Genomic DNA, 72089 nt, shown 5'->3' with positions numbered 1-72089 from the left:
AATGTGAGGAACATTTAGGGTAAGTGAGAGATTTGCGAGATTTCGGACCTGTCCAAGCTCGCCTTGTAGTTCCAAGATTTTAGGTTCCAACCGTAGGACCAACTTATTTTGTCCTGGCGTACTTCTTTTGTCCGAGGTTTTAGCATTCTCTACCATGGTAGCATTGTCTTTTCTACCACTTAGATCATCCATCCTTCCTTTGCCTTTGCCTTTTCTTTTGGGGTCGCTAGGTGGAGGAGGAGGTGGAGGATCTCTAGAACTGGTGTGGTGTGCGGATAATGCCAGAATACACGAACTAACCTTTGGTGAGGGGAGTAATCTTAAGAAAGAAAAACAAAAGGTAACCAAGTCAGTAAGATGAAGTAAAAGAATATTTGTAATATTTAAGCAGATATCACCTAAGGTCATGCAATAATTCACGTCCTAACTTGGGGGACTCATTGTGCCTGAGGTAGGCCTAAGCGACATATAAACTTGGAGAAAATTCATGACAACATTACCTCATTCCATTAATTCAAAATATGCTAAATCAATCTTTCACTAAATCAAAATAATAATTATAAAGTCACTAATGGCATTACGCCTTATTACATCGAAATCATACGAAATCTAATCTACAAAGCAGTAAAGAACATTATCTCCTAGTCTACTTGGTCCCTGAAGGACCTTCTCCGTGCTTGACTCTTTAGACACTATCAATCACATTTCCCAGATAGCGCATGTCAAGTAGTGAGTAAGCCATTGCCAGCTTCCCTCCTTCATCATCGTCCATGCCAATCCCAAAGCCTCTTTCTCATCTTACCCTCTCGCTCCATCAATCCTTGATCTAGATACTCTAACCTCTCTGTCGACTTATTTGCAATCTTCTTCCATTCTTTGATCGCCTCGATATCTACTTAATGTTGTTCCAGATGCTTAGCTTCAGTGTCGAACACTTTTTTACATAGCCTCTTTTTCTTCACATATGCCTTAGCCACCTTATCTATGATCCTATCTTTTAAATTGACCCCTGATTTGATGTACTCGTCTATGTTGTCTTCCAACCATGAGAGATAGTAGTACATATGATCACCGTGATACCTTTATGGATCAATAGTCTCTCCCTCCATGATGATCTTTTGATTCCACATGTGTTAGGCTTCAAACTTGAATGGGATGACATCTTCTTTTAAAACTACTTTATACTAAACCATGTTGGAAACCCGAGGTATGACTTGTTTCCTCCCAGCTTGCCTCATTACCCTTATAGGAGCGTAAGGGTAGATGCCTCGCAGCCCGATCAGTACTAAGTGAGTGGCTCCTTTGGACCTGATGATGAACTCGCTACTAGGAAACCACTCAAACATCCAATGCACTTGCTCGTCTGTCAGATTGCTGAAGAAACACACCCAACCTATAGCATTTCCAGGCTTTGCAAACCTGTCTGGAATGATCGTCATCTACTTTGGATGATGACTAGCTATGTAGTCGTTCAATGGCCTGGGTAGAAGCTCATAGCGATAACCGCCCCTCTGAAAGTGTTCTAGCAACCAAACTTGTAGTAAGAGATTACAACCCTCAAAACGTCCGAACCTATGCTTGCACCGATCCAGAGCACGGTACATCTCAGCTAAGATCATCGGGATGATAGTGTATTTTCCCCCTCGATGCCCTCCATTAAGGTCCTGGCAGTGTGAATCCTTCCCCCTTGCATTAGAAAGATCAATTAACATAAGAAACAGACTATAAAAACATAGATCTGGCGGTGCACCCATCCCAAAAAGGTAATGGCTAGCTCCTCATGATGCAGGTGATATGATTTGCTATGCCCATACCGCTCGTATAGAAATCCAAAGGGGAAGTATGATTTCTTCAGGAAGACCAGCTCCTCGTTCTTCTTAAAATCCAGTATCTTCAGAAAACCACGTGGGGTGCAATTTTTTGGCACCAATAGACCCAGACTATCCCATGGTAACTTGGCGAAGCCCCTTATTTATTGTAGGATAGGATTCATTTCTATATTGTCAAGTCGAAAAATAGCTCTCTTTTCATCCCAGAACATGGTGGCTGCCTCAATTAGTCCCATGTTCGGTTGAATATTCAGCAAAGATGGCATGTTACCCAATACTCTCCTCACATGATTTCTGTTACGTGGTGCAAGGTTGTTCCACCAGTCAATTAGAAAAGGTGGGATATTCTGGACCATACCAAACATGGGAATTTCGTACTTCATTTTCTGCAAACAAATAAAAGTTAGCCATTTTCCCTCTCCACATTCAACTATTTGCACAATAATGATCAATATATTGGCACGTTTTCTCCAAGTAAGGCACATAATATAATGGTGTCCTTTGGGATTATAGAGATCTCGTTGGACTTTGGATAAGGTTTATCTAAGCGGGTTGATATGTCAATCACTTCTCAATCCATACTGGGTTTAGTATGACACATGTACATTTCAAATAAGAGTATCTATCTAGGAGGGTCAAGACTGGTACTCTCAAGTGGACAACTTGAGAGGGAAAGGCATGGAACCGTTGACTGCATCATTGATCAACTAGTCTACCGCTAATAAGACTTTCTGGTTTAAAAGGGTGTTTCCGAGAAAGCACGGACACTCATCAAGTGTCGCTATGTTGATAATAAGCACGAGTGGGGTATGATGTTGGAAGCATGTTTTTTTGCAAAAATAGTAACACGTTGACAAATATTTGCATGATGAAAGTGCATAAAATAGTAAAGAATACGAACGAGAGAAAGAAAAAAAAGGAAAGACAAAAGAGATAAGTCAGTTTAACTCATGAAAACATGCGAGAACGTAAGTAAATGAAGCAAATAGGGAGATAGGGATGGGAGAGACATGATATAGCAATCTTAGACAAGATAAAAGAAAAGGAGAGGGGATGTACGTGTCATAGCAATTTAAGAAAATAAAGGGAAATAAGGGAGGGGATGTACATGTCAAAACAAATAGAGGGAAATAAGGGACGGGATGTACATGTCATCAAATAATCCATTAATCCACATAAGTCAACTTCATTATGGTAAGTGCCTAAGTATATCCCCAGTAGAGTTGCCATACTGTTGTGCCCCTTTTTCTCTCGAAAGTGGGTTTTGACGTGTGACAACTCTTTTAAATGGGTACTAAAAGAAAAGAGTCACTACCTAACGATTTTAAGGTGTGTAAGGGCACCTATTTGCGAACAACTCCATTTAACCAGTCTATGTCACCAAAGATCGTGTAAGGGCTCAAATTACCTCAAAGAGAAGGTGTTAGGCACTCTTCGAGGTCCACAACTTTAGGTCCCGGCTGAAATTTACACTATGTTGGATTATTGGATTATAGTTGTTTTATGTGATCATGTAAGTTAAATGAAGATAAGGAATTTAACTACGATGTAAAACAAGTGTAAAGAAGATTGGACATATAAAGTAATTAGACTATACATTAATAGATGATTAGTACAAGACCTTGGAAATTACAATATACAACCTAATTGTCACGGCCCCGGCTTGCCCTCCGTGAGCCATCGTGATAGCACCTAGTTCCCTACAACTAGGTAAGCCTAATAATGCAGAAAAACAAACCAATTTGCGAAAGACAATAATTTAAACCAGAAATAGAGTAATAAAACAGCGTTTAAAGGTGTCGCTCGGCATACACAATATTTAACTCTCAAAAACCAATACATATTCCCAAAACCTGGAAACCTATGAAACCACATGCCTTTGAATATCTAACAGTGTCTAACTCCAGAGTATCTACCAAGGAAAAGAAATACAGAAGGGCTAATACTTAAAAGTGAGAATAGAAAGGGACTTCTCGGTCTACGGACGCGGCAGATATACCTCGAAGTCTCTGGGGCAGTCGCCTTGCCTCAAGGGTGATAGGACTGGGTCGAAGTACCTGGATTTGCACATGAAAAACATGCGCAGAAAGGGCATGAGTACACCATAGCGGTACTCAGTAAGTGCCAAGCCTAACCTCGGTCGGGTAGTGACAAGAAAGGTCAGGGCCCTACTGAGGTTAAATAAAATATAAAGTTCAACAGTGTAGAACAGAACAGTATAAATAAGTACAGCAATAAAAGTAACACAGGATATAAAGGACAACAACAACAACTATTACAGAGGCAAAGTACACAGAAGGAAATACGACTCAGTACTAAAAATAACAATCGGAGACCTCCCAGGATACCGTCCTGTAGTCCCAAATATACATATCCAATAGGTCTCTCGGGATACTGTCACGTAGTCCAAATCATAGTGCGTGGGATCTACTTCCATAGTCCCAAATGTAAATACCCAGTACTGGGGAATCTACTGGGTGCAGTCTCATAGTTCCATATAACTGTGGAAGGGGATCTACTGGAATCCCACATCCGTAGTCTCAAATGTAAACAGACAAGGGGGAGCTACCGGAATCCCACATCCGTAGTCCCAATGTAAATACACAGCAGCAACAGGAAAATACTCAAAAATGTCAAATTCCATATTAGGGCAAACAGGTAAGTCTAGCCTAGCATGCTGCACAAAATTCAGGTATGCAGTTTGAGCAAATAAAGCAAATAAATCACTTAGACATACTTTCCTAAGCTAACAACGGGCTTAATAGTGCAAGTAATAAAAACATGAAAGAAAACATACTAGTAATTACTTAATAAAAAACCGGATTTTCAACAGTTAGCACAAGTACGCACTCGTCACCTCACGTACAAGGCATTTCAATTAACAACAATACCAAATCCTAAGGGGAAGGTCCCCCACACAAGGTTAGGCAAGCCACTAACCTCGAACCAGCTCAAATCAATCTAAAACCACGCTCTTGCCACGAGTACTCTACTCTAAAAGGCCCAAATCTATTCAATTCAATTTCATAATGTAAATAACACTTCAAGTAACTGATTCTATAACTAAATTCTAAGCTAATACGCGAAATTAGGTAAAATGACCAAAACGCCCCTTGGGCCCACATCTCAGAATCAGGTAAAATCTACATTTCCAAAATCCACACACTCTCATGAGTTCAGTTGTACCAAAAGTACCAAAATCGGACCTCAATTGGTCCCTCAAATTATCACTCAAAGGACTCTAACTAGTCAAGCCCTAACCCACAAATCACCACTGATTTTCCTTAATTTTTCATGCTTAAATAGATAAAAATCGTTCCAATAACGAGTTTAGGGACCAAAGACCTTACCCCAATGAACTCCTCTGAAAATCCCTCTTGAAAAGTGCTTCCCAAGCTTCTTCCCGTTTGAAATATGGTGAAAAATAGCTAAATTTCGTGAAGGCAAGTATTTATATGTTTCTGTCCAGCAATTTCCACATCTGCGACCTTGGGACCGCTTCTGCGGTTCCGCTTTTTCCAACCAACGGTCACATCTGCGACTTCTCATTAAATCCCCTTTTACGCTTCTGTGATAGATCCTCCGCACCTGCGGTCTCGCATGTGCGATACCCTTCTCGCACATGCGGCTCCTGTTGGACCTCCCTAAATTCCGCTTCTGCGATTGATTCACCGCTTTTGCAGCTCCGCACCTGCTGTCCCACACTCACAGGTGTGGTTATGACAAAAAACTAGCTAAATGCAACTCCAAACTACAAAAATCCTTCCATCAACCATCTGAAATCATCCCGAGTCCCCCCCGGGACCTCAACCAAAGGCACCAATGTGTCTAATACCACTGTCCAAACTTATACCAATCCTAAAAGCACCTAAAGCAACATCGAAACGACGAATCAACCATGGATTAAAGCCTAAAAATTCCAAAACTGTAAAAATACGCTTTCGATCAAAAAGTCTATCGAACCTCGTTCGAATGACCTGGAATTTTGCACACACATCACATTCAACACTACGGAGCTACTCCATCTTCCGGAATTCCATTCCGACACTCGGATCAAAATCTCACTATCGAATCGAAAACTTCAAAATTTTGACTTTCGGCATTTCAAGTCTAAATTAGCTACGGACCTCCAAAACACAATCCAAACACAATCCTAAGCCCGAAATCACCCAATGGAGCTAACGAAGCCACCGGAATTCTATTCCGAGGCTGTCTTTATACTGTTCTGACTACGGTCAACTTTTCAACACTTAAGCTCTCATTTAGGGACTAAGTGTCCCAAAACTCTCCAAAACTGAAAATCGAGCATCCCAACGATTCAAAATATTAGAAATAAACACGAGGAAAGCAGTTAATAGGGGATCGGTACATAAATTCTTAAGATGACCGGCTGGGTCTTCACATCCTCCTATACTTAAACATTCGTTCGTCCTCGAACAAGCATAGAGACATACCTGAAGTAGTGAAAAGATGAGGGTAACAGCTACACATATCCTGCTCGGTCTCCAAGGTCGCCTCCTCGACCGGCTGACCCCGCCACTGAACCTTTTACTGATGCAATGTTCTTTGACCTCAGCTTTCTAACCTGCCTGTCCAATATTGCCATTGGCTCCTATACATGGGATAGATCCTTGTCCAACTGGACTGAACTGAAATCCAACACGTGCGACAGATCACTGTGATACCTCCGGAGCATCAAAACATGAAATACTGGATGAACTCCTGCCAAGTTGGGAGGTAAGGCAAGCTCATAAGCAACCTCCCCAACATGCCTCAATATCTCAAAAGGGCCAATAAACCTTGGACTCAACTTCCCTTTCTTCCCAAATCTCATAACGCCATTCATAGGAGAAACCCGAAGCAGAATCCTCTCTCCAACCATGTAGGAAACATCACGAACCTTCCGGTCCGTGTAACTCTTCTGTCTAGACTGGGCTGTACGGAGTCTATCCTGAATCACCTTAACCTTCTCCAATGCATCCTGAACCAAGTATGTGCCCAATAATCTGGCCTCACCTGGCTCAAACCAACCCACCGGGGATCTACACCGCCTACCATATAAAGCCTCATACGGTGTCATCTGAATGTTGGACTGATAGTTGTTGTCGTAGGCAAACTCCACCAATGGTAAGAACTGATCCCAAGACCCTTCAAACTCAATCACACACGCACGAAGCATATTCTCAAAAATCTAAATAGTGCGCTCGGACTATCCGTCAGTCTGAGGGTGAAATATTGTACTCAACTCCACCAGAGTACCCAACTCATGCTGAACGGCCCTCCAAAATTGTGATGTGAACTTAGTACCTCTATCTGAAATGATGGAAACTGGAATACCATGCAGGCGAACAACCTCCCGAATATAAATCTCCGCCAACCGCTCCGAAGAATAAGTAGTACACACAAGAATAAAGTGAGCGAACTGGGTCAGTCGATCCACAATCACCCAAATAGCATCGAACTTTCTCAAAGTCCGTGGGAGCCTAACTATAAAGTCCATGGTGATCCGCTCCCACTTCCACTCCGGAATCTCTATCTGCTGAAGCAACCCACCTGGTCTTTGGTGCTCATACTTCACCTATTGACAGTTAAGGCACCAAGCTACAAATCCAACTATATCTTTCTTCATCCGCCTCTACCAGTAGTGCTGCCTCAAATTCTGATATATCTTCGTGGCACCTGGATTAATGGAATACCGCGAACTATGGGCCTCCTCCAAAATCATCTCCCAAAGCCCATCAACATTGGGTACACAAATCCGACCATGCATCCTCAATACACTGTCATCACCAATAATCACATCTCTGGCATCACCGTGATGAACCTTGTCCTTGAGGACAAGCAAATGGGGGTCATCATATTGATGCTCCCTGATGCGATCAAATAAGGAATACCGAGAAACCATGCAAGCTAGAACCCGACTGGGTTCCGAATGATCCAATCTCACAACTGGCTGGCTAAGGCCTGAACATTCATCGCTATAGGCCTCTCCGATAATGGTAAATAAGTTAAACTCCCCAAACTCTCTGCCCGGAGACACAAAGCATCGGCGACCACATTGGCCTTTCTCGGGTGATACAAAATAGTGATATCATAGTCCTTCAGCAACTCTAACCACCTCCTCTGGTGCAAATTTAGATCCTTTTGCTTGAACAGGTGCTGCAAGCTTCGATGATCAGTATAAATCTCACAAGGCACACCGTATAAATAATGGCGACAGATCTTCAGGGCATGGAAAATGACAACTAACTCAAGGTCGTGGACAGGGTAATTCTTCTCATGTACCTTCAACTGTCTAGACACGTAGGCAATCACCCTACTGTCCTGTATCAACACCGCTCCGAGGCCGATCCTCGAGGCATCACAATAGACCGTATAAGACCCCGAACGTGTAGGCAGTATCAAAATTAGGGCTGTAGTTAAAGCTGTCTTGAGCTTCTAAAATCTCGCCTCACACTCTTCCATCCACTGGAACGGAGCACCCTTCCGGGTCAGTCTGATCATAGGGGTTGCAATCGATGAAAACCCCTCAACAAAATGACGGTAGTAACCCGCCAAGCCAAGGAAACTATGGATCTCTGTAGTTGAGGATGGTCTGGGCCAACTCTGCATGGCCTCTATTTTTTTTGGATCCACCTAAATACCCTCACTCGATACCATGTGGCCTAGGAATGCTACGGAATCCAACCAAAACTCACATTTCGAGAACTTAGCATATAACTTCTTCTCTCTCAGAGTGTGAAGCACAGTACTCAGGTGTTGCTCATGATCTTCCCGACTCCGGGAGTACACCAGAATATCATCAATAAAGACAATGACGAACGAGTCAAGATACGGCCGAAACACACCGTGCATCAAATGCATAAAGGCTGTTGGGGCATTGGTCAGCCCAAATGACATAACAAGGAACTCGTAATGACCATACCGAGTCCTGAAAGTAGTCTTCGGGATATCTGGTTCCCGAATCTTCAACTAATGGTAACCTGAGCACAAGTCAATCTTAGAAAACACCCGTGCGCCCTGAAGCTGGTCAAATAAGTCACTAACATGAGGCAAAGGATAACGGTTCTTCACTGTAACCTTGTTCAACTAGCGATAATCGATACACATACGCATAAAAAAATCATTTTTCTTCACAAACAAGACAGGAGCACCCCAAGGTGATACACTGGGCTGAATAAAACCCTTATCAAGCAATTCCTGTAACTGATCCGTCAACTCTTTCAACTCAGCAGGAGCCATATGATACGGAGGAATCGAAATGGGCTGAGTTCTCGGCAATAGATCAATGCCAAAATCAATATCTCTATCTGTCGGCATGCCCGGAAGATAGCTGGAAACACATTGGGAAAATCCTATACACATAACTGGGACTGAATCAACTGAAGGGGTATCAATATTGACATCTCTCACATAGGCTAAATACGCGTCACACCCCTTCTCAACCATACGCTAAGATTTAAGAAAAGAAATAACTCTACTGGGAGTGTGATCTAAAGTACCCCTCCACTCAACACGCAGTACACCTAGCATAGCCAGCGTCACAGTTTTTGCGTGACAATCAAGAATAGCATAATGGGGCAATAACCAGTCTATGCCCAAGATAATATCAAAATCTACTATGTTGAGCAACAATAAATTGGCTCTGGTCTCAAAACCACTAAGAGCAACCAAACACGACCGATAAATGTGGTCCACAGCAAGAGAATCTCCCACAGGAGTAGAAATATAAACATGGGAACTCAAAGAATCCCGAGGTACACCCAAATGCGGAGCAAAATAAGAAGACACATAAAAGTAAGTGGAGCCTGGATCGAATAGAACTGATGCCTCTCTGTGATAAACCAGTATAATACCTATGATGACAGAATCAGAGGCAACAGCCTCGATACGGGTAGGAAGGGCATAATATCTAGCCTGGCCTCCCCCTCTAGGGTGACCTCTACCTCCCCGACCTCCACCTCTGGCTGGATAAGCAGGTGGGGTAGCAACTGGAGCTGTAACCATAGCTTGAGAACTCTCCGGGGCCCGCGGTGGCTGAGAAGCCTGTGGAGGTGCACTCCTCCCAAGTCTGGGACAATCTCTCACCATATGGCGTGTGTAACCACACTCAAAACAAACTCTAGAAGGAAGTGGTGGTTGTGACTGGCTCGGGCCAGGTCTGCTGGACTGACCTCTAAAAGCACCATGCGTAGGAGGCGCGCTAGATACCCGGAGGTGCATAATAAGGCTCTTGAGGTCTAGGAGGAGTTGGGATACCACTGGCGGCTGGAAGAGCTGAATGAATAGGGCGACTCATATAATCCCTACCATGACGACCTGCAGCTGAGGCACGGGCACCAGAATAATGGCCCGACTCACGAGACCTCTTGGCCTTCATCTCCTCTCTTTTCTTAGCATGCATACCCTCAATCCTCTAAGCAATGCTCACCACCTGCTGATAATAAATATCCATGTCCAACTCACGAGCCATGCTAGACCCGATGTTGGGAATAAGGCCCTCAATAAACTGGCGAACCCTCTCACGAATAGTAGAAACCAAGGCTGGTGCATGCCTAGCCAAACTAGTGTAACGGACTGCATACTCTAAGACAATCATAGCACCATGGCGCAAATTCTCAAACTCTGCGTGCCACGCATCCCTGAGGCTCTAAGGAACACACTCTCTCAGGAACAGATTTGAAAACTAAGCCCAAGTCAGTGAAGCAGCCTCATCCGGACTGTCTAACTCATAGGTGTGCCACCACTCATAGGCGGCTCCTCGAAGCTGGAAAGTAGTGAAGGAAACCCCGCTTAATCCTGATATACCTATGGTACGGAGAATACGGTAACACTCATCTAGAAATCCCAGAGCATCATCCGATGCTAGACCACTGAATATAGGAGGGTTGAACTTCTTGAACCTCTCAAGCCTCAGCTGCTCATCCTCAAAAGCCGCTGCCATGTCCTCGGGCTGATCTCAGACTATAGGATGTACAGGAATAATCATAGGGACCTGCTCAACATGCACTCGCTGCTCAGGAGTGCGGGCGGCGGTAGTCTGTGCTCTTCCCCCGGCCTGAGACGTAGCTGCAGCAAGGGGAAGCAACCTTGCCTGAGCCAAAGTGGTGTACATGATCATCAACTGTGTCAGAGTCTCTTGAAGAGTTGGATTCATAGCAGCAGTAGGCGTATCAGGTGCCTGGACTCCGGCTGGAATTGCTGGTGGTACCTCAGTGGAAGCTCGCACAAGTGCTCTGGTTGCACCACGTGTGCGTCCTCGGCCTCTACCCCGGCCCCAGCCCCGGCCTCGGCCTCTGACAGCTACAGTAGGGGGCGTAGGTGCCTGATCATCTCGGGTAGTGCGTGTCCTCACCATCTATGAGAGAATAGAAGACAGAAGTTTAGAATTGTGATATCAAAATCTCGCACGACAAGGAAATCAAATGAAGTGGAATTTTCCTAACAGTTACATAGCCACTCGTAGATAAGTACAGATGTTTCCATACCGATCAGTGAGACTCTAATAAACTGGCTTGTGATCCATGACTCCTATGAACCTAGAGCTCTGATACCAACTTGTCACGACCCCGGTTCGCCCTCTGTGAACCATCGTGACGGCACCTAGTTACCTACAACTAGGTAAGCCTAATAATGCGGAAAAACAAACCAATTTGCGGAAGAAAATAATTTAAACCAGAAATAGAGTAATAAAACAGCGTTTAAAGGTGCCGCTCGGCATACACAATATTAACTCTCAAAAACCAATACATATTCCTAAAACCCGACAGTCTTTCTAAAACCAATACATATTAACTCGCATGTCTAACAATGTCTAACTCCAGAATATCTACCAAGGAAAAGAAATACGGAAGGGCTAATACTTAAAAGTGAGAATAGAAAGAAACTCCTCGATCTGCAAACACGGCAGATATACCTCAAAGTCTCTGGGACAGTCGACTAGCCTCGAGGGTGATAGGACTGGGTCGAAGTACCTGAATCTGCACATGAAAAACATGCATAGAAAGGGCATGAGTACACCACAGCGGTACTCCGTAAGTGCCAAGCCTAACCTCGGTCGGGTAGTGACGAGGAAGGTTAGGGCCCTACTAAGGTTAAATAAAATATAAAGTTCGACAGTGTAGAACAAAACAGTATACATAAGTACAGCAATAAAAGTAACACAGGATATAAAGGACAGCAACAACTATTAGAAAGGCAAAATACACAGAAAGAAATACGGCTCAGTACCAAAAATAACAATCGGGGACCTCCCAGGATACCGTCCTCTAGTCCCAAATATACATATCTAATAGGTCTCCCGGGATACCGTCCCGTAGTCCAAATCATAGTGTGTGGGGATCTACCGGAATCCTATTCTGTACTCCCAAATGTAAATACCCAGTTATGGGTGAATCTACCGGGTGTAGTCCCATAGTTCCATATAACTGTGCAGGGGGATCTACCGGAATCCCACATCTGTAGTCCCAAATATAAACAGAAAAAGGGGAGCTACCGGAATCCCACATCCGTATTCTCAATGTAAATACACAGCAGCAACAGGAAAATACTCAGAACTGTCAAATTCCATATTAAGGCAAACAACTAAGTCTAGCCTAGCATGATGCATAAAATTCAGGTAAGCAGTTTGAACAATAAAACAAATAAATCACTTAGACATGCTTTCCTAATCTAACAACAGGCTTAATAGTGCAAGTAACAAAAACCGAAAAGAAAACATACTAGTAATTACTTAATGAAAAATCAGATTTTCAACAATTAGCACAAGTACGCACTCGTCACCTCACGTACAAGGCATTTCAATTAACAATAATACAAAATCTTAAGGGGAAGGTCCCCCATGCAAGGTTAGGCAAGCCACTTACCTCGAACCAGCTCAAATCAATCTGAAACCACACTCTTTCCACAAGTACTCGACTCCAAATGGCCCAAATCTATTCAATTTAATTTCATAATGTAAATAACACTTCAAGTAACTGATTCTACAATTAAATTCTAAGCTAATACGTGAAATTAATTGAAATAACCGAAACGCCCCTCGGGCCTAAGTCTCGGAATCAGGTAGAATTTACATTGCCAAAATCCTTACACTCTCACGAGTTCAGTCATACTAAAAGTACTAAAATCGGACCTCAATTGGTCCCTCAAATCATCACTCAAAGGCCTCTAACTAGTCAAACCCTAACCCACAAATCACCACTGATTTTCCTTAATTTTTCATGCTTAAATTGAAAAAATCGTTCCAATAACGAGATTAGTGACCAAAGACCTTACCCCAGTGATCTCCTCTGAAAATCCCCCTTGAAAAGTTCTTCACAAGCTTCTTCCCATTTGAAATATGGTGAAAAATAGCTAAATTTCGTGAAGGCAAGTATTTATATGTTTCTGCCCAGCGATTTCCGCATCTGCAACCCTGGAACCGCTTCTGCGGACCAACGGTCACATCTACGACTTCTCTATAAATCCCATTTTCCGCTTTTGCGATAGATCCTCCGCACCTGCGGTCTCGCAGGTGCGATACCCTTCTCGCACCTGTGGCTCCTGCTAGACCTCCCTAAATTCCACTTCTACGATTGATCCACCGCTTCTGTGGCTCCGTACCTGCGGTCCCACACTCCCAGGTGCAGTTATGATAGAAAACCAGCTGAAGCTGCAACTCCAAAAATCCTTCTGTCAACAATCCGAAAACATCTCGAGGCCCATGGGACCTCAACCAAAGGCACCAACGAGTCTAATACCACTGCCCAAACTTATACCAATTCTTAAAACACCTAAAACAACATCGAAACGATGAATCAACCACGGATTCAAGCCTAAAATTCCAAAAACTCTAAAAATACGCTTTCGATCAAAAAGTCTATCGAACCTCGTTCGAATGACCTGGAATTTTGCACACACATCACATTCAACACTACGGAGCTACTCCGTCTTCCGGAATTCCATTCCGACTCTCGGATCAAAATCTCACTATCTAACCGGAAACTTCAAAATTTCGACTTTCGGCATTCCAAGTCTAAATTAGCTACGGACCTTCAAAACACAATCTGAACACGCTCCTAAGCCTGAAATCACCCAACGGAGCTTCACACTATTCCGACTAAGGTCAACTTTTCAACACTTAAGCTCTCATTTAGGGACTAAGTGTCCCAAAACTCTCTGAAACTCAAAACCGAACATCCCGACAATTCAAAATATTAGAAATAAACATGGGGAAAGTAGTTAATAGGGGATCAGGGCATAAATTCTTAAGACAACCGGCCGGGTTGTCACACTAATTTGTTCTAAATCCGAAGAAACAGAGGTGCGAATAGTAAACATATGGTGGGTTCTAAGTTTTTTAGCCTAAAGAATCACCATGTGAAACATAATAATACTTCGAAACTCCCTTAAGGTAGGGGTTGCTCATATTTTTCAGCAGGTACAAACTATCATGTCCTGCTACCCAATTACTATGCTAAAGTGATTTACGTAAATCACTTTATTTTGTTTCTAAATTGCGTCCTATGCGTGCATTACATGTCCCATGCCTATGGTCCAGGAGGCTTTGGACCTACTATTTGGGTGGTTCTATACTTTACTTAGGGTGCTCAAAATGATGAAATTAGGCACACATTTAAAACAAGTAAGACTACACATAATAGCATGAAAGGCTCAAATTAGCCTCCACACATAGAAACAAAAGCACATGAACAGATTTTCAGATTATGCAGTAAGGAGTCGTAGGCAGTTTTAGAATTGAGATGTATTAAAGTCGTTTAAAACCTATAGGCATAGCTTCTATATGACTGCATAGTTTAATAAAATCTCATGGGCGGTGTTATTATTTAGATTATCGAAGCTGCAGATTATAACTGTTATTAAAAGCATGTAGACTAGATCTCTAGGTGATTCTCGTTTGTGCAGTGAAGCCTCTAGAAAACTTAGAATTATTTGTTTTTGATCCTATTGACATGCTTTCTAAGTGAGTGGTGATATCCTATAGGCATGCTTTCTAAACATGTAGTATTTGAAAATGAATTCGTCATACTTATTCCTATAGGCATGTTTTCTAGGCGGGCAGTGTGATAAGAACAATAAAACAACTATTTAATTGATCAATTAAGGCCTTATAGACATTGTATCTAGATGAGCAGATCTTAATTACTAAATGTGATCTTATTGGCATGATATCTAACAACCACACAACAATAGCACAAGTTGAGCAAGTAATCAACAATGTTTGAATCCTATAGACATGCTTTCTAACAGTGTACAGAACAGGACATGTAAAGCGAGTGAAATGCTTAGGTTCCTATAGGCATGCTTTCATCACTGTATAGAAAGAGAGAGCATGTCAAACAAAGTAGCAAACAAAGCATGTAGACCCTATAGGCATGTTTCTACCCATTCATGCGAGAATTAAAGTACCTTGATCCCCTTTTCACTAATTCTCCACTGTTCGTTATTATAAGTTACTACAGGCACAAAAAATGAAATAATAAAAACTCAAATATGAATAGTTACAGAATGATACAACTATGGGCCCAATAAAATAAGTGACATGACCAATACAAAATAACCCATTGAGGTTTCTAGGGCCTTCAACAACCTTACTCTTCACACAACCAGTAGACCCAAATCCTAGGCTTAGCAGAACAATAGAGTATGCCTAAATCTAACGCCCAGGTCCATATATGGCCCAATAGCAGGCCTAGGATGCATGACTTACTTAACCCAACTGATGCCAGACTTAACCATGCAAGTGAAAACTACTTAGGGAATTAATTAAACAGCATTTCGCACTTAATTCTTAAAGTTGTATCTAACAGTAGTTCCAACCAAAACACATAGACAAGATCACATGAAATATTGACAAGTTTGCAGGGCTAGTTCATGCTTGTATTCTCACAAACAAAGATAGAATGATATGATTAACCATCATATGCTAGTGAATTATTCCAAAAAGAGTTTCAAAAGTAAAACGATCTAGAGTTAGCCTAAAATAACTTTAGATAAGAGACTTAAACATGAGAATCTGGTAGAGTCGTAGACAAGAACAAGTGGGATACAATAGAATGTCTAACATGAAAGCCTAGTGAAAGTAGCATAGCAGAACAGGTTCATGAGCTAATACTTAAATGAACATGAGACAACTGTAACATGTTGAGTATTAGTCAATACCAGAAGAACTTATGGTAAACAAGTAACATGTCAACTCTTAGATCAATGGGACATGCATGCATCAAACCTTGTACTAGTTGGCCACACATAGGAGAAAAGTCTAGATATGAGATTTATCCTAAGGTCTCAAGTAATACTGAAGAGTATAGAATTACACAAGTCAAAAAGCATACACTAGAACTATAAATTGCATAGAAACAGTTCCTAGATAACAATATAACCCCAGAAACATAGCAGGTTGGGCATGAATGACTCAACAAGGTCTAGAACACATGAGTTGGTTATCGTAATAATCCAGAACAAAGTAGAGAGACAAACTCAAGGCAAACATCAGGTATCAGCATAGCCACAGCATGCTAAACGGGTTTAATATAACCAGAAGTCGTTTATGTTAAAGACATGTGATAGGCATACATCCTAATTAGAACCTAGGCAAGTTCAGAAGTTAGAAGTATAGAGTCACAAGAATACTTTAGAGCAAACAAGGCTACAAACAAGATGGAATAGTAGGACACTGATTCATAGAAGTTTCAGTGGCACAAAGCATAAATACGAACAAAAGAGAATGAAAATTCTATGGACAGTTGAAAATTAACAAACAAGAAAAATAAGAAGAACAATCTCAGTAGTACTCATATTGTCAATAGCAAAAAGAGTAACAGAACCCTAAAATCACAGTGCGTCAGAGTTCCCAAAAGTTTTAAGTGAACCTCGTGCAGTGCTCGCACTGAGAAAAGAACAATAATCGAATTTTGGTAGCCTTGACTTTCCTTCGGACAAGGTCTGAAGTTTAGAATTCTCACGACCCTAAATTCGGACCCGTTCGTGATGGCACCTATCGTGAAATAAGCCAGCCGACACAAATCCAAATTCATTTTTAATAGTTATAATAATTCAATTTAATTCATTAATAAGTGATAAATCACAAATAAAGTGAAATAGAACAATTGCGGAAATAAACACAGCCCGACATCGAGGTGTCACCAGTCATGAGCATCTAAACATCTGTTTAAGAGTATGAGAGAGACTACGCAGTCTACTACAGAAACTACTACAAGGGAAAGTAAGATAAGAGGGAGAAGCACTGGACTGCGAACGCCGAGCAGCTACCTAGTGAACTCTGAACCGCCTGCTGGAAGCAATCAGCACTCCCTAGCGGGACCCGAAGCTCCTAAATCTACACATAGGGTGCAAGGATTAATGTGAGTACACCAACTCAGTGAGTAATAAAAGTAAAGGCAGTTGAGCGATAAGAAAACACGTAAAACACACCAATATGCTACATAGAGGCAGTGTAAAACCAAATACAATGCAATAAAATAATGAAAACTTATAAAAACACCTTAGTTCAGTATAAGAATCTTTAAAACATCTTTTAACAGCTAAATAAGTGAATGAAAAGCAGTGAGAAAAGATAAACACATAAAACTAACCCATCGGGCAAAGTACCAACAGAATCAGCCCCTCGGTCTATCTCACAATCACTCGTATCAGCCCCTCGGGCAATAGCTTGGAACAACATCAGCCTCTCGGGCTATAACACATCTCACACTAGGTACCCGCACTCACTAGGGGCGTACAGACTCCGAGAGGGGCCCCTTACGGCCCAACGCAATATCAAGACATCTCGTGGCATACTCAAATAGGCTCTCAGCCTCATATCAAGCCACTTTTTGGTGTACAACTCAGCCCTCGGCCTCATTATCATGAATCAACACAATATCACTACGGTGCGCAGCCCGATCCCATACTAACCTCACAACACAAACCGTCGGCCCTACTCAATCAGAAATCTCTAAAAGCCACTCGGGCACAGTAAAATATGATGCTCAACTCAAACCATCATTTAAGATGTAAAAATAGTGTAAACATGGCTGAGTTATGAAAATAGTAGAATATGGCATGACTTAGTACAAGTATAAAGTCAAAACAGTGAAGAATAGTAGTAAAAAAATCTCCTAAGGTCCAAAACTGTTGGCACGAGGCCCAAATATGGCATTCAGCCCAAAACATGATGATAGCAAACAGTTTTCAATCTAATATGCAGTAAAATAGTTATTCGGGACGGACTAAGTCACGATCCCCAATAGTGCACGACCCCACACTCGTCATCTAGCATGTGCGTCACCTTGAAATAGCACAACAATGTGAAATCTGGGGTTTCACACCCTCAAGACAACATTTACAATCATTACTCACCTCAATCCGGTCCAAACTCTAGCCCGCGATGCCTTTGCCCCTTGAATCGGCCTCAACTCGCGTCGAATAAATCCAAAATCAGAATGATGACATTAAAATATGCTAAGGGAACGAAGCCCATGCGAAAATAATCGAATTACAACATAAATCCTGAAATCAACAAAAATCCGACCCCCGGGCCCACATCTCGGAATTCGATAAAATTTACATCAATCAACTCCTTATCACCCCACGAGTTCATACATATCAAAAGTACTAAAATCTGACCAAAAATGGCCCCTCAAACCCTTGCTCAAAGGTCTCCAACCTCAAGCCCTATTTCTTCAATATTTACCCATAATTTCCATAAATTTCAAGCCTAAATCTACTCCGGACCTCCAAAATACAATCCGATCACACTCCTAAGTCCCAAATCATCTCCCAAAACTATACGGGCTATCAGAATTCACATTCGAGCCCTTTTTCAAATAAGTCAACATCCAGTTGACTTTTCCAATGTAAGCTTACTCAAAAGAGACTAAGTGCCTCAAACCTTACCAAAACCATTTCCGAACCCGAGACGACCAACCCGATAACACAAAATACCGCTGAACAAGACAATAAGAAGTATAAATGGGAAAAATGAAGCGATAACACATGAAACGACCGGCCGGGTCGTTTCAAGAATAGTAGAATGAGTGAGAGTGAGAGAGTAATAGCAACAATTAAGTAATAATCGTTAAGACTTAGAAAGGCAACGGTGAAGGGGTTTATATGGTGTTCAAATTAAGCAGACAAACATGGAAAATTATCAGTAAAATAGAAAGAAGTAAAGAATATATCACATGCATATTCAAAATAACAGAGGAAAGAAAGTTGAACCCTAGTTGGGGTCAAACTTAGGGAAAATCGCTTACAAGCCCTAATCACGACAGAATCATCGGAGACATACCATATACAAGAGAAATTTTCTCTTATTAAGTGTATAGAACCACAATCGCACCTAGAACCATAGAATCAAAGCCAGATCTATGAGAATCAGACTTGCCATAAGTATAATGGTAACGAAAGTTACCATAACTGAGTGATAATGGCAGAAAAGGTAAGTAAAATCCGCGTATGAATGCGTATAAGAAAGGAATAGGGGAGAATGGTCAGCTAGGGTGTGGTGTAAGAGTGGAGAGATGAAAGAATAAAGAGGCGGCTAGCCGGGGAAATGAGTCTCTAGGGTGTGGGTAAGAAGTTATAAAGAGAGGGAAAGGGCTGTTGTTGGTCGTTGATCATTTAAGATCAACGACCAGGATCAAAGGGGGAGCGAGGCAGGTCATGATATGGGTCGCGACCAGGTTAAATGGAGGGATTGTTTGGTTTGGGCTGCTGAAGGATTTAATGGGATGGGCTAAGCGCCTTGGGCCTATTTTTGGTCCGAAATTAGCCCTATATTGGGCTATAAATTAAATACACAACATTCATTAAAAAGAATTCATAAAAAGTAATTAATAAATAATAAAAATATTATGTATGCAGTAAGATGCTGAAAATAATAGATTAATATTATGAAAATACAAAAATACTATTTTAGCATAAATAATGTGATAAATATAATTATGTATAGAATATAGGTTGTTATTGCAAAAATTGTGTAAATAGCTCAAAAATACAAATGTAGTTATATGAAATGAAGTAAAATGCTATAAAATACACGTGTGGGTATAAATAGTACATTTGGATGATTAAATCATCCCAAAATAATTTGAAGGGATAACTAATAATTATTTGAATAAATAAAAGGCAGGCAAATCAATTTTAAAGCTTTAAAATTATAGAACATTATAGAAAATACGTATATGCCTATTTTAAATTGGGTGATAATGCAAAAATGATATTTTGAAAGTATATGGAATACTTTATAAAATATGATGGCAAAATTGGGTATCAACACATCTGCTTAATTGTTAGTCAGAGGAACAGTTCTTATGGCATGCCTTAAGGTTTCCCCCGAAGGCGTGATTAGCACCACGCCAGGCCCACATCCTTTCATGTGGAAGCTACATCCATAAATAAGGTCCAAACTCCTAATGTCGATTCTGACACTATCACTGCTTCTTCGGTAGCCAAAGGTAACAATCCCGGACTGAAATCGGCGATAAAGTCGGCCAGAACTTGTGAATTAATTGCAGTCCTATGTTTATATTCTATGTCAAATTCACTCATTTCGACTTCCCATTTGGCTAACCAACCCAAATGATCAGGAATATGAAGGAGATTCCGCAGGGGAAAGGCTGTCACCACAGATATCAGATTACATTTGGAAATAAGGCCTACACTTTCGAGCGGCAACCACGAGAGCTTGTACCAATATTTCTAGATGCAGGTAGCGGAATTATACTCCTATTAAAATATTACTAACATAATAGATAGGAGATTGCATACCTTTGTCCTCAAGGAATAAAATGACACTTACCGGTACCTTCGAGACCACTAAGTAAATCAACAGTTGTTCGCATTCCTCCAATTTTGACAGTAATGGAGGACTCGATAAATAACCTTTTAAATCTTTCAGAGCCTTCCAGTATTTCGGAGTCCATTCGAAGTTGTTCTTCTTTTTGAGAAGTGAAAAGAAGTGATGATATTTCTTTGAAGATCGGAAAAGGAACCTACTTAAAGTGGCTAGTCTTCCTGTCAATCTTTGAACCTCTTTTACGTTTGATAGCTTGTCCGAGATGTCTTCAATGACTTTAATTTTATCGGGATTGACTTCAATCCCCCTTTTCAACACTAGGAATCCCAAGACCTTAACGGAGCTGACTCCGAATGCACACTTCTCGAGGTTAAGCTTCATGTTGTACTTCTTTAGGATGTCAAAGGTTTCTTGCAGGTGTTTAAGATGATCACCTACACTCAAAGACTTAACCATGCAAATGCTACGTATACGCACATGCAAAATTAAATATTCTTCTTTGGAACTACTACTACGTTAGCTAGCCAGTCAGGATACTTTACCTCTCGTATTGAACCGATATCAAGCCAACGAGTTATCTCTTCTTTGAAGAATTTTTTCTGACCTTAGTAATATGGCATTTTTTCTGTCTCACCGGAGGCATGTTAGGATCCAGGCTTAGTTTATGCACGGCCACTTTCGGCGGGATACTTATCATATCCGCATGTGATCACGCAAAACAGTCAACGTTAAGTTTAAGAAATTTATAAATCCTAACCTCAGCCCGGGGTTTAGTCCTGTCCCTAAGTGAAACTTTCTCTCCAAGAACTTTTCAAACAATGCGACTTGCTGAATTTCTTCCGTTGTGGACTTTGTTGTGTCCGTTTTTTCTGGTACTTGGAGATATCTTGGTACCTGATAGGATTTCGACGACTCCTCCCCTGGTTGACTTTTCTCGATTTGGGAGTTGACGTCGGTTCCTGTAATTGCTAGGTTTCATGTACCTTCCCTTTGCTACTGGAAAATGAGGTTGCATTCATCTCCCTTGCCTCATGTTAGTCTCCTCTTATATGTTTAATTCCCTCTGGAGTTTTTAATTTAAGTAATTGATGGTATGTTAACAGAACGGCCTTCATCTCGTACAACCGTGTTCTCCCCAGGATAATATTGTAGCCCATATCGCCGGTTACTACCTCGAAAAGGGTCGTCTTCATTACCCCCTCGTCATTCATGGGCAGCAGGATCTCTTCTTGGGTTGTCACGCTTGCCAAATTGAAGTCGATGAGGAGTTTTGTGACCAGAATGATACTTCTAGTCAACTTGGCTTGCTCTAGCATTCTCTACTAGATAATATTGGCTGAAATTCTTGGATCCACTAAAACACGTTAAATTTTAAAATCTAAATCATAAAGAAATATCACCAAGAAATTGTTGTAAGATATCACTAATCTATCTGCATCTTCCTCCATGAAAGTAATATCATCCTCAACGACTTCCCGGAGCCTCTTTGTATGGGTGACCGACACCTTTATCTTTTTTGTCGTTGAAAATGTTACACCATTAATCTCATTACCCCCAGAAAATCATGTTGATCACCAAACAAGAAGGATTTTCTCCTACTTTTGAAGGTTCCATGTTATCACAATTACGGCCGTAGTTTTTATGGCTCGGTTGCTTAGGAATTCTCAGAGATGGCCATTTTTCTGCAATGTTGCCACCTCCTCGCGCAAATGTCGGCAGTCCCCAGTCCGGTTACTATTGGTCCCATGTTATTCAGACCACAACTTAGGATCCTTCTAACTGGGATCAGATCTCATTGGCTTCGGGAACCGTGCTTCCATAATGTTCCTCAAAGCCAATACTATTTCCATTACATTGATGTTTAGGTTGTATTCCAGCAGTTTGGGGTAGGAGGAACCTCGGGAACCAGATATCTCCTTATCCAGCAATGATCTATTATTCCGATTGCGATCCGTTCTCCTATTGGTAATGAATCTATTCGATGATCGGAAACCTCAACCGCATTATTCGACCCATTCATATGGCAAAAACCAACCTCTTGAAGATCTTTGATCAATGTCGAAATCATATTTTGATTTATCCTTATTCTTCTCCCAGTCCCGACCCTTGGTTGATGTCGGAAAACCGAGCTGATCATCCTCAAGTCTTATCTTTAAATTTATGGGAAGCATCGAAGCTTCTTGGATTCATCCCTTTAGTAAATGCTTCAGTTGCCCATTCATCAAGTACAATCGGTAGCAACATCCTTTCTTTCTAGAATAAGGTCACGAAATCGCGCAGCAATTCGGACTCTCCTTGTGCAATCCTGAATATGTCAGCTTTCGGGCTTGTACCTTTCTGGCCCCGGCATGGGCCTAGATAAAAGAATCTGCGAGCATCTCGAAGGAATCTATTGATTGCTTGGGCAAGAGCAAATACCATGTTAGGGCCCACTTCGTGAGGGTCTCCCCGAATTTTTTTAGTAAAGCTGACTTAATCTCGTGCGGAGCTAAATCATTCCCCTTCATTGCCGTTGTATAGCTGGCGATGTGCTCCTGAGGATTCGAGTCCCATCATACTTCTTCACGTCTAGCATCTTGAATCGCTTCGAGATCAATTCTGGTGTTGCGCTTGGTTTGAACGGCAACTGGTGTATTTCTTTTAGTCTGGTCCTTTCAGTACCGGTGGTGCACCTAGAATATGATCCATTTGGGTGTTTATTTCCCTCAAAAACCGCATAAGTTCGGTTTTAAAGGGATTATTCTTATTGTTGTTACCGAATCCGCTACCGCCCCCTCCCCCCAGCCCTGTCAAAACCGACTTCGACCCTTGGGGTATTGTTATCAACCTTTTGCATTGTTTGGCTTGCGGGAGCACCGGGAGGAACTGGACCTCGTCCATTCGCATTGCTGGAAGCACTTGATAATTCCTGCCTTAACTCTATCATGACCTGATCTTTCCGTGAGAGGTGTAGCGACATGCTCGTCTTCAACATCATCAGGGGTTGCCTCTCAAACATGTCGTGGATATTGCCCCCCATGGACCGGCATGGTTTCATCCCCCTTATTGAGAGTATCACTAATCAAATTTTTGTGTTGAGGCTGATTTACTTGAGCCTCAACGTTGTGTGTGATATTGACGTTGTTATCTGTCATATACTATGATTTTTTCTAAGATCAAAGAATTAAACGAGTTAGTAATAGATTCAAGGGTCAACTTGATTACATAATTATCTAAGCTCTACAGTGGGCGCCAAACTATTTACCCATAAAATGATACAGTTGAATTTATACATAGTTTATAGACAAGTGAATTGATTTAATCCTAAAATGATAAAAAAAAATTAAACGATAATATAAGACTTAGCATTGAAATTGAGATAAGACAATAGAAATCCTGGTTCTAGGAGAGAGCTTCCGGAGGCAACAATAATGATATTAATAAGCAAAAAGATAAAATATTATTAAGCTTTGAACAGTATATAGTATAGGCTTGACAGAAATTTTTTGTTCTTTACAATGGCTGGTATACTCACTACTTATAGTTGTTCCTAAGGAACAAGGTCTTAGGATCAAAGCCCCTTTTAAATGATAATTATGGGGGCATTGAAAAACATGTAATGGTAGGCATGTATGCTATATTCTCTGTAACGAACTACCTAATTAATGCTATAGAATATTCTCCGTTAAATGCTACCAGGTGGCAGCCATTTATTTTGTCTTTATGAACATCATTCCCTTCGAGGACAAACGAGATTGCTGCCTTCGGACCTAATGGCCATTTGCCTCGATTTCCATCTGCCTTCGGCTCCACGTGTCACTTAATTATGCAAGTATTAAATATGAACATATTTACCCTATACATAGGCGCCGAACTGTATAATCCTAAATCTAGATCTAGGTTTATACAATTAGATTTATAGTGAGAGGGGGTTAATCTAAGTAATATCCAAATAATAGATCAAGTGTATTTATGGGAAGTATCCCACGTGTATTGTTGAATAACAATAAATAATACTAGTAATGGAGTAATGAGTAACTCAATAATATGGAAGAGAGCAATAAATAACAATAAACGGAATTTAAGTAAATAAATGAATAAAGGTCACCCGACAAAGATGAGAATCCCAATAATTCCTTTGAAAATAATGGGTAATGATAAGCCTTTGAATATTCGGATACTTCTTGAATCAGGGAAGAAAATATAGATAAAGTTGTAAAATGTGAACTTTGTATGTATATGATAAAGAGAGAATGTTCAGAAAATGTCAATATGTTGTTCTTTACCATGGATATCCAATCCCCTCACATAACTACATATCTTTCTATTTATAAGGGTACATGGGACACAAAACCCTAGATAGTACAATTGGAAAGAATATTTCAATATTCTCTAGGGAATAGTAATCGGAAAACTAACCGTAATTGCTTTTCGAAAAGGAGTGCTCGTCCTCGTCTTCTTCTTCTACCGATTCACTTCAACCTCGTCGATGACGCGTTGTCTTCTCGTGATGTTGATCCTTTGAGGTCAAGTTATTGCACAGAAATGGGCCTGACCACCACCTGATTGGCCTCCCCTCTAGGGTGACCCCTAGCTGATTGACCTCCACCCTTAGCTGGTTGGGTGGGTGGTGGTGAAGTAACTGGCGCTTAAGCCGATGGCTGACTCCTCTGCTGAGATGAACCCCCAAGGAGACGAGGACACTGCCTCCGCATATGGCCCAACTCTCCACACTCATAAAAACTCCTTGGTGCTAGAGACGGGGACTGAAGGGAACCCCTAGCACCGGAATGACTAGTAGAAGCACCTGGCATAACAGAACTGACGGAGCACGGGACGAATTCTGAGCTGGAAAAGCACTGAGTGATGACTGGCCCTGATGAGAACTGTGAGAACCATGACCCGATAACGCTCCACAATAACCTGGGCGAGCTGGCTGAGCAATGCCTGAATGGACGGCCTCTGCTGTGCTGAAACTGACCCCTCGACGGAGCACCACCATAACTACCAGATCCCTGAGGCCTCTTGGGCTCCCTCTCATCTCGCTCCTAGCGACGAACTGTCTCAATGTCATGGGCAATGGCAACAACCTCCTCAAACGTAGCACCAGACACCCTCTCCCTGGTCATGAGAATACGAAGCTAATATGTGAGGCCATCAACGAACCTCCTAATCTTCTCCCTCTCCGTAGGAACCAACCAAACAACATGACGAGCTAACTCCGAGAACCTCATCTCATACTGCATCACAGTCTTCTCTCCCTGGCGCAACCACTCGATTTTCCTACGCAGCTCCTCTCTACGAGACTGTGGCACATACTTCTCCAAAAAGAGAATGGAGAATTGCTGTCAGGTAAGGGGTGTTGCACCAATAGGCCTACGCCTCTCATAAGCCTCCCACCAAGTGAAGGAAGCTCTAGAAAACTGAAAAGTAGTGAAAGCGACCCCACTGGTCTCTAGAATACCCGTTGTACGAAGAATCCTCTAACACTTGTACAAGAAACCCTGGTCATCCTCACCCTCTGCACCACTGAAAGTCGGAGGCTGAAGTCTACCAAACCTCTCCAACCTGCGTTGCTTGTCCTCTGGCATAGCAGGGGCTACATAGTCCCGAACAGCGGTAACTGGCTGGGCTAGAAGTGCCCCCGGTGTCTGAAGTCCCTACACGATTAACTCAGGTGTGCGAGCGGCGGGAGTCTGAGTGCCTCCCCCGACCTGAGAAGTAGTTGCGGCTGTAGTAACTGAGACTGCATGATCTAGGCTAGTACATACTGATAGAATCTGAGCCAGGGCCTCTTGAAGACCCGGAATCACAATGGGCACAGCTGGTGTTGTTGGAGCGTCCATAACTGGAACCTGATTGTGAACTGGGGTGACTGGTGGATCTGCAGGTGCTACCCTAGCTACGGTGCGGGCTACACCTTTTCCCCTACCATAGCCTCGACCGCATCCTCAGCCCCTAGTGGCCACAGCTGGGGGTACTGGTGATTGTCCATCGTGACCGGTAACGCGTATCCTCACCATCTATGAGAGAATAGAATAACAAAAGTTTAGTACTCGGACCAACAGATTCGCACGACAAGAAATTCCATACTATGAAGTTTTTCCTAAAGGTTTTGCAGCCTCTCGAGAATAAATACAGACGTCTCCGTACTGATCTGCAAGACTCTACTAAACCTGCTCATGACTCGTGAGACCTATGTAACCTAAGCTCTGATACCAACGTATTACGACCCTAAATCCGGACCCGGTCATGATGGAACCTATCGTGAAATAAGGCCAGCTGACACAACTCCCAAATTCATTTTTAACAGTTATAATAATTCAATTTAAGTCATTAATAAGTGATAAATCTCAAATAAAGTGAAATAGAACAATTGCGAAAATAAATATAGTCCGACATCGGGGTGTCACCAGTCATGAGCATCTAAACATATGTCTAAGAGTATGAGAGAGACTATGCAGTCTACTACATGTCACACCTCCTTTTTGCGCGCCTACCCCAAAGGGTAAAATGCGTGAGGGAGTTTTTCCAATTTAAGTGACAATATTCGAAATGGGATTATTTATTTAATTCAGAGTCGCCACTTGGGAAAGGTTTGGCTTTTGGTGTCCCAAGTCACCGGTTTATCTTGAATCCCAATTCGAGGAAAATATTCGACTTTCCAAATGAAGTCTGCGAACCAGAAATTCTAAGTAAGGAATTTTGTTGACCCGAGGGAAGGTGTTAGGCACCCCCGAATCCTGTGGTTCTAGCACAGTCGCTTAAATTGTTGTAATGGCTAAATATCTGATTTTAATACATATTATAATTTATGTGCTTTCATCAATTTTAAACCGCTTTTATTATTAATATTTTTTAATAGAATTGCAACATCGTGAAAATACATCTCGAACCACGTCGCAATCAATGCACCCATGATTATCGACACATTCCGACTTCGTTGAGATTTGGATTTGGGTCGCATCAATGCACACCCGAGTTTAAGAATGTAATTTTATTAAAATCGTGCCTACAGAGTCTAACGCATTATTATCTTTGGGGAAGGCCGTGAAATTCGCTAAACGGCTCATCCCGAATTCTAAGGACAAAACAAGATTAACCAGATGAGGGTCGTGCGTTTAAGCCTTTTGTTTGGCACGGCACGCCTCAAATTATTCCAAAAGGGCTTTACTCAACTAAAACAAACCACGGATATTCATAACTATTATTTTTAAAAAAAACTAATTTAACATTATTGTAAGACCATTGATTATGGAAATTATTGTGGTGAAACTAATTACTACTACGCATCATTTGTTTTTGAGGTAATGAATTACTTATACTTATTCTAATGAAATCAACTAGAGCAGAAGGAATTCCTATTACTATAACAATTAAAGATACTAAATACAGCCAAATAAAATAATTTGCGACATAATTAGCAATGAAGGAACCAATTTAAAAGTGAATACGAGATTAACATAATCAAATAAAACTCAATTTACAAACAAACCTGTGGATAAACACCAGCTAGCATGACAAAGAATTTAACTTTAAGGGAACATAATCTCTATCTTCTAAAAATAAAGACCTAAGCTTAAGATAAGTGAAAAAAGCTTTTCACACAGCACAAGCAAATCAAGAATAAGAATAGCTGTCAAAAGACAAAAATCCAAACTGAAACAAGAATGTAAAAGATATTGAAACAATAGATGAAATAAAGGAATGAACCTTCTTTCTTTAATAAAAATGATCCGTTGGCAGACTTTTACAACGTCAATTATTTGATGCGCACAATGACCATAACCGACGCTGGATACATCAACAAACCTCGTCGTCAACTCGACTTCAAACTGGAATCAACCTCGGCAAACTCGAATTGGAAGTTTCTCACGCTTCTGCTGTATTTCTCGACCAGTCACGATAGCACCAGATGTGAGAGGGTGGTCGTTTGGACGAGAGGAAGGTGATGACGTAAAGGGGGTAGTCGTTTGAACGTGAGGAAGGTGATGACGTAAAGGGGGTAGTCGTTTGGACGTGAGGAAGGTGATGGCGGAGCAACGATGGCTGTTTTGGTGGAGCTGGAGCTCGATGGCTGGAGGATAGGGTGGTCGACGGACTGTTTGGTTGACGACGTTGTTGCTGGTTCGTGAGGGATGGTGGGTTGTTGATGGTGGTCGTGAAACGGAGAGGAAGCTGGGGCGACAGTGGTTGCTGGAGGTGGAAGGGTGGTCGTTGGACGATTTTTCCGGTGACGGGCAGTGGTGATTTTGAGACGTGAAGGAGGTGGAGTTATGGTCGTGGTGGTTTTTTTCTTCTTCTCCAAAAATGGAGAAGAAGACCAACAGTAGTGGTCTTCCCTTTCTTTTTTCAAAAAAATGTCTCAGTATTTTTCGGAATTTCCTCTCTCTTAAAATTTTCTTCTGTATTCTGTCTTTTTAGCTTGTGTATCTCTGTATCCCTCCTCCCCTTATGTCTGTCTCCCCCCTTTATTTAAGCCTAGCATCAGCCCATTCAAAACAGCCTGTTAAACAAATTGCAACCCCTCTCATGTTCTCCTTCTGTTCTTCCACTCACAGATTAAAATAAAAGTCCTCCCATGAGATTCCCCTGATAGCCCTATCTTTAAATATTAAAAGTGGTTTCTCTTTTATTAAACTAAACAAGAGTATGGGCAGCCTGAATATGCCCTGACAGCACATGTTGTCCAATTAACCCTAACTCATTCACAATTGATAATGCACATGCTGTCCACGTAGGGACAAAATTCTATGTCAATTGAACTTTGAAATCTATGTTAAACTACAGCTATAAGCAATCCTTAAACGATTTCTGATTCAAATACACAAACTATAAGCAGCTATAATCAATTCATAATTGGATTCGAATGATGCTTCAGCAGAAATCAAACAACGTGCGTCAAATTATTGTCATTCAAAGATGAAACTAATCGACGACATATATCGAATCGACTATGTGAATTACAATACACACAATCAATAGCAAATGAATTGGAATCGAACAGTATTAACAGGGGGTTCAAATTGTACTAACAAAATAGGGGATTACCTTGGGGACTAATTAATCGACCAAAACTCATTCCAATCAATTATACAGTTTAAACACATACACTTATCAATGAACAGACGAAAATTTCGACCAAATAAAAGGTCTGATTTGGAGAAGAAAAGAACAAAGCGAAGGAATTGGAAATAAAATTATTCTAAACAACAGACGAACAACAAAAACAAACAAACAAACAACAATAGATCAAACAGAAAGGGAAAAGAATACCTCGAGCAAACTAGGTGAAACGGGCCCGAACTTAGATTCGACCTTTTTGAGGTCGAACGGACCTTAATCAAGTGTACTCAACAGAGAACACTTTGACTAAGGTCTATTAGACCCTCAAACCTCTACTAATTAGGACAAAATCCTGATTTCTGGATTTCTAGGGTTCTTGGGGCTCAGATTAGGGGTTCAGGTTTTCCTGGTTAGATTCGGACCAACAAGCCTGGTTTGGTCACGAGGGAGGTCAGAGGAGTGCTTGGTGTGAATCTGGGGTGGGTTGGTGTAGATCGGGATTTTGCTCGAACCTTCAAACGAAGATTCGAGGCGATGGGGAATGATTCGAGGCAAGGGTGTAGCAGATCCTTGTTCAGGGGGTTGAGGTGTACTAGGGGTGTTAAGACGGTGGTCACCGGCATCGTTGTCGACGGGTTTACGGTGAGGGGAAAGGAGGGCGGCGCTAGGGTTCTAAGGGATTTGGGGTTCGGTGAGGGAGACGACTTAAGGGCAAGGGGGGTTTGGCTTAGGGCGCGGGGTGAAGGTTTTGGGCTTATATAGTTAGGGGGAAATTAACCTAGACCATTCGATCATCAATAATCGATGGCCTGGATTAACCAGCTTAAGTGGAAACGACGCCGTATGGGTTTAAGTGAGGCCGGTGGGTCTCTGGGTAAGACGGGTCGGGTTTAAATGTGGGTATGGAGATGTGATCTTGGCCGTTGATCATTCTGAGATCAACAGCCCAGATCAGGCATGACCAAAACGACGTCGTTTGGATATCCCTGAGGCCAACTGATCTGGACCGGGCAAGGCAGTGTTTTTGGGCCTGATTTTGGTGCTTTTGGGCCTCGAATTTTCCTAAATAAGCTGGCCCAATCCGATTTTTAGACCAATTTGCACTCTTTTCTTTTTATTTTCTAATTTAAACACAATACCTAATTAAAGTAAAACTAAACACATATTAATTAACAGTTAACACAATTATCACACACATATTAAAATATTTAAATAGGTAAAATCACACCATGGCAACAAAACATAACACGAAAAGCATACTTTTTGCGATTTTTCTTTAAAAACCAAACTATGATTTAATTAATTCCTAAATGTACAATTAAATCCTAAATAAGCATGTAATATATTTATTTTATATTTCGCGATTAACTACAAAAAGTAAACATTTACGGACAAAAAATGATTACCAAAAATGTCACGCAAATTCTCAAAATTGTGCCCAAAGGTAACTTGTTTTATTTTCGATTTCTTTTGGAGTAATTTCCGTGGAGAAAAAATCACGTGCTCACAGTTGTCCCTCTTTGCCCGAAAATACAAAGATTTTTCGTGCAAAGATAAAGTGAGCGGGTATGAGCGATTTTTGCTCGTCGGGTACTCCGTGTGAAACATTTCTTGAAAGTATTTGACCGAACCTTTGCTTCAGAGGTTTCCTACATATCCTGGGCTAAACAGGAATCAGGTCAATGTAGTTCGGGAAACTTTGGTAGCTGGGACTACCCTGGGATTGTGATGCTTGCTGTTATTGCTGTTGCTATTGCCACTGTTGCTTTACTGACCGCCTTATTACAACCAAAGGAAAATTGAAATTGAACTAACTACTTATGCCTGTCAATTGCTAGTTACAAAATTCCTATCTATAATTCTTTTGCAACTTGATCTTGGGTCTTAGCTGATTCTGCTTGTAGATTTCGATCCGAATCTTGATGATCGCAAGTTGTAGGCGCCTGTTTATTTCTGCGGTATTGAGTGAGACGGGATTGGCCGAACTCAGGACTTTGATCAAATTTTGGAGCGACCCGCCGTTTGTTTGTTCCAGTATTTGGGGACATCTTCTCCTTTTGTCCTTTTCTTCTTTTCTTTATTCAAGATTGTGACTCATCCCGTGGGTCATCTCAATCCATGCGCCTCGAGGTCAAACCTGCTGAGACAAACAAAACAAACGAACGAAATTTTTCTGCCCCAGTTTCACTAGAAAAATTTCGTGAGTTAATGGCCATAATAATCTACAGCACTGATGCGGGGATTGGAAAAAACCCTAGTCTATGAAGCGCAACTCAGGGATTGGAGCCCTAATGTCACAAAAGGTAAAAATGCACAACTCAGGGATTGGGGCCCTAATGTCGGCTTAACAGAAAAACGCTCAGTTCAGGGATTGGAGCCCTAAATTGGGAGGATTGCCAGGTTATGCTGGAAACAGTCCGGGTTATGTCGGAAAGATTCATCGGGTTATGCCGGAAAAGGGAAAGAGTTCTCGGGTTATGCCGGTAGGTCATCGGGTTTTGCCGGAAAGATTCATCGGGTCATGCCGGAAAGATTCATCGGGTCATGCCGGGAAGATTCATCGGGTTATGCCGGGAAGATTCATCGGGTTATGCCGAAAAGGGTCCACGGGTTATGCCGGGAAGATTCATCGGGTTATGTCGGAAAAAGGTCCAAGAGTTATGCCGGGAAGATTCATCGGGTTATGCCGGGAAGATTCATCGGGTTATGCCGAGAAGATTCATCGGGTTATGCCGGGAGGATTCATCGGGTTATGTCGGAAAAGGTCCACGGGTTATGCCGGGAAGATTCATCGGGTTATGTCGGGGAAGTCATCGGGTTATGCCGAAAAGGGTCCACGGGTTATGCCGGAAAAGTCATCGGGTTATGCCGGAAAAGGGAGAGAGTCCTCGGGTTATGCCGGGGAAATCATCGGGTTATGCCGGAAAAGGGAAAGAGTCCTCGGGTTATGCCGGGGAAGTCATCGGGTTATGCCAGAAAAGGGAGAGAGTCCTCAGGATATGCCGGGGAAATCATCGGGTTACGCCGGAAAAGGGAAAGAGTCCTTGGGTTATGCCGGGGAAGTCATCGGGTTATGCTGGAAAAGGGATAGAGTCCTCGGGTTATGCCGGGGAAATCATCGGGTTACGCCGGAAAAGGGAAAAAGTCCTCAGGTTATGCCGGGGAAGTCATCGGGTTATGCCGGAAAAGGGAGAGAATCCTCGGGTTATGTCGGGGAAATCATCGGGTTATGCCGGAAAATGGAAAGAGTCCTCGGGTTATGCCGGGGAAGTCATCGGGTTATGCCGAAAAAGGGAGAGAGTCCTCGGGTTATGCCGGGGAAGTCATCGGGTTATGCCGGAAAAGGGAGAGAGTCCTCGGGTTATGTCGGGGAAATCATCGGGTTAGAAAAAAAATGCAAGAAAGAATCGGGAGGAGACTTCCCTTTTGGGTTGATTATTGCAGCATAGCTATTTCTAATCCTTGCGCATTTCCTTTTGGCTGCACCTGCCTCTCGCAGGGTTGTACCTGCTTCCTGCTTAGTTCGTTTTGTATTGCAACTGCTTCAACTTCAAACAAAGGAAAATTGTTAGTTTGAAATTGTGGTCGGTTTTGTGGCCTTCATTGTTTTTCTTGGTCCCAAGCCTCATTTCTGTTGAGAAAATTCGCCATTGATTGGCTTCCAAGGCGACCTCCTTTCAAACTGATAAGACTCAATATTTCAGGATTTCACGATGATTTGCGCGTGTAAGGCTCTGTTTCTTCCGTCTCAACTCTGCTTGGGGATTTTGAGGTAATCAAACGTCACGATCAGTCGGGATTGGACTGACGCATCACTGAGGCCGGGTATGTTCTCCACCTCTTGCCAGACAGAGCCCTGTGAAACCGGTCCTGCCACCTTTTCTTTCTAGCATGTTTTGGGGCTTAGGGTTAAACCGAAAAGGAATCCAAAGAAAGGTAAACAAAGAGCGAGGAAATGAATTTAAAAGAGAAGCTTCCTTTTCGGGGAAAAGAAAGACTTATCTGAGGTGCATGCTGGCTTTAAATTGACATAACCTGCTTTTTGGACTGGATGCCCGACTCTCACGAACCTACATTTTCTCACGAACCAAACGGATCTATGTTTCCAAACCAGGGAACCTTGCCAGAACTTTCTGTGGTGAAATCCTCTTTTCGGCCGACAACGCCCTTTGCGAGTTTTCGCTAGCCGACCTCTCTCATTTCTCTGCTTACCGTCGCCTTATAGTGCTCGTCATGAGTTTTCACTAACAAGACTCTCATTTTGATTTCTCTGCTCGCCATCGCCTTATGGTGCCTGTAGGTTTTCACCAATAAGACTCTCTCATTTTATTTCTCTCATCCTGACTGCGTCGGATCCGAGCAACTACGTCCTTTGATTTTGAAGAAACTTTTTCCGATTGATCGGAAGGACTTGCAACAGGTTTGGGGTCAAAAGAACTTGGATCGAGTTACAACTTTGGAACCGTCCAGGCGGGATTATCGCCGAATTATTATAATGTCTGCCCCAGTTTAACTTTTGGGGAAAAACTGTATTTTTGTTTTGGTGTGACTGAACCCCAAAGAGAGGCTGCCTACGTATCCTTTCGGAATCAAGTCAAACGTAGTTCAGGAAGTTTCATTTTTTTTTACTAGCACTTCCGGGTTCTAAAGAGGGTAATGAAAGAAAGGTAAACGGCTCAAAGGGTTAGCAAAGGATTTGAGTGTTTGGGTAGCGGGAATGAAAGCCTTCGTCCTCTCAATTGTGCAAAAACATCGTCAGAGCAAGTTCAGACATAGTATCTTTTTACTGCATCCACATTCACGGCTGTCTCGAGATCTTTTCCTTCAATATCACCTAGATATAATGCTCCCCTGGGCAATATCTTCTTGATGATGTATGGACCTTTCCAATTAGGAGCAAATTTTCCTTTCGTTTCCTGGTGATGTGGAAGAATGCGCCTTAATACCAGTTGACCTACTTCAAAATTCCTGGGGCGCACTTTCTTGTTGTAATCACGAGCCATTCTTTGTTGGTACAACTGCCCGTGACAGACCGCAACCATTCGCTTTTCATCGATCAGCGTTAACTGTTCCAAATGGGTTTTGACCCACTCACTATCTTCAATTTCAGCTTCAACAATGATCCGGAGAGAAGGGATTTCTACCTCTGCCGGTATCACAGCCTCGGTTCCGTAAACCAACAAGTATGGGGTTGCCCCTACTGATGTGCGTACTGTAGTGCGATATCCCAGCAGGGCGAAAGGTAACTGCTCATGCCATTTTCTGGAACTCTAGGTTGTCTTCCTCAAAATCTTCTTGATGTTTTTGTTCGCCGCTTCAACAGCGTCGTTGGCCTTGGGCCGATAAGGAGTGGAATTCCTATGCGTTATTTTGAATTGTTCGCACACATCCTCCATCAAATGACTATTCAGGTTTGCCGCGTTATCTGTGATTATAGTTGCAGGAATACCGAAACGACAGATAAGATTTGAATGTACTAAATCCACCACGGCTTTCTTAGTGACCGATTTGAGAGTGACAGCCTCGACCCATTTTGTGAAGTAGTCGATAGCGACCAATATGAATCTGTGCCCATTTGAAGCTTTGGGCTCAATCGGACCAATGACATCCATACCCCAGGCAACAAATGGCCAAGGTGCAGACATGGGATGCAGTTCTGTGGGAGGTGCGTGAATTAGATCTCCATGCACCTGACACTGATGACATTTCCGGACGAAGCTGAAGCAATCTTTCTCCATAGTTATCCAATAATACCCGGCCCGAAGGATTTTCTTTGCCAAAACATACCCGTTCATATGAGGTCCACACATTCCTGCGTGTACTTCATGCATGATTCTGCCTGCTTCTTCGGCGTCAACACATCTTAATAAGTTGAGATCAGGGGTTCTTTTATACAATATCTCACCGCTCAAAAAGAATCCACTTGCCTGCCGCCTAATAGTTCTCTTCTGATCTCCAGTAGCATGTTCGGGGTATTCTTGTGTTTTCAAGAACCTCTTAACATCCTGGTACCATGGCTGGATACTTGGTCCTGCCTCGACGACATTGCAGTAACCATGCCTTTCCCTGATTTGGATTTCCAAGGGATCGATGTGGGCGTTGCCTGGATAAGGTAACATTGAAGCTAAAGTGGCAAGTGCGTCGGCTAATTCATTGTGACATCGCGGTATATACCTAAACTTTACTGATCTGAATCGCTTGCTGAGATCCTCTACGTGCTGCTGGTAAGGAATAAGCTTGACATCTTGAGTTTCCCATTCACCCTGGGCTTGCCGGATAATCAAATTAGAATCCCCCATAATCAACAAATCCCCAACATCTTGATCGATCGCCATATTCATGCCCATGATGCAGGCTTCATATTCAGCTGTATTGTTCGTGCAAAAGAAACGAAGCCTAGCTGTAGCCGGATAATGTTGACCAGCAGGTGAGATCAAGATTGCCCTTATTCCTACACCTTTGGCATTTACGGCCCCATCAAAGAACATCTTCCAAACATGAGCGTTTTCCGAGGTTACTTCTATGGTGTTGATTTCTTCATCCGAAAAATAAGTACTTAACGGTTGGTATTCCTCATCAACTGGGTTTTCGGCCAAATGATCCGCTAATTCCTGGGCCTTCATTGCCGTGCGGGTGACATAGACCATGTCAAATTCAGTAAGCAAGATTTGCCACTTGGCCAGTCTTCCAGTAGGCATCGGTTTCTGAAATATGTATTTCAAAGGATCCAACCTGCTTATGAGGTAAGTAGTGTGAGCTTGGAGATAATGTATCAATTTTTGAGCAACCCATGTCAAAGCACAACACGTTCTTTCCAGCAGAGTGTACTTGGCCTCGTAGCCGGTGAATTTCTTGCTCAAGTAGTATATCGCCTGCTCCTTCTTTCCGGTTATGTCATGTTGCCCGAGGACGCAACCGAAAGAATTTTCCAAGACTGTCAGATACAAGAACAGGGGTCTCTTTGGCTCTGGCGGGACCAAAACTGGGGGATTTAAAAGATATTCCTTGATCTTGTCAAAAGATTCTTGACACTCAGCCGTCCATTTGATCGCTGCATCCTTCCTTAACAGCTTAAATATGGGCTCACACGTGCTAGTCAGCTAGGCGATGAATCGACTGATATAGTTTAACCTGCCCAACAGACTCATCACGTCTTTCTTCGTTCTTGGGGGAGGTAGATCTCTGATAGATTTTATCTTTGTTGGATCTAACTCTATACCTATCCTGCTTACTATGAAACCCAAAAGCTTGCCTAATGGGACTCCGAAGGCGCATTTGGCCGGGTTCAGCTTCAAGTCATACTTTCTCAGTCTCTCGAAGAATTTCCTCAAGTCTTGGATATGATTGTCCCGAGTCCTGGACTTGACTATCACGTCGTCCACATACACCTCTATTTCTTGATGCATCATGTCATGAAAAATGGCAGTCATGGCTCTCATGTAAGTTGCCCCAGCATTCTTCAGACCGAATGGCATAACCCGGTAACAGTAAGTGCCCCATGGTGTAGTGAAGGCAGTCTTCTCGGCGTCTTCTTCATCCATCAACACCTGATGATATCCAGCGTAACAATCTACGAAAGACTGGATCTCATGTTTGGCGCAATTATCAACAAGGATGTGGATGTTGGGCAATGGGAAATTGTCTTTGGGACTCGCTCTGTTCAAATCTCGATAATCCACACATACCCGAGTCTTCCCATCTTTTTTCGGCACTGGAACTACATTCGCCAACCACGTGGTGTACTGGACTACCCGAATTACTCCCGTTTTCAGCTGCTTGGTGATTTCTTCTTTAATCTTGTCACTGACATCAGTTTTGAACTTTCTTTGCTTTTGTTGAACTGGAGGACAATCAGGGTGAATTGGCAATTTATGCACCACTAGATCAACGCCTAATCCTGGCATGTCATCGTATGACCAAGCAAACACATCTTTAAATTCAAAAAGGAGTTGAATTATCGCGTTTCGCGTTCTCTCGTCCGTGTGAATGCTTATTTTGGTCTCTCGGATTTCCTCAGGAGTTCCCAAATTAACCGGTTCGGTGTCATTCAGATTCGGCTTAGGTTTGTTCTCAAAGTGTTCCAATTCTCGATTTATTTCCTTAAAAGCCTCTTCTTCATCGTATTCCATTTCTTGGTTCATTATTTCGCAGCTAGACTGCATGTTTGGATCTGGGCATGAAGTCCGCAAACATGTCATGTTATTTAAAACCGCATTATTAGAACTGAAAGAAAAAAAATAAAAAAATAAAAAAAAATCAGAGAGAATAAATAAGATGAAAGATGAAATTTTAATTTCATTTCATTGAATTTTAAAGATAATAGGGTTTACATCAGAATTTAAGGAAAGGAAACTAAAAGGAAATCATTCGAGTTACACCCCAAAATAACTCGTGATGCAGAAAAAGTGGCAAGACTGGTCTACCAGGATTCCCGCTTGATCGGAAACGGAGTAGCCTTCTAGTTTTGCAATTTGGCACCAGGCCCCATGTAAAGCACCTCAGCGGTGCTCGAGCCTTCTCCCGGCTGAACCATATGAGTTTCATACAGCATTTGCCTCATAACCCCACAGATTTCTTCAATTTCCTCGGTCGTGAAGGTCTCATCCTCTCTTTCTTTAATGTACTTGGGCCTGACGAATGTTCTGTAAAGATGCGGAATTGGCTGAGATAAAACCCAACCATTGCTCTTCCGTTGGTTTGCCCACATTACGTCAGCTTCTTCGGCGTAAAAACCAACACCGAAGAACTTTTCGGCGGCAGGTAAGGTGATAGGTTCGGTGATACCTTGCAATGATGCCCCGAGTCCCTTCCCCGGTTTATAACCATGCCTGATCATTTCCTTGGCAACCATAACTGACGCTTTTGAGAGAAAAGGTTGAGGGTAAGGGCTTCCTTCTTCGCATTGGTCTGCGACCACAACCTCGAAAACTTGATAGACTATGTGTTCACTACCCTCCTTAGCTTCGAGGCATGGAACCGACGGGTCTCGATAAATTGAATGCTCATCCTCTCCGTGGACTATAATCTCTTGATTTTCATATACAAATTTTACCATCTGGTGGAGAGTAGAAGGTATGGCTTCCGCCGCATGAATCCAAGGCCTTCCTAAAAGGAAATTGTAAGAAGTATCCATGTCTAGGACCTGAAAGGTCACCTCAAAATCTACAGGTCCAATAGTCAAAATCAAATCGATCTCGCCTAGGGTGTCCCTTTTGATGCGGTCAAAGGCACGAACACATACGATGTTGGGCCTGATTCTCCCTGTCTCGATCTCCATTCTTTGCAGAGTCGAAAGAGGACAGATATCTACTCCGAACCCGCTATCCAGCATGACCCTCTTCACATATTACCCTTCACATTTAACTGTTAGGTGAAGGGCCTTGTTGTGAGCGGACCCTTCCGGGGGCAGATCACATAGTACCTCTTGTTCAGGTGTTTTCTCGTCTTTCTCCTGCCCTACGATAAACTCGTACCGAGACGTTTGAGGGTAAGCATTGGTAGTGAACTGGCTAGGTTCCAATGGAAGAGGTGGTGCTTGAAATGTGAAGGATGATGAATCGATGTTAGGCCTGGGTAAAACAGGTTGTGTCGTGGCTGAACAAGGTGGAGCTGTGAATATGTTTGAAGCCGCACCGGAAGCTAACACCTGGGGGCGAGACTCAGAAGGTGTTCCAGTAAAGTAGGCTGAGATGGTAGGAAATCCCAGTGGGGTATTTGGATGACTTATGGGGATGTTGGAGGTCCCACTTGCCCTAGGAAAAAGCTCAGGGAATCTAGGGATCGCACTTGGTGGCTCTTTTCCATTGGCCCAGGCGTCCCACATTTCCATCATGCGGAGATGTAGAATTCTATTTTCCTCGACCGTTGTTGACTCAGAAGTTGGGATGGCTGAGATTGAACTTTCCTCCGAAATAGGAATCGTTGGCAGAGGAACTTCTGAAGACATTTCGACACTTCCTTTCGACCTTGTGAAGTATGTATGAACACTTCCTCTTGATTTAGCGACGGGTGGCTGAACGCTTCCTTTTGATCTCGTGAAGTATGAATGTGAGGCCAGATTACCACAAAACCAAACCATTTTTCTAGGAACCTGAAAACGTTTACAATTGAAGAGAAAAGAAGTCAGCAAAGCAGCAGCAGCAGTACAGGTAATAGTAAAGGCAGCAGTTCCAACAGCACCAAATACCCCAGAAATATAATTAAACGAGGCTCGAAGTGATTTGTGAAACCCGACAGCAACTAAACGAACCAAACAGACTCAACTGGACTTGAATTTTAGACCAAAACTGGACCAATAGATAGCCAATAGGTTTCAAAAAATTGAAATCAGTCGAGCAGACCAATGTCAGCTACTGGGACTTGACACTAACCCAGAACTCACTGAAGTGGTGTTTTGTTGCTTTCGCTATCAACTATTTTTCAAAGCCTCTCTTTGATGCTATGTGAACCCTATCTACTTCTTCCAACTCAATTCTCGCTCACTCTTTCTTCTCTTCTGTTTTTCAGTCTTTTTCTTTTCTCTTTTTCACTCAATTTTCTTTCTCCTTTTCTTTCAGTTTTTTTTTTACTCAATTTATTTTATAGCTATGATCGAATCCGATGGGGATTGCCTACGTATCATGACCCCGAATGAATCATATCTTGCGTAGTTCGGGACTAACAAGTGCAAAAATAAAGAAACAAGTGTTCATTTTGCATTGTGCTCATCCTGCACATTTATTAAGGTGATTTAAGCAAAAATGATTTGACTATATTTTAGAAAGAAAGATCCGATTTTCGAACACGGCCTTTCAGCACTTCGGGGATGAAGATTTTAAGGCTGTGAGGGTCAACCGATCAAAACTCTAAAAGATGATCGAAAGTGGCCGTTTATGCAAAGCCAGCCTTCCGCCGTCCCTTTCGGGAACATTTGGCTGTTTTTGACAAAACAGCATCACTTGATTTATTTATGACTCTTTCTTTAGAATGGTGACCCGACATTAGGAACATGGCCTCGCAGAGCCTCGGGGACGAGGATCCTAAGGCCATTGGGCAATTTGGTCAAAATTTTAAAAAATGACCAAAAAATGGCTGTTTATGCAAAGTCAGCCTTCCGGCGTCCCTTTCGGGAACATTCGGCTATTCTTGACAAAACGGCATCACCTGACTCATAAATTAAAATTCTGACATTTTGGCTATTTCTGAAAAAGGGGAGGTTGGACCCGATGAGGGTTGCCTACGTATCTCATACCCTGTGAGAATCAAACCGGCTTAGTTCGGGCGATCGTGAATAGAGTAAGTAAACTAACTCATTTTTTTTTGGAATAATTTTTTTTTAAAAATGCTTTAAAAGAATAAAGGTTTTTTTTTTGGATTTTTGTTTCTTTTGGATTTTACTAAAAACAATGCTTTAAAAGAAGAAAAGGATATATTTTTTTTGGATTTTTGAACTTGACTCTATTTTTTATTTGAAAGAAAGACTTCTAGAAAAACAATTCCTTTTCTTTTGATTGGAACTTTGAGAATTTTAAAAGTAAAAAAAAAAAAAAATTTATTTGAATTTTCATTTGTTCTCTCTTTTTCTAAATAAGAAAGAAAATATTTTCTTTGGATTTTGGTTGTCGTCTCTTAATTTTAAAAAGAGGCACTTTTAAGAAAATATTTTGGATTTTCGAGTTTTTTTTTTAATTTACAAAAGTACTTCTAAAGAAAAATGAAAATATTTTTGGACTTTAATTTTTTAATTCTATGACATTTACGAAAGAAAAACTTTTAAAGAAGGAAAGTCTTTAAAAGAACGAATATATATATATATATATATATATATATTCTCTTTTTTCTGATTTTTTTTTTGATTTTTTGGAAAAATACTTCAAAATAAAGGAAACCCGTATTTTGGATTTTGATTTTTTATTTCTTTTATTATTATTTTTTTCTTTTATTTCTTTTTCCGTATGAAATACTTCAGAAAGAAGGAAACTACCCCCTTTTTTTTGAGTTTTAAAAACTTCTTCTTTTTTTTTTTTTGAATTTTCTAAGGAAAAATTTCTAAAGAAGGAACTAATGAAAAATATTTTTTTGGATTTTTTGAAAATTGGGGTCGGAACCGATGAGGTTTGCCTACGTATCTCACATCCAGTGAGAATCAGACCCGCGTAGTTCGGTCCGATCAGGTGTAGAGGAAATAAACTACCCCCCTTTTTTTGAATGAAATACTTAACAAGAAAAGGAGAAAATATTTTTGAATTTCGATTTTTTTTTATTTGTTTTTTTTTTATTATTTTTTGAAAAGAGACGATGACTAAAGAAATATTTTTTCTTTGAATTTTAAATTATTTTCACTCTTTTTTTTTTTGAAATTTCGAAAAATCTTCTAAGGAAGTATTTGGACTATTAGTCTGAATTTATGAAAGAGATACTACAAAAGAAAAAATATTTTTTTGAATTTCGAATTTTCCCTTTTTTTTAAATTTTTAAACAAATACTTTTTTTGGATTTTGAAAGTTATTAAAAGGAAATTTTTTTGTATTATATATGTTTTTTTTTAATAAATCAAACTAAAAGACAAATTTTGTTTTCATTTTTTTTAAGAAAATTTCAGCGAGGTTTTGACACTACTTGGACATTGGTTTTATTTTTCTAAAAATAAGTAGTTATCTCCCTACGCTGCTATTTTTCTTTCCCTCTTTAAATTTTTTTTTATTTCAGAAACCGGTCAGCATGCAGATCTGAAGCAAATAAATGCGCAAAACAAACGGGATGCAGTAGGATGGTCTTTTCATTTCGGGTTGCTTGTCCTAGACGGACCCAACCCCTGTGTTGAGTCCCCTATGTCAAATGTAACATGATGCAAATAAGCGTTCCTACTAGGGATCCGGCATGAGGTTTTGTTATACTAGGTTCATCCTGGGTATATGTTCTAGACTGTGTATCCGAGCGGACAACTCGAGTCGAGGAGGGGGCTACGTACCGGGGACCCGCTAGATCGTCCGACTTTGTAACTTGTCCGGCCTCTTTCTTATTTCAGGGATGACACTAACAGAATAGGGAGTCTTGACCAGCAAGCACCTCCCCGGAGGTAAGAAGAGAAGGGTTTCGGCATAGTTTATATACTTAGATAATATCAAAGCGGTAAAAGATAACATTTAGCACGTTATGCCAAACATGTAATAAAGATCAGATAATAAAGCCAAATATAACACTTATTCTAAGCTCGAATTCTTGAACCCTGAACCATAGATTTTGGGTTCAATTCCCCAGCAGAGTCGCCAGAGCTGTCACACCTCCTTTTTGCGCGCCCGCCCCGAAGGGTGAATGCGCGAGGGAGTTTTTCCAATTTAAGTGACAATATTCGAAATGGGATTATTTATTTAATTCAGAGTCGCCACTTGGGAAAGGTTTGGCTTTTGGTGTCCCAAGTCACCGGTTTATCTTGAATCCCAATTCGAGGAAAATATTCGACTTTCCAAATGAAGTCTGCGAACCAGAAATTCTAAGTAAGGAATTTTGTTGACCCGAGGGAAGGTGTTAGGCACCCCCGAATCCCGTGGTTCTAGCACGGTCGCTTAAATTGTTGTAATGGCTAAATATCTGATTTTAATACATATTATAATTTATGTGCTTTCATCAATTTTAAACTGCTTTTATTATTATTATTTTTTAATAGAATTGCAACGTCGTGAAAATGCATCTCGAACCACGTCGCAATCAATGCACCCATGATTATCGACACATTCCGACTTCGTTGAGATTTGGATTTGGGTCGCATCAATGCGCACCCGAGTTTAAGAATGTAATTTTATTAAAATCGTGCCTACAGAGTCTAACGCATTATTATCTTTGGGGAAGACCGTGAAATTCGCTAAACGGCTCATCCCGAATTCTAAGGACAAAACAAGATTAACCAGATGAGGGTCGTGCGTTTAAGCCTTTTGTTTGGCACGGCACGCCTTAAATTATTCCAAAAGGGCTTTACTCAACTAAAACAAACCACGGATATTCATAACTATTATTTTTAAAAAAACTAATTTAACATTATTGTAAGACCATTGATTATGGAAATTATTGTGGTGAAACTAATTACTACTACGCGTCATTTGTTTTTGAGGTAATGAATTACTTATACTTATTCTAATGAAATCAACTAGAGCAGAAGGAATTCCTATTACTATAACAATTAAAGATACTAAATATAGCCAAATAAAATAATTTGCGACACAATTAGCAATGAAGGAACCAATTTAAAAGTGAATACGAGATTAACATAATCAAATAAAACTCAATTTACAAACAAACCTGTGGATAAACACCAGCTAGCATGACAAAGGATTTAACTTTAAGGGAACATAATCTCTATCTTCTAAAAATAAAGACCTAAGCTTAAGATAAGTGAAAAAAGCTTTTCACACAGCACAAGCAAATCAAGAATAAGAATAGCTGGCAAAAGACAAAAATCTAAACTGAAACAAGAATGTAAAAGACATTGAAACAATAGCTGAAATAAAGGAATGGACCTTCTTTCTTTAATAAAAATGATCCGTTGGCAGACTTTTACAACGTCAATTATTTGATGCGCACAATGACCATAACCGACGCTGGATACATCAACAAACCTTGTCGTCAACTCGACTTCAAACTGGAATCAACCTCGGCAAACTCGAATTGGAAGTTTCTCATGCTTCTGCTGTATTTCTCGACCAGTCACGATAGCAGCAGATGTGAGAGGGTGGTCGTTTGGACGTGAGGAAGGTGATGACGTAAAGGGGGTAGTCGTTTGAACGTGAGGAAGGTGATGACGTAAAGGGGGTAGTCGTTTGGACGTGAGGAAGGTGAGGGCACAACAACGATGGCTGTTTTGGTGGAGCTGGAGCTCGCTGGCTGGAGGATAGGGTGGTCGACGGACTGTTTGGTTGACGACGTTGCTGCTGGTTCGTGAGGGATGGTGGGCTGTTGATGGTGGTCGTGAAACGGAGAGGAAGCTTGGGCGACAGTGGTTGCTGGAGGTGGAAGGGTGGTCGTTGGACGATTTTTCCGGTGACGGGCAGTGGTGATTTTGAGACGTGAAGGAGGTGGAGTTATGGTCGTGGTGGTTTTTTTCTTCTTCTCCAAAAATGGAGAAGAAGACCAACAGTAGTGGTCTTCCCTTTCTTTTTTCGAAAAAAATGTCTCAGTATTTTTCGGAATTTCCTCTCTCTTAAAATTTTCTTCTGTATTCTGTCTTTTTAGCTTTTGTATCTCTGTATCCCTCCTCCCCTTATGTCTATCTCCCCCCTCTATTTAAGCCTAGCATCAGCCCATTCAAACAGCCTGTTAAACAAACTGCAACCCCTCCCATGTTCTCCTTCTGTTCTTCCACTCACAGATTAAAATAAAAGTCCTCCCATGAGATTCCCCTGACAACCCTATCTTTAAATATTAAAAGTGGTTTCCCTTTTATTAAACTAAACAAGAGTATGGGCAGCCTGAATATGCCATGACAGCACATGCTGTCCAATTAACCCTAACTCATTCACAATTGATAATGCACATGCTGTCCACGTAGGGACATATGTCAATTGAACTTTGAAATCTATGTTAAAGTGCAGCTATAAGCAATCCTTAAACGATTTCTAATTCAAATACACAAACTATAAGCAGCTATAATCAATTCGTAATTGGATTCGAACGATGCTTCAGCAGAAATCAAACAACGTGCGTCAAATTATTGCCATTCAAAGCTGAAACTAATCGACGACATATATTGAATCGACTATGTGAATTACAATACTCACAATCAATAGCAAATGAATCGGAATCGAACAGTATTAACAGGGGGTTCAAATTGTACTGACAAAACAGGGGATTACCTTGGGGACTAATTAATCGACCAAAACTCATTCCAATCAATTATACAGTTTAAACACATACACTTATCAATGAACAAACGAAAATTTCGACCAAATAAAAGGTCTGATTTGGAGAAGAAAAGAACAAAGCGAAAGAATTGGAAATAAAATTATTCTAAACAACAGACGAACAACAAAAACAAACAAACAACAATAGATCAAACAGAAAGGGAAAAGAATACCTCGAGCAAACTAGGTGAAACGGGCCCGAACTCAGATTCGACCTTTTTGAGGTCGAACGGACCTTAATCAAGTGTACTCAATAGAGAACACTTTGACTAAGGTCTATTAGACCCTCAAACCTCTGCTAATTAGGACAAAATCCTGATTTCTGGATTTCTAGGGTTCTTGGGGCTCAGATTAGGGGTTCAGGTTTTTCTGGTTAGATTCGGACCAAACCAAGCCTGGTTTGGTCACGAGGGAGGTCAGGGGAGTGCCTAGTGTGAATCTGGGGTGGGTTGGTGTAGATCGGGATTTTGCCCGAACCTTCAAACGAAGATTCGAGGCGATGGGGAATGATTCGAGGCAAGGGTGTAGCAGATCCTTGTTCAGGGGGTTGAGGTGTACTAGGGGTGTTAAGATGGTGGTCACCGGCGTCGTTGCTGCTGGGTTTACGGTGAGGGGAAAGGGGGACGGCGCTAGGGTTCTAAGGGATTTGGGGTTCGGTGAGGGAGACGACCTAAGGGCAAAGGGGGAGGTTTGGCTTAGGGCGCGGGGTGAAGGTTTTGGGCTTATATAGTTAGGGGGAAAATTAACCTAGACCGTTCGATCATCAATAATCAATGGCCTGGATTAACCAGCTTAAGTGGAAACGACGACGTATGGGTTTAAGTGAGGCCGGTGGGTCTCTGGGTGAGACGGGTCGGGTTTAAATGTGGGTATGGAGATGTGATCTTGGTCGTTGATCATTCTGAGATCAACGACCCAGATCAGGCATGACCAAAACGACGTCGTTTGGATATCCCTGAGGCCAACTGATCTGGACCGGGCAAGGCAGTGTTTTTGGGCCTGATTTTGGTGCTTTTGGGCCTCGAATTTTCCTAAATAAGCTGGCCCAATCCGATTTTAAGACCAATTTGCACTCTTTTCTTTTTATTTTCTAATTTAAACACAATACCTAATTAAAGTAAAACTAAACACATATTAATTAACACTTAACACAATTATCACACACATATTAAAATATTTAAATAGGTAAAATCACACCATGGCAACAAAACATAAGACGAAAAGCATACTTTTTGCGATTTTTCTTTAAAACCCAAACTATGATTTAATTAATTCCTAAATGTACAATTAAATCCTAAATAAGCATGTAATATATTTATTTTATATTTCGCGATTAATTACAAAAAGTAAACATTTACGGACAAAAAATGATTACCAAAAATGTCACGCAAATTCTCAAAATTGTGCCCGAAGGTAACTTGTTTTATTTTCGATTTCTTTTGGAGTAATTTCCGTGGAGCAAAAATCACGTGCTCACACTACAAAAACTAATACAAGGAAAAGTAAGATAAGAGGGAGAAGCACTAGGCTGCGAACGTCGAGCAGCTACCTAGTGAACTCCGAATCGCCTGCTGGAAGCAATCAGCACTCACTAGCGGGACCCGAAGCTCCTGAATCTGCACACAGGGTGCAGGGAGTAATGTGAGTATGCCAACTCAGTGAGTAATAAAAGTAAAGGCAGATGAGCGATAAGAAAACATGTAAAACACAGCAATATGTTACATAGAGGCCGTGTAAAACCAAATACAATGCAATTAAACAATGAAAACTTATAAAAACACCTTAATTCTGTATAAGCTTCTTTAAAACATCTTTTAACAGTTAAACGAGTGAATGAAAAGCAGTGAGAAAAGATAAACACATAAAATCAGCCCATCATGCAAAGTACCAACAGAATCAGCCCCTCGGGCTATCTCACAATCACTCGTATCAGCCCCTCGGGCAATAGCATGGAACAACATCAGCCCCTTGGGCTATAACACACCTCACACTAGGTACCCGCGCTCACGGGGGGTGTACAGACTTTGAAAGGGTCCCTTTACGGCCCAAACGCAATATCAAGCCATCTCGTGGCATAATCAAATAGGCTCTCGACCTCATATCAAGCCACCTTGTAGCGTACAACTCAGGCCCTCAGCCTTATAATCATGAATCAACACAATATCGTTGCGGCGCACAGCCCGATCCCATCCTAACCTCACAACACAAGCCCTCGTCCCTACTCAGTCAGAAATCTCTAAAAGCCACTCGGGCACAGTAAAAATATGATGCTCAGCTCAAAATATCATTTAAGATGTCAAAACAGAGTAAACATGGCTAAGTTATGAAAACAGTATAATATGGCATGATTTAGTACAAGTATAAAGTCAAAATAGTGAGGAATAGTAGTAAAGAAAATCTCCTAAGGTCCAAAATAGTTGGCACGAGGCCCAAATATGGCATTCAACCCAAAACATGATGATAGCAAATAGTTTTCAATCGAATATGCAGTAAAATAGTTATTTGGGATGGATTAAGTCACGATCTCCAATAGTGCACGACCTCACGCTCGTCATCTAGCGTGTGTGTCACCTCAAAATAGCAGAACGATGTGAAATCCGGGGTTTCATACCCTCAGGACAACATTTACAATCATTACTCACCTTAATCCGGTCCAAACTCTAGCCCGCGATGTCTTTGCCCCTTGAATCGGCCTCAACTCGCGTCGAAACAATCCAAAATCAGAATCATGACGTCAAAATATGCTAAGGGAACGAAGCCCATGCGAAAATAATCGAATTACAACATAAATCCTGAAATCAACCAAAGCCCGACCCCCGGGCCCACATCTCGGAATTCGATAAAATTTACATCAATCAACTCTTTATCTCCCCACGAGTCCATACATATCAAAAGTACTAAAATCCAACCACAAATGACCCCTCAAACCCTTGCTCAAAGGCCTCCAACCTCAAGCCCTAGTTTCTTCAATATTTACCCACAATTTCCATAAATTTCAAGCCTAAATCTACTTCGGACCTCCAAAACACAATCCGATCATACTCCTATGTCTCAAATCATCTCCCGAAGCTATTCGGGCTATCGAAATTCACATACGAACACTTTTTCAAATAAGTCAACATCCAGTTGACTTTTCCAACTTAAGCTTACTCAAAAGATACTAAGTGTCTCAAACCTTACCAAAACCATTTTCGAACCCGAGCCGACCAACCCGATAACACATAATACTGTTGATCAAGACAATAAGAAGCAGAAATGGGAAAAATGAAGCGGTAACACATGAAACGACCGGCCGGTTCGTTACAAGAATAGTAGAATGAGTGAGAGTGAGAGAGTAATAGCAACAATTAAGTAATAATCGTTAATACTTAGAAAGGGAACGGTGAATGGGGTTTATATGGTGTTTAAATTAAGCAGATAACACATGGAAAATTATCAGTTAAATAGAAAGAAGGAAAGAATATATCACATGCATATTCAAAATAACAGAGGAAAGAACTCTGAACCCTAGTTGGAGTCAGATTTAGGGAAAATCGCTCAAAACCCCTAATCACGATGGAATCATCGGAGACATACCATATACAAGAGAAATTTTCTCTTATTAAATGTATAGAACCACAATCGCACCTAGAACCAGAGAATCAAAGCCAGATCTATGAGAATCGAACTTGCCATAAGTATAATGGTAACGAAAGTTACCACAACTGAGTGATAATAGCAGAAAAGGTAAGTAAAATCCACGTATGAATGCGTATAAGAAAGGAATAAGGGAGAATGGTCAGCTAGGGTTTGGTGTGAGAGTGGAGAGATTAGAGAATAAAGAGGCGGCTAGCCGGGGAAATAAGTCTCTAGGGTTTGGGTAAGAAGTTATAAAGAGAGGGAAAGGGTTGTTGTTGGTCGTTGATCATTTAAGATCAACGGCCAGAATCAAAGGGGGAGCGAGGCAGGTCATGATATAGGTCGCAGCTAGGTTAAATGGAGGGGTCGTTTGGTTTGGGCTGTTGAAGGGTTTAATGGGATGGGCTAAGCGCCTTGGGCCTATTTTTGGTCCGAAATTAGCCCTATATTGGGCTATAAATTAAATACACAGCATACATTAAAAAGAATTCATAAAAAGTAATTAATAAATAATAAAAATATTATGTATCCAGTAAGATGCTGAAAATAATAGATTAATATTATGAAAATACAAAAATACTATTTTAGCATAAATAATGTGATAAATATAATTATGTATAGAATATAGGTTGTTATTGCAAAAATTGTGTAAATAGCTCAAAAATACAAATGTAGTTATATGAAATGAAGTAAAATGCTATAAAACACACGTTTGGGTATAAATAGTAAATTTGGATGATTAAATCATCCCAAAATAATTTGAAGGGATAACTAATAAATATTTGAACAAATAAAAGGCAAGCAAATCAATTTGGAAATAAGGCCTACACTTTCGAGCGGCAACTACGAGAACTTGCACCAATATTTCTAGATGCGGGTAGTGATATTCTACTCCCATTAAAATGTTACTAACATAATAGATAGGAGATTGCATAACTTTGTCCTCACGAACTAAAACGACACTTACCGGTACCTTCGAGACCGCTAAGTAAATCAATAGTTGTTCGCATTCCTCCAATTTTGACAGTAATGGAGGACTCGATAAATAACGTTTTAAATCCTTCAGAGCCTGCCGGTATTCCGGAGTCCATTTGAAGTTGTTCTTCTTTTTGAGAAGTGAAAAGAAGTGATGATATTTCTTTGAAGATCGGAAAATGAACCTGCTTAAAGTGGCTAGTCTTCTTGTCAATCTTTGAACCTCTTTTACCTTGATAGCTTGTCAGGGATGTCTTCAATGACTTTAGTTTTATCGAGATTGACTTCAATCCCCCTTTTCAACACTAGGAGTCCCAAGACCTTACCAGAGCTGACTCCAAATGCACACTTCTCGGGGTTAAGCTTCATGTTGTGCTTCTTTAGGATGTAAAAGGTTTCTTGCAGGTGTTTAAGATGATCACCTACGCTCAAAGACTTAACCATGCAATTGCTACGTATATGCACATGCAAAATTAAATATTCTTCTTTGGAACTACTACTATGTTAGCTAGCCAGTAAGGATACTTTACCTCTCGGATTGAACCGATATCAAGCCAACGAGTTATCTCTTCTTTGAAGAATTTTTTTCTGACCTTAGTAATATGGCATTTTTTCTGCCTCACCGGAGGCATGTTAGGATCCAGGCTTAGTTTGTGCATGGCCACTTTCGGCGGGATACTTTCATATCCGCATGTGATCACGCAAAACAGTCAATGTTAAGTTTAAGAAACTTTATAAATCCTAACCTCAACTCGGGGTTTAGTCCTGTCCCTAAGTGAAACTTTCTCTCTAAGAACCTTTTGAACAATGCGACTTGCTGAAGTTCTTCCGTTGTGGACTTTGTTGTGTCCATTTCTTCTGGTACCTGGAGATATCTTGGTACCTGATAGGATTTTGACGACTCCTCCCCTGGTTGACTTTTCTCGGTTCAGGAGTAGACGTCGGTTCCTGTAACTGCTAGGTTGCATGTACCTTCCCTTTGCTACTGGAAACTGAGGTTGCATTCATCTCCCTTGCCACATGTTAGTCTCCTCTTATATGTTTAATTCCCTCTGGAATTTTGAATTTAAGTAATTGATGGTATGTTAATGGAATGGCCTTCATCTCGTACAACCGTGTTCTCCCCAGGATAATATTGTAGCCCATATCGTCGGCTACTACCTCAAAAAGGGTCGTCTTCATTACCCCTTCGTCATTCGTGGGCAGCAGGATCTCTCCTTGGGTTGTCACGCTTGCCAAATTGAAGTCGACGAGGAGTTTTGCGACCAGAATGATACTTCTGGTCAACTTGGCTTGCTTCGGCATTCTCTACTAGATAATATTGGCTGAAATTCCTGGATCCACTAAAACATGTTAAATTTTAAAATCTAAATCATAAAGAGATATTACCAAGGCATTCGGACCACAAATTAGGATACTTCTGACTGGGATCAGATCTCATTGGCTTCGGGAACCATACTTCCTTAATATTCCTCATAGTCAATACTAGTTCCATTACACTGATGTTGAAGTTGTATTCCAGCAGCTTGGGGTAGGAGGAATCTCGGGAACCAGATATCTCCTTATCCAGCAATAATCTGCTATTCCGATCGCGATCCATTATCCTATCGGTAGTGAATCTATCCGACGATCGGAAACCTCTACCGCATCCTTCAACCCTTTCATATGGCAAAAACCGACCTCTTGAAGATCGTTGATCAATGTCGAAATCATCCTTTGATTTATCCTTATTCTTCTCCCGGTCCCGACCTTTGGTTGATGCCGGAAAACCAAGCTGATCATCCTCAAGTCTTATCTTTAAATTTATGGGAAGCATCGAAGATTTTTGGATTCATCCCTTTAGTAAATGCTTCAGTTGCCCATTCGTCAAGTACAACCGGTAGCAGCATCCTTTCTTTCTAGAATCTGGTCACGAACTCGCGCAGCAATTCGGACTCTCCTTGTGCAATCCTAAATATGTCAGCTTTCGGGCTTGTACCTTTCTGGCCCCAGCATGGGCCTTGATAAAAGAATCTGTGAGCATCTCGAAGGAATCTATTGATTGCTCGGGCAAGAGCGAATACCATGTCAAGGCCCACTTCGTGAGGGTCTCCCCGAATTTTTTCAATAAAGCTGACTTAATCTCGTGCGGAGCTAAATCATTCCCTTTCACTGCCGTTGTATAGCTGGCGATGTGCTCCTGAGGATTCGAAGTCCCATCATACTTCTTCATGTCTGGCATCTTGAACCACTTCGAAATCAATTCTGGTGATGCGCTTGGTTTGAACGGCAACTGGTGTATTTCTTTTAGTCTGGTCCTTTCAATACCGGTGGTGCACCTAGAATATGATCCATTTGGGTGTTTATTTCCCTCAAAAACCGCATAAGTTCGGTTTTAAAGGGATTATTCTCATTGTTGTTACTGGATCCGCTACCGCGCCCCTCCCCTCCCCGAGCCTTGTCAAAACCGACTTCGACCCTTGGGGTATTGTTATCAACCTTTTGCGTTGTTTGGCTTGCGGGAGCACCGGGAGGAACTGGACCTCGTCCATTCGCATTGCTGGAAGCACTTGATAATGCCTGTCTCAACTCTGTCATGACCTGATATTTCCGTGAGAGGTGTAGCGACATGCTCGTCTTCAGCATCATCAGGGGTTGCCTCTCGAACATGTCGTGGATATTGCACTCCATGGACCGGCGTGGCTTCATCCCCCTTATTGCGAGTATCACTAATCGAATTTTTGTGTTGAGGCTGATTTCCTTGAGCCTCAACGTTGTGTGCGATATTGACATCGTCTTTTGTCATATTCTATGATTTTTGCTAAGATCAAAGAATTAAACGAGTTAGTAATAGATGCAAGGGTCAACTTGATTACATAACTATCTAAGCTCTACAGTGGGCGCCAAACTGTTTACCCATAAAACGATACAGTTGAATTTATACGTGGTTTATAGACAAGTGAATTGATTTAATCCTAAAATAATAATAAAAAAATTAAACGATAACATAAGACTTAACATTGAAATTGAGATAAGACAATAGAAAATCTGGTTCCAGGAGAGAGCTTCCGGAGGCAACAGTTATGATATTAATAAGCAAAAAGATAAAATATTATTAAGCTTTGAATAGTGTGTAGTATAGGCTTGAGAGAAAATTTGTGTTCCTTACAATGGCTGTTATACTCACTACTTATAGTTGTTCCTAAGGAACAAGGTCTTCGGATCAAAGCCCCTCTTAAATGATAATTATGGGGGCATTGAAGAATATGTAATGGTAGACAATGTATGTCATATTCTCTGTAACGAACTACCTACTTAATGCTATAGAATATTCTCCGTTAAATGCTACCGGGTGGCAGGCATTTATTTTGTCTTTATGAACATCATTCCCTTCGAGGACAAACGAGATTGCTACCTTCGGACCTAATTGCCATTTGCCTCGATTTTCATCTGCCTTCGGCTCCACGTGTCACTTAATTATGCAAGTATTAAATATGAACATATTTACCCTATACACAGGCGCCAAACTGTATAATCCAAAATCTAGATCTAGGTTTATACAATTAGATTTATAGTGAAAAGGGAGTTAATCTAAATCAATATTAATATCCAAATAATAGATCAAGTGTATTTATGGGAAGTATCCCATGTGTATTGTTGAATAACAATAAATAATACCAGTAATGGAGTAATGAGTAACTCAAGAATATGGAAGAGATCAATAAATGACAATAAACGGCATTTAAGTAAATAAATGAATAAAGGTCACCCGACAAAGATGAGATTCCCCAATAATTCCTTTGACAATAATGGGTAATGATAAGCCTTTGAATATTCGGATCCTTCTTGAATCAGGGAAGAAAATATAGATAAAGATGTAAAATGTGAACTTTGTATGTATGTGATAAAGAGAGAATGCTCAGAAAATGTCAATATGTTGTTCTTTACCATGGATATCCAATCCCCTCACATAACTATATATATTTCTATTTATAAGGGTACATGGGACACAAAACCCTAGATAGTACAATTGGAAAGAATATTTCAATATTCTCTAGGGAATAGTAACCCTAAAACTAACCGTAATTGCTTTTCGAAAAGGAGTGCTCGTCCTCGTCTTCTTCTTTTACCGATTCACTTCGACCTTGTCGACGACACGTTGTCTTCTCGTGATGTGGATCCTTTGAGGTCAAGTTATTGCATCCTATTAATAACACATGGCAGTAGTATTCGAAGGCTTCTTTCATATTGACTTGGTCAACGTTATGTTTTTCGCCCATAAAATATTCTGTATCGCCTAATTTGTTGTTGCACCCACTGACTTGAATTTGAATACGTACATGCCAAATATTTTGAACCAACCCCCACCCCCAACCGAACTTTTGGGATGATCTTGGGCTCAGGTTGACTCGTAGTCATGGGTCACTTCAAAATTTAACTAATCCTAATAGGACAAAATTACTGGCACTTGTCGGTTCCGATGATCAGATCAAAGTGCAATATTGTTGAAGTGGGTCTGTTGATCCACTTTTGGTTTTAGCTTTATGGACGAGTGCTGATGTCTATGTTTACCCGCTTGGGAGAAAGTGACAGGGCAAAGGTAGAGTATATCTTATGAGCTCCACAACATCTAATTGTTCTAGTCTAAATTTTATATTTATCTTAAAAAAATTTATTAAATATATATAAATTATAATTTATATTAAATAACTTAAAAGAATTAAAATTTTAAATTCATAGCTTCAAACTCTAAATTTACCTTTAAAATTGACAATTTTCTGGGGCATATAGATATGTTTGAAGGATAGCTCATGACGTAACAATGTGACTGCTTCCTTTTGAATGAACGGAGGTTGACTTGAAAATCTGAAGGAAACAATATCAGTTGACCCTAATTAACTTATTCTCTTTCTGCTGATGCTATTTTCTTTGTAAATATGCCCAAAAAAAAGATTTCATTTTAAAGGTGAAAATAATGTAACTTAAATTTCCCGATTTATTTTAATGACAAACTTTTATAATCATATAAATAATAACATATTTAAGATTACACATTTCAAAAATCTTATTGTCATACAAGAGTAATGACACGTTTAAGACCACAGGTCTCTTCAGGGGCGAAGCCACCTTTTGCTAAAAATCAGTTGATCACCGTTCGTCGAAATATTACGAAAAATTACATTGTGTATATAAATAATATACTGATTTTAGATGGATAAAACATATATTGAACACCCTTTACCGATAATTTCTTTTACCATCTTTCAAGTTTGAACACACTTGAAAACATTTCTGGGTTCGCTACTAGGTCTCTCAATTAATTATATAGCCAGCTCAAATTTCATTGTCATAGAATCTCTGTCTATAGAGAACATGCCTGCAGATAATGGAAAAAAGAACTCTATTGTTGCCAATATGAAAATAAGAGAAGAAGAAGAAGATGAGAAGAAAGAAGATGAAGATGAAGCTTTAAAGATATGGGATTGTGGTAGCCCTTTATATGACTCCTTTGAATTGGTTGCACTCAACCATGTCATTGATAGACATCTCATGGAATTACCATGTCTTAGTGGATCAAGAAAGGACATAATAATAAGTCATGAATCTTCTCATGCAGAGGCTGCTACTTCAAATAAGGTCAAAGGGTCTTCAATGAAGAACTTTTTCAGTGGTTTAATGGAGAGGAAAGTTGGGTGGAAGAGAAAGCATGCTGATGGAGGAAGAAGAGAAGAACCAAAGAAGGTAAAATGGGGAATTATTAAAATTTGCAACAGGATTAATTCTTGGAAGAAGATTAGTTATAAAGATAAATAAATAAGCAAAAACCTGTTCAGTTTATATTTCCTGTATTTTGTAAATACACTTTTTCATCCTTACTTTAAGTGCATGATTTCTGTTGTTTGTTTCTATATATTTTAGCGTGGTTAGTTTCTCGTAGCTATTGCATGCAGTGATCAATGCTAGAACAAATGGAGCGGACCTTATACATAAGCAATTATGTGTTTGCCGGGGCGGAGGCATAAATCGACTTACGGGTTTGGCCGAACTCAATAACTTTTACTCAAATAGCATATTTAGTGTTTTGAATTTATGAAATATGTATAAATATTAAATTCGAACTCAGACATTAACAGTTAAAATTATGGTCCCAAAATTCACTCTGTTTCTGTGTGTTTGAATAGACGTTCTAAAACTCAAAATAAGCAATTGATGTTTCTAGCGAAGAAGTGTTGATAAGCACTGTTTATGTTACGATGACTGAGACAGTGGTGTAGCCAGGAACCTTGTCAAGGGTATTCAAACAGTCGATAATTTTTTTTATAAATCAAACTACGCAACATTTAGCTAAACAATTAAAACACTGGTAATAGAACTATAATTCTATAAACAAAAACTAACATAAAATAAGACCAAAAAAAACTTACTAATGAAAGTAAGCATAAAATCAAAGTAAAGAGAGTCGAGAGTGTCTGTAGGATGTAGAGAGCTTTTGTTGAAATTTTTTTTTATAGAGCTTGACTTTTAAATTGTAAATTTTATCTAAGAAGCAATATTTAAGATTAGTTGTTTATTTTTACAAAAATTTTAAGTTTAAGAGTTATTTATTAGGAAATTTTTTGATTGAAAAAGAGTCAAATAGAGCACATACGGGGTCTCCAGTTTATTTTGGCAAACAAATTTAGCAAATAAAAATATTTAAATAGGGATTCAAACCCATAAATAATACCTCACTTTGAAAACGCTAGACCACTGGATTACTGTATAGGGAAAAATCGGTTGATAATAAATACTCGTACAATAGAGTGACACGTGGAATTGAAGATAAGTAGAAACCAAGACCGACGGTAGTAGCTTCGGTTGGCACCGGGAAATCCTCGAAGGGAATATTGCTGGCGAAGACAAACGAATGTCTGTCACCCGATAGCATTCACTGAAGAATATTTTGCAGTAATAAATGCACAATCCGTTATAGAGAATTTTGGCATTCATATTCTGCCGTTACACATTCTTCAATCTGTTAACAATATAAATGAACTGATCATTGCAATATTTTTAATTCCAAATTGAGTCATACAATGTAATTTATGTCTCTATCCACTCTTAGTTCTAAATTGATTCCATAAAATTACTTTTAATAAATATAAATTATTTATTTGGCAAATTATTCTGAATAGAAGCAATATGTTAACAGCAAAATCATAGAACGGAAATAATAGATTTAAGGAGAAAGATATTATAATTATGTGAATTATTAAGTACTTAGTTCAACAGAAGGCAGTACTAACATAGGTCTCAACAACATTACTAGACAGTATTTGGAGCAATGAGCTATTCTTTGGACCAACACATCTAGGAGTCTTAAACTGGCTAACTGCACCTCCTAATCCAACAAAATGGTCTAATATCTTATGAAATGTTCCCCTCTTCACAATCCTCAGCTCAAGTGCTCCAATTGCATTCACTTTCCGGGAGCTCACGTAGCCTGCATCGATGAACGAGCTGTCCAAACAGTTGCAGCAGTCTTGCAACATTTCATCAGTTGCTTCACCACTCAGTTCCCAGAAGATCACATAGTGCCCCGGATCAGCTGAGACGTTGACTTGGCTCGTGAAGTCCACCACTTCTAGTTTTTCGTCTACTAAGCGCTTTGATGCGGCTTCCACTGCTAGTTGTAAATCTTTCTCTGTATTCTTGTCTATGTTGATGCTCAGGAAAAGGTTCCTTCTGCAAACAAACTGGAGTTCTGGAGTCCCATTGTGAAAGCCTTTTACCTATACCACATCACCTAGTCTATAACGATATAAACCTGCGTATACACATTCATAAACTCGTCAATTATACTGTCAGTGCACATAACGAAAATCCTGTAGACTAAGTGAAAACCAGAGAGGAAGTGTCTCATTCAGCTGAATTTATTTGATGACTTAATGTTATCAAATAAAACACTGAGGCTTCAGTATAAAGTCTGAGCCTTTAAATTGTACCTGCAAAATTGGTAATGAGAATTTCATACTCTTCACCAAGTTTAACTTCAGTCAGACCCACAGGAGAATTTGCTTTCTCCATGCCATTCAGATTTTCCCCGAGAGAAATGAATTCGAAATAAGCAATATTTGGCAATACTGCATAAGTGACTAGCTCAGGGGGCAATTTCGGGTTAACGTTTACTCCAACCCATCCTTCGGAAGAACCATAATCTGCACTCAATAAAGGTAACTCCCCAGCATAATGCCTCAGTTTCTTCAAGTAAGGTTCCATTGATCCTGTCATAATACCATATATGTACCTTGTATTTGGGAAGAGTTCAGGAATCAAGCCGTACCAATTGCTTAATCTTGAGCACTTATTATAAATTGTATCAGCCAGTTCCGGATCAGGCTTCAGCAACTTTGACATGGCTAATCTTATGGACGGGACAGTGACTCTACTCGATAGGACTCCATCTCTTATGTCAACAATAAGTGCTTCCCATACTTGTTCAAAAGTTCGTAAAGCATGGACAATGCTATGGGCAAAGGCAGACGAAACAACTTGAACTTCATCGCGAAAAATGAGCCCACACAAAAGGTGGCAGTACAAGGATTGGTGAAAGTCAGGACCAAATATTACTTCATCAGGACTACAACATGGAGTACACATTGCTTTCATTGTCTTCTTGAATTGTGCATTTCTGTACACATTAGTAGTGGCTGTTCCAGCTGCCAAACCTCCCTTTGTTTTGAACTGTTTGCTGCTGTAAATAAACTGCAAAGCCTTCCCATTCCCAATTGGAAATTCTCTGAATGAGAAAAAAAACAGAACTATTACATTTAGCTAAGCCATTACATATCAAACATTTAATTTACTTGAAGAAAGAATGACCAGTTTTTTTCTTTTTCTTGGGATTGAAAAGTTTGAAGTGTGACAGAAGTTAGTTATGTGTCTCCCCCATTTATGACCATTTAAACTCTTTAACTTTCCATGGCTGCTTAGAGAAATTTTTATGAGCCAATGCCTACTCTTATAGGTCACGAGTTTGAGCTGTGGAAGCAGCCACTAATGTTTGCGTTAAGATAGGCTGTCTACATCACACATCTTGGGGTGCGGCCCTTCCCCGGACTATTTTTGAATGTGGGATGCTTTGTACAATGGGTGCCCTTTTTCGACAAGCAAATTGCCAAAGATGCATAAATAGAACAACAACAACAACAACAACCCAGTAGAATCCCACTAGTGGGGTCTGGGGAGGGTAGTGGACGCAGACTTTACCCCTGTCTGGGTGGGGCATAAATAGAGGAAAATGACAAATTGCATTACCTGTTCCTAAAGGCAAAAGAGGTCTTGAATATCTGCATAGTGGACTCCATCAATTCATCATTGAAAGGTACAAACTTTGGCTTCCCTTGAGTAGTACCAGAACTGCAAACCAACCATTCAATTTCCTCATTCAACTTTAAAAATATCAAGAAAAGTTTACTTTACCTCAATGAGATGGTTTCAATTGGTTTTCCACTAAGAATGGGAGAAAGATCACCATCAGCAATTCTTTGAATGTAAGGATCCAAATCATTGTGAGTGACAATAGGGATACAATTCTTGAAAGTCTGAGGATCAGTTCTGCCATTCAAACCCCATTGCTGCAAATATTTTGTCCCTCCATTCTGTTCCAGTATCTTTTTAAGTGTCTCTTCTTGAATTCTGCCAGCATCTTTTGTCAAATCCTCAAAAATCATATGTCTACAGTTGTCCCTCTTTGACTGGAAACGCGAAGAGTTTTCAGACAAAGAACGACTAGACATGTTTTTTGACCCGACCCTTATTTAAAGAGACCAAAAGCTAAAAGAAAGGAGAATGTGACCGAGCTCTGGTAGCTGAGCTATCCTTGGCTATAAAGGAATCAAGCCACGTATAGTTCAGAAGTGAGTGAGATGATGGAGTATACTGAGGTGGAGAGCTGGTCGAGGTGTCGTTCGGCCGAGGTTCCGGTCCGCGGTCCTGTTATTACATCAAAAATCAAAAAATGAAAAAGACTAGCTAAGTCTATCAACTATGAGTTACAAGATTCCTATCTATAAGTCTTCTGAAACTTGATCTTGAGTATTGAATGGCTCTTCATGCAGACTTTAGATTTGAACCTTGGCGTTTGTTAGCTGCAGGTGCTAGCTCGCTTTTCTTCAGCTTTCCGGATCAAGATCGGACATGTGGTGCTTGTGACTTCAACCACGTCATGAGCAGTTCACATCTTTCTCTACTTATGTATTTTGGATTCACTTCTTTTTTTTTCTTTTTCCCCTCTTTTTTATTCTGGATTGAGACTACTTCTGTTGGTCATCTCGGACTGTTGACCTGCATTCTTGCCGCGAGCTTCTTTTGTTGCTGACTTGAATTGCATTTTGAAATGAATTCCCTTATTCTCCAGATAGGTGACTGATTGCCAATACTCGAAATTTCTTCCTTCGAAACTTGGACTGTCTTTCCCTTTGTTCTCTAGGTGGGCTCCTGATTACCAACCCTTGTACTGTTTTTCCCTCGAAACTTGACTCGTTTTCCCTTTGTTTTCCAGGTGGGCTCCTGATTGCTGAACTTGAACCGTCTTCCTTTGAACATTGTTACTTCCCTTTGTTCTCTAGGTGGGCTCCTGATTACCAACATTTGCATTGTTTTTCCTTGAGACTTGAACTGCTTCCCTTTGTTCTCCAAATGGGCGCCTGATTACCAACACTTGAATTGTTTTCCCTTTGTTCTCCAGGTGGGCTCCTATTTCCAACACTTGAATTGCTTTCCCTTTGTTCTCCAGGTAGGCTCCTGATTTCCAACACTTGAACTGCTTTCCCTTTATTCTCCGGGTGGGCTCCTGATTTCTAACACTTGCATTGCTTTCCCTTTGTTATCCAGGTGGGCTCATGATTTCCAACACTTGAACTGTTTTCCCTTTGTTCTCCAGGTGGGCTCCTGATTTCCAACACTTGAATTGCTTTCCCTTTATTCTCCAAGTGGGCGCCTGATTTCCAACACTTGAACTATTTTCCCTTTGTTCTCCAGGTGGGCTCCTGATTTCCAACATTTGAATTGTTTTCCCTTTGTTCTCCAGGTGGGCTCCTGATTTCCAACACTTGCATTGATTTCCCTTTGTTGTCCAGGCGGGCTCCTGATTTCCAACACTTGAACTGCTTTCCTTTTGTTCTCCAAGTGGGCTCCTGATTTCCAACACTTGAATTGTCTTCCTTTCCTCTGAAACTTGAATTGCTTTCCCTTTGTTTTCCAGGTGGGTGCCTGATTGCTGAACGCGACCCCCTTTCCTTTGAAACTTGAGTTGTTTTCCCTTGTTCTCTAGGTGGCCGCCTGATTGCAAAAGAACAGACAAAACGAAAGAAATTTTTCTGCCCCAGTTTGATATTGGGAACATCTGTGAGTGTTAACCAATTCTTGTTAGCAAAATAAGTTCTAAGCTAAATTCCCTTATCATGAAAAATTTCAAAACCAATTCTTATCTCAAAACTGAAAAACTTAAATGCTAAATTATACTTGCCAAAAGTAAAACTTTCGTTAGACCTTGTCACTTGCGAGGGTCACACAACTTACTGAATCCCGTCATGTATATATTTACCCGCTTGGGAGAAAGTGACAGGGCAAAGGTAGAGTATATCTTATGAGCTCCACAACATCTAATTGTTCTATTCTAAATTTTATATTTATCTTAAAAAAATTTATTGAATATATATAAATTATAATTTATATTAAATAACTTAAAAGAATCAAAATTTTAAATTCATAGCTTCAAACTCTAAATTTACCTTTAAAATTGACAATTTTCTGGGGCATATAGATATGTTTGAAGGATAGCTCATGACGTAACAATGTGACTGCTTCCTTTTGAATGAACGGAGGTTGACTTGAAAATCTGAAGGAAACAATATCAGTTGACCCTAATTAACTTATTCTCTTTCTGCTGATGCTATTTTCTTTGTAAATATGCCCAAAAAAAAGATTTCATTTTAAAGTTGAAAATAATGTAACTTAAATTTCCCGATTTATTTTAATGACAAACTTTTATAATCATATAAATAATAACATATTTAAGATTACACATTTCAAAAATCTTACTGTCATACAAGAGTAAAGACACGTTTAAGATCACAGGTCTCTTCAGGGGCGAAGCCACCTTTTGCTAAAAATCAGTTGATCACCCTTCGTCGAAATATTACGAAAAATTACACTGTGTATATAAATAATATACTGATTTTAGATGGATAAAACATATATTGAACACCCTTTACCGATAATTTCTTTTACCATCTTTCAAGTTTGAACACACTTGAAAACATTTCTGGGTTCGCTACTAGGTCTCTCAATTAATTATATAGCCAGCTCAAATTTCATTGTCATAGAATCTCTGTCTATAGAGAACATGCCTGCAGATAATGGAAAAAAGAACTCTATTGTTGCCAATATGAAAATAAGAGAAGAAGAAGAAGATGAGAAGAAAGAAGATGAAGATGAAGCTTTAAAGATATGGGATTGTGGTAGCCCTTTATATGACTCCTTTGAATTGGTTGCACTCAACCATGTCATTGATAGACATCTCATGGAATTACCATGTCTTAGTGGATCAAGAAAGGACATAATAATAAGTCATGAATCTTCTCATGCAGAGGCTGCTACTTCAAATAAGGTCAAAGGGTCTTCAATGAAGAACTTTTTCAGTGGTTTAATGGAGAGGAAAGTTGGGTGGAAGAGAAAGCATGCTGATGGAGGAAGAAGAGAAGAACCAAAGAAGGTAAAATGGGGAATTATTAAAATTTGCAACAGGATTAATTCTTGGAAGAAGATTAGTTATAAAGATAAATAAATAAGCAAAAACCTGTTCAGTTTATATTTCCTGTATTTTGTAAATACACTTTTTCATCCTTACTTTAAGTGCATGATTTCTGTTGTTTGTTTCTATATATTTTAGCGTGGTTAGTTTCTCGTAGCTATTGCATGCAGTGATCAATGCTACAACAAATGGAGCGGACCTTATACATAAGCAATTATGTGTTTGCCGGGCGGAGGCATAAATCGACTTACGGGTTTGGCCGAACCCAATAACTTTTACTCAAATAGCATATTTAGTGTTTTGAATTTATGAAATATGTATAAATATTAAATTCGAACCCAGTCATTAACAGTTAAAATTATGGTCCCAAAATTCACTCCGTTTCTGTGTGTTTGAATAGACGTTCTAAAACTCAAAATAAGCAATTGATGTTTCTAGCGAAGAAGTGTTGATAAGCACTGTTTATGTTACGATGACTGAGACAGTGGTGTAGCCAGGAACCTTGTCAAGGGTATTCAAACAGTCGATAATTTTTTTTTATGAATCAAACTACGCAACATTTAGCTAAACAATTAAAACACTGGTAATAGAACTATAATTCTATAAACAAAAACTAACATAAAATAAGACCAAAAAAAACTTACTAATGAAAGTAAGCATAAAATCAAAGTAAAGAGAGTCGAGAGTGTCTGTAGGATGTAGAGAGCTTTTGTTGAAATTTTTTTTTATAGAGCTTGACTTTTAAATTGTAAATTTTATCTAAGAAGCAATATTTAAGATTAGTTGTTTATTTTTACAAAAATTTTAAGTTTAAGAGTTATTTATTAGGAAATTTTTTGATTGAAAAAGAGTCAAATAGAGCACATACGGGGTCTCCAGTTTATTTTGGCAAACAAATTTAGCAAATAAAAATATTTAAATAGGGATTCAAACCCATAAATAATACCTCACTTTGAAAACGCTAGACCACTGGATTACCGTATAGGGAAAAATTGGTTGATAATAAATACTCGTACAATAGAGTGACACGTGGAATTGAAGATAGGTAGAAACCAAGACCGACGGTAGTAGCTTCGGTTGGCACCGGGAAACCCTCGAAGGGAATATTGTTGGCGAAGACAAACGGATGTCTGTCACCCGATAGCATTCAATGAAGAATATTTTGCAGTAATAAATACACAATCCGTTATAGAGAATTTTGGCATTCATATTCTGCCGTTACACATTCTTCAATCTGTTAACAATATAAATGAACTGATCATTGCAATATTTTTAATTCCAAATTGAGTCATACAATGTAATTTATGTCTCTATCCACTCTTAGTTCTAAATTGATTCCATAAAATTACTTTTAATAAATATAAATTATTTATTTGGCAAATTATTCTGAATAGAAGCAATATGTTAACAGCAAAATCATAGAACGGAAATAATAGATTTAAGGAGAAAGATATTATAATTATGTGAATTATTAAGTACTTAGTTCAACAGAAGGCAGTACTAACATAGGTCTCAACAACATTACTAGACAGTATTTGGAGCAATGAGCTATTCTTTGGACCAACACATCTAGGAGTCTTAAACTGGCTAACTGCACCTCCTAATCCAACAAAATGGTCTAATATCTTATGAAATGTTCCCCTCTTCACTATCCTCAGCTCAAGTGCTCCAATTGCATTTACTTTCCGGGAGCTCACGTAGCCTGCATCGATGAACGAGCTGTCCAAACAGTTGCAGCAGTCTTGCAACATTTCATCAGTTGCTTCACCACTCAGTTCCCAGAAGATCACATAGTGCCCCGGATCAGCTGAGACGTTGACTTGGCTCGTGAAGTCCACCACTTCTAGTTTTTCGTCTACTAAGCGCTTTGATGCGGCTTCCACTGCTAGTTGTAAATCTTTCTCTGTATTCTTGTCTATGTTGATGCTCAGGAGAAGGTTCCTTCTGCAAACAAACTGGAGTTCTGGAGTCCCATTGTGAAAGCCTTTTACCTTTACCACATCACCTAGTCTATAACGATATAAACCTGCGTATACACATTCATAAACTCGTCAATTATACTGTCAGTGCATATAACGAAAATCCTGTAGACTAAGTGAAAACCAGAGAGGAAGTGTCTCATTCAGCTGAATTTATTTGATGACTTAATGTTATCAAATAAAACACTGAGGCTTCAGTATAAAGTCTGAGCCTTTAAATTGTACCTGCAAAATTGGTAATGAGAATTTCATACTCTTCACCAAGTTTAACTTCAGTCAGACCCACAGGAGAATTTGCTTTCTCCATGCCATTCAGATTTTCCCCGAGAGGAATGAATTCGAAATAAGCAATAATTGGCAATACTGCATAAGTGACTAGCTCAGGGGGCAATTTCGGGTTAACGTTTACTCCAACCCATCCTTCGGAAGAACCATAATCTGCACTCAATAAAGGTAACTCCCCAGCATAATGCCTCAGTTTCTTCAAGTAAGGTTCCATTGATCCTGTCATAATACCATATATGTACCTTGTATTTGGGAAGAGTTCAGGAATCAAGCCGTACCAATTGCTTAATCTTGAGCACTTATTATAAATTGTATCAGCCAGTTCCGGATCAGGCTTCAGCAACTTTGACATGGCTAATCTTATGGACGGGACAGTGACTCTACTCGATAGGACTCCATCTCTTATGTCAACAATAAGTGCTTCCCATACTTGTTCAAAAGTTCGTAAAGCATGGACAATGCTATGGGCAAAGGCAGACGAAACAACTTGAACTTCATCGCGAAAAATGAGCCCACACAAAAGGTGGCAGTACAAGGATTGGTGAAAGTCAGGACCAAATATTACTTCATCAGGACTACAACATGGAGTACACATTGCTTTCATTGTCTTCTTGAATTGTGCATTTCTGTACACATTGGTAGTGGCTGTTCCAGCTACCAAACCTCCCTTTGTTTTGAACTGTTTGCTGCTGTAAATAAACTGCAAAGCCTTCCCATTCCCAATTGGAAATTCTCTGAATGAGAAAAAAAACAGAACTATTACATTTAGCTAAGCCATTACATGTCAAACATTTAATTTACTTGAAGAAAGAATGACCAGTTTTTTTCTTTTTCTTGGGATTGAAAAGTCTGAAGTGTGACAGAAGTTAGTTATGTGTCTCCCCCATTTATGACCATTTAAACTCTTTAACTTTCCATGGCTGCTTAGAGAAATTTTTATGAGCCAATGCCTACTCTTATAGGTCACGAGTTTGAGCTGTGGAAGCAGCCACTAATGTTTGCGTTAAGATAGGCTGTCTACATCACACATCTTGGGGTGCGGCCCTTCCCCGGACTATTTGTGAATGTGGGATGCTTTGTACAATGGGTGCCCTTTTTCGACAAGCAAATTGCCAAAGATGCATAAATGGAACAACAACAACAACCCAGTAGAATCCCACTAGTGGGGTCTGGGGAGGGTAGTGGACGCAGACTTTACCCCTGTCTGGGTGGGGCATAAATAGAGGAAAATGACAAATTGCATTACCTGTTCCTAAAGGCAAAAGAGGTCTTGAATATCTGCATAGTGGACTCCATCAATTCATCATTGAAAGGTACAAACTTTGGCTTCCCTTGAGTAGTACCAGAACTGCAAACCAACCATTCAATTTCCTCATTCAACTTTAAAAATATCAAGAAAAGTTTACTTTACCTCAATGAGATGGTTTCAATTGGTTTTCCACTAAGAATTGGAGAAAGATCACCATCAGCAATTCTTTGAATGTAAGGATCCAAATCATTGTGAGTGACAATAGGGATACAATTCTTGAAAGTCTGAGGATCAGTTCTGCCATTCAAACCCCATTGCTGCAAATATTCTGTCCCTCCATTCTGTTCCAGTATCTTTTTAAGTGTCTCTTCTTGAATTCTGCCAGCATCTTTTGTCAAATCCTCAAATTCCTCAATCACTTTTTCTTGATCAAACTTCTTCTCAATCTTCTCCACCAACATCTTCATGATTTTCCTGCAATAAATAGCTAATCATAAGAAGAAATACTTCATCTTTATAATATTTCTTGGGATTGAAATGTCTCAAGAATTTGAGACGTGGGGTTGGGGATAGTTTGTTTTGTTGGGGGGGGGGGGGTATATGTATATTGGATATATACATAAGTCAAATTCTATGATTTAAATCCTAAAAAAGCTGTTTATAAGAACCTATAAACTCTGATAGTTAGCTTATAAAAGGAGGTGTCAAATAAGCATAGGCTGCAAATTCTCCTGTTCTTGATTGTTCATAGTACAAAAAGTCAAAGGGTAAAATCACATCTATCTGATGTTTTGTAATAAAACAGCCCAAAAAGGAATCTTTTCTATAGCTTATCAGACATATATACAAATACAAAAAAAAAAACAAAAACAAAAAACAAAAAACTAGCACTTCCATGGAACCTTTACTATAGCTATTCAGACATACACACAAAGACAAGAAAATATATAAATTATGGTGTAGACAAGAAAATGTATACTAAATAAATGTGTAAGTGTGTGACTGTGTGTCAGAGTGTGTGTGTGAAATTTAAGACTAATTAAACTGAAAGGTAGCTGGACTGATGCATTAGTCCATGCTTCAGTGTCTACTAAATGAAAGTATTTCAAAAAAGTCTTTTGCAGTCAACTAATGCAGTGAATCAAAAATCAGACCAAACTCCAAAAAAGTTCACAAAGAAAAGGTCCAACATAAGAATATCCAAAGAGGGAAAATATTGAAAAGGACGAAAAGAGGCTCAAGAATCCAAAAAAAGAAAGAAGATATAATTGAAAGCAGATGAATACAATAAAAAATTTGACATAAAATTACTCAGACACAGAAGCAAAAAGCTTATTCCACATATAAGCAGAACTCTTTCCAATAATTCAGTCACAAAAAACCAAAGCAATCATATGAATATTTGTAAAAACCATAATCATATGAGTATATTTTGCACATGCATGTACCTCTGTTATAAATTGCTTTAGAAATGATGAAGTTAATGATTCTTGAGAAATAGAGATATTTATAGCTGGTGAGTGGTGACTGAACGCAAACGCCGTCCAAGGTGGGGCCAGAAACTTTTTTGTGATACCGAAAATACCCCTAATAAATTACTACTATTGCAAAAAAACCCTTTACATCTCAGGTCTAACTGGAAAATTAGGTATGTCCATTTGTGGAATTTAAAGTTGAATGGCTACGGCTAACAAACATAAAAGTGAGTGTGAGATGATTTTTCGCAAGTCGGCCGTTATTGGCACTCAGAGTCCCAATGATGTTACGTTTCCAAAATTTAAGGCCTATCTATATTTTTGTTGTTAGTTTTGCAAATTTTATTCGGAATTGATATTTACATTGATAAAATTACTTAACTATGATTGATTAAATAAATGTATATTTATATCTTATTAATTTACTTATTCATCATAAGTTGATATTGTTTAATCTGAACATCAGTTGCTAAGTATTTACCATATTATATATGTGATTATGTCAAATTGTATAAATTTAATAGTTTGTCAAATTATGTTATGTATTGGGGAGATAACAAACTAAAGAATAATTGACTTTTATTTGTTGATTTTTATGGTATCTTCTTTATTGGGGAGTAACAAACTATTCCATTAATTGATTTTTATGGAATGTTCTTTATTGGGGAGTAACAAATTATTGAATAATTTTTTATTTTTATCTTTATTTTTATTTATTGGGGAGTAACAAGCTAAAGAATTAGTATTATATTTTTCTTTTGTTGATTTTTATGGTATGTTCTTTATTGGGGAGATAATGATGAAGTAGTGAACATGCAATAGAGATTACAAATAAATTTTTATCTTTTTTTTCAAGATTATAATAATTGACCACTGAGAAAAGACAAGCATAATATTACCAGTTACATTAAAAAATTCATAGTCAGTATCGTTACCGTGAAAGTTAATGAGTATGGTGATCCTCTCAAATTGTAGCCTAATAGCTAATATGCAATGTCCATAAATGCTTGATCAAAACAATTTAATTGGTGGGCACTGGGCACTTGCTCTTCAAATATTATTATTATTTTTTTAAAATCAAAAACAGATCTAAAATTTGAAGTTTATGAATGTGAAAAAATTTATTGAGCTCGTGTAAACTTGTAGCGCACATTGTAGAACAGTATTACTTTTTTGTATTTTAACTTTACCAGAGTTATTTATACTATAATAAATCAACAAAACTTTCCATTCAGTTTAACTTTTACTATTCTAACTTTCTTTTCTAAAACAAATGAGAAAATAAGCTGAGGTCACCACCAAAAAAGAAAGGAATATTCAACGATATATGTCAAGTGATGAAAATAGAAATGGCATGTTTACAACCTTAACTTCACGTGAACTTCCTTAATAATTGACTAACCAGATTTAGCATCAAATCAATAGAACAGCTCATACGTTTTATGATTGGTGCAATAAACTACTAATTGTGTTTTAACTTCATGAGAAGTTGTGAACTTCCTTAATATAATTGACTAACCCTTTTATCCGGGGGCGAAGCCACACTTTGGTTAGGGTGGTCAATTGACCATCCTTTATCGAAAAATTCACTGCATATATAGGTAAAATATCGAGTATTAGAGGTATATAACATATATTGAACACACTTTGTCAGAATTTCTTTTACTTATTTCAAGTTTGGACACTACTTTTATCAAATCATTATGTTTTGTGATCGGTGTTGTCACACCTCCTTTTTACTACCTCCGGAAGGAGGTATAAGGAAGTTTTTTCCAATTTAAGTGACAATCGAGACGGGATTATTTTCTTTAAAATCCAGAGTCGTCACTTGGGATAAGTTATGGTGTCCCAAGTCACCGGTTTAAATCTTGAATCGAGGAAGTTTGACTCTGTTTTATAGTCCGCGAAACACAGAAATCCGAGTAAGGAATTTTGTTAATCCGGGAGAAGGTGTTAGGCATTCCCGAGTTCCGTGGTTCGAGCACAGTCGCTCAACTGTTATTATTGGCTTGATTATCTGATTTTAGAACACTTTTAAACCTATGTGCATTGTTTAACTTTATAACCGCTTTTATTTGTTTAAAGCATTAATTCAAGGTTATTTAAAACACATCGTAAGCCGCGCTACATGAAATGCACCCGTGAGTCACGACACGTTCTATTTAACCTTGTTAGAAAATTAAAACTGGGTCACATGAAATGTACCCCCAGATGTTAGTAACCGTGATAATTATATAATTAACGCGCCTAAAGCAAACTATGAAGTTCATTTTAATATCTAAATTAACATTTGTGAGGGCCATAGATGGTTTAATTTGCTTATGGCACGCCTTAAATCTCTTTCTTCCATGATTTCTTGATCTAGTCTTATGAGGGCCATAGGAGATTTAATTAAATGGCGTGCCTCAATTAAAAGAAAACGCATACTAACTAGAGCGAAATACGGAAACTCGGGTTTAAACTAATTGAAGCCCATGCTGAAACTACCAATTTAAAGCAAAGCATTGAATAGATGGCATTGCAACTAAATTATTTAATCATACGAAAAGGCCCTGGGTAGGTGGCAAGCCCAATACTTCTGTAGAGCTTTCCTCTGAGAGGGGAGGCCAGCGAGAAATGGGCTCGAAGCCAAACCCAATGCTGGGCCAAAAATACATGACCCCCTAGCGTTCCAAAGGGTCCAATAATAGACCCAAAATCGAACCTCAACGTAGGAAGCAATTCCCATTATGCAGATCGAAAGTTTGACAAAACTAGATAGAGCTTCAACTGAAATTATACTTATCGACCAAAATATTATTTTTAGCAAAATTAAGGAGATAAAACTGTAGGATGAGAGGCCAGCATTTAGAGGAAAATATTAACCAAAGGATCAGTAAAATGTGAGCAAACCAACACGATTTAAACAAAATGGAATTCATCCTATAACCTATTCCAACAAAGATATAGAAAAGAGTGCTACATACACCCCATACTTGAAACAACTGAACAAAGACAAACACACTATTCCATATACTGATTGCTTAACAATCAACTGGAGCTCATGACAGAAAACATAGCCCCAAACCTTGGAGTCTAGAACATGATTATGGATAACCAATTCAATTAAACTATACTATAATTCTTTGCGAGATACTCAAGCATGAATCTGAAGACTCCAACCTATTAGCATCTGAATATACCAAACAAAACAATCTATCTACATTGTTACAACAAAATGAATGTTTACACCACTAGAAAATTGTAAACAAATTTGGATAGAGGTGAGCTCAAACAATCTTCATTCGAAGAACATAAAATTTTGCATTACTCCAGTCAGAAATGGTACCTGATTACAGCAAAAGCAACAAAGAAAATAAGCTTGAGGTTAGGAGGGAAACACTAGCAATAGATCAGCAACACCAACACAGCCAACACTCAACCTTTTAAACCATTTTTGAAACCAAATAAACCAGAAATTTTCTTGAAGCTTTTTAAATTATGACTATCAATCCAAACCAAAGAGCAAAACCAAGACCAATTTCAACCCAACAGATTGCAGGAAATTTTTCAGTATTTTTTAGAGTATGAATGGCTCAGCTGTTTGTATTTTTTTAGTATTCTCATCCCTGCCTTGACAATGAAGGAAACAAGCCTTTTATTGAAAGACCCTAGGGCTATAGAATTTATTTTAATATTATCCCTTCCCCAATTTTTATTTTTTCATTTTAGACCCTGAAATTGCAGCTTGTTTGTTAAACCCCCCAATCCTACCTTCCTAGAACTTTCCTAGGCAATTTTTTAAAGATTCCCTCAATACAAATCCCTTAATTACCATTCAAAGGCCTGATAATTACTTTAGACTAACCATAGACTGCCCCAAATGCCCTTGGGCTTCTGCATTAGCAAACTCTAACATCCTTTGGGCTTCTGAACTAGCAAGCCCACCCTCCAATCCTAAACGAACAAGTTACAAAGAATTCCGGATCCTTTTCTCTCTATTTTTTAAAAAGGAAAAATCAAAAGGAACAGAACAAGGGCAAAGAAACGAATCAATCAAAAATGAAATTAACTGCTGCTAAACTAATATTACTAATTTTAACAACTATAAACTAATATGCCCTATCATGCGCAGAAATGGATATGAAAAAGAAAGAAAGAAAAGGAAAAATTAAAAGAAGACGAGAATAGAAACAAACAAATAACAAC

The 72089-nt window shown here is 39.8% G+C and overlaps 1 protein-coding gene and 1 pseudogene across 3 annotated transcripts; both read right to left on the bottom strand.

The window, feature by feature from the left end:
- Positions 1 to 57331: 57331 nt before the first annotated feature.
- LOC104221699 (jasmonoyl--L-amino acid synthetase JAR6-like) lies at positions 57332 to 59896 on the bottom strand (annotated as a pseudogene).
- Positions 59897 to 64346: 4450 nt separating this feature from the next.
- On the bottom strand, positions 64347 to 67937 carry LOC104225092 (jasmonoyl--L-amino acid synthetase JAR6-like). Of its 3 annotated transcripts, none has more exons than XM_070153285.1 (5): positions 67875 to 67937; positions 66589 to 66900; positions 66424 to 66525; positions 65118 to 65911; positions 64347 to 64939 (listed from the first exon to the last, which is right to left on the bottom strand). In XM_070153285.1, exons 2-5 carry the CDS (start codon positions 66891 to 66893, stop codon positions 64398 to 64400), a joined length of 1743 nt encoding a protein of 580 aa, XP_070009386.1. In that variant the 5' UTR covers positions 66894 to 66900; positions 67875 to 67937; the 3' UTR covers positions 64347 to 64397. The 3 variants fall into 3 exon arrangements, with proteins under 3 accessions (XP_070009386.1, XP_070009384.1, XP_070009387.1); XM_070153283.1 differs by lacking the exon at positions 67875 to 67937 and adding an exon at positions 67738 to 67784; XM_070153286.1 differs by lacking the exon at positions 67875 to 67937 and adding an exon at positions 67095 to 67269.
- Between the last annotated feature and the right edge of the window lie 4152 nt (positions 67938 to 72089).

This window comes from Nicotiana sylvestris, chromosome 8 (assembly GCF_000393655.2).
Source record: "Nicotiana sylvestris chromosome 8, ASM39365v2, whole genome shotgun sequence".
Taxonomy (NCBI): domain Eukaryota; kingdom Viridiplantae; phylum Streptophyta; class Magnoliopsida; order Solanales; family Solanaceae; genus Nicotiana; species Nicotiana sylvestris.
The sequence above is the reverse complement of the archived record's forward strand: the minus strand, read 5'-3'. Positions and strand labels throughout refer to the sequence as shown.

Bases quoted from the DNA above. Each gene is read 5' to 3' on its own strand.
- LOC104225092 (XM_070153283.1), bottom strand. From the start codon at position 67,769: ATGTGGAATAAGCTTTTTGCTTCTGTGTCTGA. The intron at 66,901-67,737 runs GTAATTTTATGT...TATTTATTGCAG, and splicing joins CTTTTTGCTTCTGTGTCTGA to GAAAATCATGAAGATGTTGG. The intron at 66,526-66,588 runs GTAAAGTAAACT...GTTGGTTTGCAG, and splicing joins ATTGAAACCATCTCATTGAG to TTCTGGTACTACTCAAGGGA.